This window comes from Salvelinus fontinalis, chromosome 27 (assembly GCF_029448725.1).
Source record: "Salvelinus fontinalis isolate EN_2023a chromosome 27, ASM2944872v1, whole genome shotgun sequence".
Lineage (NCBI taxonomy): Eukaryota > Metazoa > Chordata > Actinopteri > Salmoniformes > Salmonidae > Salvelinus > Salvelinus fontinalis.
Window position 1 is genome coordinate 21,898,807 of NC_074691.1, and position 72,089 is coordinate 21,970,895.

Sequence of the window (72,089 nt, forward strand, 5' to 3'; positions counted from 1 at the left end):
GGGGATTGATTTTGTCCTTCTCTATAAGTGATTGAATTTTTATTTTCCCTGTGGAAAGGGTAAGACAGTCATTTTATGATCAATGTAAGTGAAAGCCAATACAGTACAGTACAGCATTGATAGTCCTGGTGGAGCTGTTCTTTCTTACGGACCCATACATCAGAAGTCCTCTTCCAGAGGAAAAACAGATCCTATTTTCTATGTATCATTTGATGTGTACAGTTGGGAGAACGTTTGGCAGGATCACCAATACAATGACTTATCTGTCTCTCTCTGTCTGTCTCTGCCTGTCTCTGTCTATCTCTGTCTCTCTCCGTCTGTCTGTCTGTCTCTCTCTCTGTCTATGCCCGTCTCTGTCTGTCTATGCCTGTTTTTGTCTCTCTCTGTCTCTGCCTTTCTCTCTCTGTCTTTCTCTCTATCTCTCTATGTGTGTCTTTGTCTCCCTTTCCCCCTCTCCTCTCTCTCTTTCTCTCTCTCCTCTCTTTCTCTCTGTTTGTGTGTGCAACCGTGTGTACTTGTGCATTCATGCATGTCTGTATGTGCATCTGTATGATGTGAGTCACTATGATTTGAGTCAATGTAGCCTCCACAGTATGTGAGCCTGTGAGCTGTGGTAGGCTATAGGGAGTTTAGTGCTGCTAATGCTTTATTTACCAAAACAAAATTATCTGGCAAATTGAGGTTTTAATTTGATTAGGTAGTGAAAATGTGTTTTTCATCAACTGGAAGGATCTGTGTGGGTGTGTGTTATGATGTTGGGTGAGTGAGAGGAGAGGGGGAGGAGAGTGGGTGAGTGAGAAGTGGAGGACGAGAAAGTTGTTGATTTGTTCTAATTTGCCAGACTGTTACCATGAAGCCATGGTCATTGAGGAGAGCTGTTACCATGAAGCCTTGGTCATTGAGGAGAGCTGTTAACATGAAGCCTTGGTCATTGAGGAGAGCTGTTACCATGAAGCCTTGGTCATTGAGGAGAGCTGTTACCATGAAGCCTTGGTCATTGAGGAGAGCTGTTACCATGAAGCCTTGGTCATTGAGGAGAGCTGTTAACATGAAGCCATGGTCATTGAGGAGAGCTGTTACCATGAAGCCTTGGTCATTGAGGAGAGCTGTTACCATGAAGCCTTGGTCATTGAGGAGAGCTGTTACCATGAAGCCTTGGTCATTGAAGAGAGCTGACTGTTGACTTTGCATTCTGACCTACTGGCCTGTTGACGGGGTCGGACACACACTCACACAAACACACACACGCATGCAAGCACGGACACACAGACACAGTCCCTCAGACAGGGTCAAAGCTGCCCCGCTCAGTAGATGACACATCAGTGTGAGTGGTTGCCAAGGCGACCCAGATTATGAATGACCCTGCACAGCAGCGAATCTGTGTGTCAGGAAGAGCGAAAGAAAAAGAGAAAAGAAAAAGAGAACAGGAGAGAAAAGAGAGATCAGTCTGGTCCAGGCCTATGACAGGTTATTATTTAGAGGCTTTTAAAGGGGCAATATGGAGTCGCTACATCCATTTTTTTTGACCAATTAATGAATGATATGTACCCATCGATTCTTGAAGAATATAACTTATCAATGCCTCGTGAGCTTAGTTCAGCTGTCGTGCTTCATCAAAACCCAAAATATAAGCTTGTTTTACTCCAATGTTTGTAAACAAATTAAATGTAACAAACACTGTACAGTATACTCTCAAAACAACTATCATTTTGATATGGTCAGTCCTTGCATCCATAGCTCGGTCTAAGAATTTGAGAGTGGTATATTTCTCAAGCTCTATCCCTCAGTTTTTTACCCAAACAAGGGCAGGGAGGATGCTTTGTTATTGTTTCTACTGCTGACAGCAGCTTTACAGCATCAGTCGATGGCAGGAGAAATATGTCTGTTTGATTTTCCACCAGACAGGAAGTGTTTTGTCTTCCTATACTGCGTGAGGTTAATAGGTTTCCTCATGGTGTTTGAGCGGTTATTCTTTGATCGCTCTACTGTAGGTAGTGAATGGCACCTCACTGTTACATGTTGTTTGTCCTTACCTGAAGACGTGTGACACTCTTCCTGATGGAGCCTGAAACAACATAATTAAGAGCCATTGGTGGATGACATTATCTCCTCATCTTCTCTCTTTTCAGCTCTATATTTATAATGTTTTTTTAAATTAGTTATCCCCGCCTCCTTATTTACATATCGTATCAAGGTCATATCCAGATAGGATCAAGAACACATGGGGGGTTTTACAAAACAATAAACAATACATGCTTTATTTCTCACATACACCAGATAGGTGCAGTGAAACGTGTTGTTTTACAGGGTCAGCCATAGTAGTACAGCGCCCTTTGAGCAAATTAGGATTAAATGCCTTGCTCAAGGGTACATCGACATATTTTTAAGCTTGTTGGCTCGGGTATTCAAACTAGCAACCTTTCAGTTACCGGCCCAACGCTCTAACTGCTAGGTTACCTGCTGCCCTAACCCTATAGACATACAATAGCCTACGTTCAAAACAATTCAAGGTGTCTATAGATACAGGTCAGTGACCTGTACCTTTTCCCTTATTAGAATGCTATACATATAATGCCCTTTAACCCATTTGACTTGAATCAGGTTTTAGCTTAATGGGTGATGCTATAGAGCTGTGGTAGGCAATTTCAGTCCCACCCCAAAAAAATTAAGCTCAAACTTTAGGACATTTATTTACATCATGATATGTTCTTATTCAATCCAGGGCAATAACAAGCATATTGTTAGATTAATATAGTACAAAGATCTTTTTATATACCAATTTCTATTGAGAGGTGGCTGTCCTAACCCTGACTTCTGCTGTGTCACCTTTTGATGTCACTACCGAAACAAACATGTTGAAATACTTTATAATGACTGTGCCTTAATCCACACCCTTCTCCGGCATGGCTGCATGCTGAATAGTCTGTCTGCAAACATTTAAAAGAAAATGAGTGAGCATGTTAGTAAATCTTTATTTTTAAGAAGTGTCACTACCGAACATTTAGTATATATGTTACACGGGGTCGAGCAGGTGAACCCAAGTGCAGACTCACACGAGGAGACAGGGATAAGGTAACCAAGGTATTTATTGAAAAGAGTGAGGAGATGGGGTACAGGCCAGGGGGAGCCTGGGCGGGTAGCAGGGAACCAGGAACTGAGGCTGCGGCTGGGGCAAGGGGAGCAGGGACAGGGTAAGCAGGTCCAGAGCGGAATGCAAGGAAGCAGTAGAGCGGGGGTCCAAGGCAGGGAAGCAAGACTGACGAGATGAGGGACTGGCGACAGGGACCAGAGTCAGAGGGGACGGAATGAGCAGAGGCTACGATCTGGTAGCGTGGAAGTGACAGGGCTGAGTATTTGTAGAGGTCTTGATTATGGAACAGGTTGCAGCTGGTGGGGATCTGCTCTGACTCCAGCACACCTGTCTCCACTTACACAATCAGATACACCAACACAGAGAGAGAGGGAGAGAGCACTGGGGGAGTGGCGGCAGGTTAGGGAGACACAGGATGAGAAGTAGAGGGCGTGGCAGGGGCAGATGTAACAATATCAAGAAATATGTCAAGTACGGTTTTGGGACTAAAATATATATTTACTGAGATGTACATCTGTCCAAATGAAAGACAGCCAGCCATATGTTATCTATCGGGATTCTTTAAAGTCCAAAATGAGTCAAAACTGTCCAAGCTGAAACGGTCATAACCGAATCAATTTACACCATGGAGATATACTTGTATTTGTATCTGTGTTATTATCGCATCTGTGACAGCATGGGCAACACAACTGAGGCAATCTCCGTTTTAAAGTTGAATGTGCCATGCTCTACCAACTGAGCTACAGAGGACCACCATATGGGTAGTGGACAAGTGCACACTTCAGGAAAAAGTGTATAGTATTGAGATGCACAGCCAGCTCCAACCCTCCAGGAGCCAAAACGTTGAAATCTGTTTGGCAAAAGCATAGAGGTCTATAATGTGTTATACTGTACTACACTGTACTCTACTTTACTGTGCTCTACTGTACTGTACTCAAATGTACTGTACTCTACGTCACTGTACTCTACTTTACTGTGCTCTACTGTACTCTACTGTGTTCTACTGTACTGTACTCAAATGTACTGTACTCTACGTCACTGTACTCTACTGTGCTCTACTGTACTGTACTCTACTTTACTGTGCTCTACTGTACTATATTGTACTCTACTGTATTGTGCTCTACTATACTGCACTGTACCATACTGTACTCTACTGTACTGTGCTCTACAATACTGTACTATACACCACTGTACTGTGCTCTACTGTAGTGTGCTGTACTGTACTCGAGCTTACTTGAGTTCAGTTTGGGTGGACAGCTTGATTTTATTGGCCTGTTTTTGCGCAATGCATGACATTTGATTTGATTGGTCAATCACTTAACAAAGATGAGCCCGTTTTTTTCTGTCCATTCCCAAAAATATGCTATAAAAAAATAAGAATTTGGGATGGTGAAACGTTTTCAGTGTAAACTTAAACAACTAAAAACAGACATAAAATATGTATAAAAGATAATAGAGCAACATATTTATAAGATCGCCTTTGATAACTAACAACCACCAAAATAAAAGCAAGACAGTCAGAGAGAATCTAGAATTCCAAAAATGGCATGGGGCCCCCTCTGATGTTGTTATAATGTTTGAGTCACTCAGATAGCTTAAGAATATAGCAAAAGCATGGCAAAATGTGTAGAATTGTCAAAAACTAGCTTTAAAACTGTACAAACTTCTCTCTACCCCATTGCAAAATGTGTAGTATTGCATTGAAATTAGCTTTAAAACGGCAACATTTTGTCTCTGCGGCCAAGAGGAGGGTCTCTAAAATGTTCAGTCGGAGACCGCGCCATTGGCCAAGCCGTACCCCAAACAATGTTAATGGCATGTCTTGGGGGTATGGTCTTTGTATCTCTGTAACTTTCTCACGTATCATTACTCACAATTCATTCAGGATTATCCCATAATTATGGCAGCATCCACATTAATGTAGAAGTGTAAAAAAAATCTATCTATCTATTCTTATTTACAATAAAAGTGAGTCCAAAATGACATTACCATTAATTTTCTATTGTGCACAAAATAATCTGAAACACAACCTAATTTTAACCAGTCAAAATAATTAATGGATACCATTTTTATGTCTCTGCGTGCAGTTTGAAGAAGTTGGAGGTAGTTTTACAAGCCATTGCTATCTAGTGTTAGCGCATTGACTGGAAGTCAACAGGTCCAGCTAGCATGCAGAAATAAAACATGTATTCTGAGTTCATCTGATGCAGATTAAGTTAGAAAAAGGGCTTAGTTGCCAAGATGTCACACTATCCCTTCAATGTTTTAAAATAATTGACTGGATTTAATGTACAGTATTCAACACACTGTAGAATTTTCAAACTGCTGTAATGGTTCCCACCTCGTAACACAAGATTTACAAGCAAGTGGGAGTGCACAGACAAGCACCTCAACAACCTGCCCTCCCTAGCAGACTGATCAAGTACACCTTGCAACATGGATGAGTGGACGGATTTTTTACATTTCACTTGCCGCCATTACGGTAGCTCACTGAGCATTAAATTCTGTTCAACAGCATTGGTTTCTCAAATGACTGCCTCGCCTGTATAGGGGGCAGTATTTTCGTTTTTGGCTAAAAAAACGTACCCATTTGAAACTGCCTATTTCTCAGCCCCCGAAACTAGAATATGGATAGAAACTAGAATAGGATAGAAAACACTCTAAAGTTTCCAAAACTGTCAAAATATTGTCTGTGAGTTCAACAGAACTGATATTGCAGGCGAAAACCTGAGGAAAATCCAATCAGGAAGTGCCTCTTTTTTTTAAACCTCTCTGTTCTTATGTATGCCTATCATCCATTTAAAGGGATATCAACCAAATTCCTTTTTCTATGGCTTCCCTAAGGTGTCAACAGTCTTTAGACATAGTTTCAGGCTTTTATTTTGAAAAATGAGCGAGAACGATCACATTGCGTAAGTGGATAGGTGGGGGCTCTCAGAGTGAGTTTTGCGCAACAGAGAAAGGCGGCCATTGTTTCTCCCGGTCCTACTGAAAAACCAACACTCCCGGTTGATATATTATCAAATATATATTTGAAAAACAACCTAAGGATTGATTATAAAAAACGTTTGACATGTTTCTGTGGACATTATGGATATTATTTGGAATTTTCGTCTGCGTTGCCGTGACCGCTCTTTCCTGTGGATTTCTGAGCATAACGCGCCAAACGAACGGAGGTATTTGGATATAAAAATAATCTATATGGAACAAAATGAACATTTGTTGTCTAACTGGGAGTCTCGTGAGTGAAAACATCCGAAGATCATCAAAGGTAAACTATTAATTTGATTGCTTTTCTGATTTTTGTGACCAAGGTACCTGATGCTAAGTGTACTTAATGTTTTGTCGAGCGATCGATAAACGTACACAAACGCTTGTATTGCTTTCGCTGTTAAGCATAATTTCAAAATCTGAGACGACAGGTGGATTAACAAAAGGCTAAGTTGTGTTTTGCAATATTGCACTTGTGATACTGCAATATGTAACTTTTTGGGCGACCCAACCAAATTCACATAGAAATGTGAGTTATAGACCTGTCATTCTCATTGAAAGTAATGTTAAGAAGCGTTAGATCTGTTCTATGTGTACCAGTTCTATGCTTCCCGTTCTTAAGTTTAATTTGTGTGTCTTTTACTTTCGGTTCTGAACACCAGCTTCGAACAGATGAAAATACAATATTTTTAGTCATGGAAATTATATTTCACAGCCGTTTAGATAGTACAATGATTCTTTACACAATGACAGCTGGTTTTGTCACAAACTGAAATTAGGCGAGCTATTAGAATTTTAGCAACCAGGAAATGGAGGACTGATTTCTGCATTATTTTAAGATTACAACCACGAAATGTAAACACTCCGTAATGGCTGAAATGGACTCAATGGAACACAAAGCGTTTCCTTGCATCTATAGGAATGCCAACTTGTTGGTTGGGGATTTAATGCACCATCTTGACACTCAAAATATGTGTATTGTACAGTACATATTGAGTACATCTTAAGTACCCACTGTAACGATAGTCATTTTCTTCCTCCTCCTCGGACGAGGAGAGGCGAGAAGGATCGGACCAATACGCAGAGTGGTTAGTTTCCATAGTGATTTAATATATAACAAAACAATATGCGATACAAAATAACTACCGTGACAGTCCCGTGTGGCGAAACACTGACACAAGAACAAACACCCACAAAACACACGTGAAACCCCGGCTGCCTAAGTATGATTCTCAATCAGGGACAACGATTGACAGCTGCCTCTGATTGAGAATCATACCAGGCCGAACACACAAAATCCCAACATAAAAATCACACATCGACAACCCACCCAACTCACGCCCTGACCATACTAAATAAATACAAAAACAAGGGAAAACAGGTCAGGAACGTGACACCCACTATGGAAAGCTGAGCCTCTCACGAACAGAGACTCTCCTTTTTGCTCAACGAGCCTCACAAGCTTCACGGAGCTTGACCAAAGTCGGTAACTCCGATGTGCCAACTTCTGTCTGTGGCATATGGATGGTTTGGGCTACAAATGAATATGACCCCACCTTCTGAGAATCTCACAAACATGTACAAAGGTAGCCCGACACTGGTTTAAAAATGAATGGAAGTATTGAAGTAGTTTTGTGTCCAAAAAAGTGGTATGGGTATTTTTTTAAACTATTTCCTGAGCTTTCTTATATCTTTCAGATATAGGACAGACACTTCAAAACATAATTCCTTTTTATTTATTTTTGACTATCTGTTTTGCTATGCATTAATGTGTTATTCAATGCGTTTCTATGGGCTAATAGTAGTAAGGCCAAATTCAATGTTTCATCAAATATATATATATATATATTATACCTACAAGGGTCCTAAAATGTTAAATCAAATATCTAAATATATATTCTTAATTCCATTCCTTTACTTTCGATTGTGTGTATTGTTAGATATGACTTGTTAGATATTACTGCACTGTTAGAGCTAGAAACACAAGCATTTCGTTACACCCGCAATAACATCTACTAAAAACATGTATGTGACAAATATTGTTTAAAAATGTTTTTTTTGTTGAGAGATCCTTGGTATAACCTAAATATTATCCCCATCTACACACTCCCCCACCCCCATCTAGGAACTTAGCTGTCAGCATAAACCATGCCATATCTGAAGTAGGGCATCCCTATTCTGAGCAACACATGCAATCAAACTTTGTGGTTATAGGTCAGCTTGTCAAAACATGAAATCAAGACCCACTTTGGAATATATCATGAACATTGGAGCTGCTGCTTTCTCTTCATTCGCATGGAGGACCACTCAGAGTAAAAGACATTTTCAAATCCTCATCGCCTCGATAACTACAATCTAACAACTGCTGGTCTACAGTTACAGTGTTTTGACTGCACACTGCCGACTCTAAAAGGTAGCGATAGCATGTCTGTATGTTTATTTTATTTTAAACTTGACTAAATTGCCTTCAGCCACATTAGTTTCTGTTTATGCTAATAACCATGTTATTACTAAGCTGTATAAGGACTTCATGCATGCATATTTTCATTGATTGCAATTTACACTAAGTTTCCTTCAGCAAAATTACTTTGGTAACCAGCTAGTAAGTTATTGCTCAGATGTATCTTAATACTGCACCCCCTCAAAACAATGCTCTAGAAAACAATGACTTCGTGGAAAGAAATGGTTGAATTATTATTTAAAATTGGATCCTGGTATAGTTGCTGCAAAGAAATTACATCAAGAAATGTCATGAATTAACCTAACCCTAACCATGTGGTTTGCCATCGACATTACAGTCTAAGATTTTCTGTAATTTCCATTTATGGTAGGAATATGATATAATGAGATTGGTACAGCTAATGTATGTTACGTTATCATATCCAAAAACTAAAGATATACTGCTCCATTGTTTATGTTGCCATAGGAGACTTTGTAAACAAATGATGTACAGCTTCAAATCAATTTAAAGAAAAAATCATTTTGCTCTCCCTTAAGCTTTTGACTTAAGTTCCCACTGTCTGTTTGAAATGAGTTTTATGATGTGCATATTTATGTTATATCCCAGCATTAACACTTATCAAGAGCTTGGTGGCAAGTAGAATAAAGGTGTGTTAGTCCTAGGCTAAAACAATACACTATATGCCCACAACACTGACTTGGCAAAAAGAATTATCTGCAATATTTGAACTGAAAGTTGTATTGAATTACCTCTTTGACATTAGTACATGTGCAGGAAATTTCAGCAACTACTTGTGCAGTGTTTCGCATCTTGTTGACACACTCAAGTTACATGAGTATTACAGGCTAATAAAAAATAAATGGCAATTGATACCAACATTGAAGCGGAAATGTATACTATTACTTAAATATGGGGCCAATAAAATCTGAATCCTTAATGATCATGAGTTTTGACTGAAGTCATATATTGGTTTTCATAGAAAATCTGAATCCTTAATGATCATGAGTTTTGACTGAAGTCATATATTGGTTTTCATATAAAATCTGAATCCTTAATGATCATGAGTTTTGACTGAAGTCATATTGGTTTTCATATAAAATCTGAATCCTTAATGATCATGAGTTTTGACTGAAGTCATATATTGGTTTTCATATAAAATCTGTATTATTCTTTTTTTCATTTTTAGCCATTTTACTTTGATGTGCACATGCTGTTGGTGATTTTGGTTACGTAAGTTTCATTGTCGTGACTTTTATATCCTTGCAACCAGATCAACCATATCTGGAGCAATGGTCACCCCTACAGGTTTTGATGACTACAGTCTTTACAGTGTCCTGTCAGATGAGGAGCTGATGAAGCTGGCCATCGATCGCAGCCTCATTGAGGACAACAACTCTATTGGGTCAATTCAATCATCACAATCTGTGGATCGACAACGCAATTACCAGCCAAACCAATTTACGACCCGTGTCAGGCTCCCCTCTGCAACAAGGCACATGTATGACTTTCCCCGAGCCAATCCCAACCCAGCCAACCCACATCCAAACCCATCACCTGCAAACCTTCCATCAGCAGACCCTATTATGTGAGTCTGTCAACCCTTTAACCTATTTTGACAGTATGTATGCCAGAAAGGATGAGTGTGAAAACAATTATTATTTTGATGAGCATTAAGTTGGTGCACAGTGTATTATAATTCCAAAATGCCCAACATAGAAATCAGATGGTGAGTATTGATACATTTCCCTAACAGGGACAGCAGTAATACAGGTATTCCACAAATGTGTGTCCTGATGCCGCTAATGTGTAGCGAGATCCACAATGACACTAAATTGAATGACAAATTTCCCCTTCATCTTTGTCTATGCTTTAGAGATGCGAGACCCCTGGTGAATGTGATCAAGAATGGTGATTTAAAGGCTTTGAAAGAGATAGTGAAATGCAACCCAATGAGTCTCTTGATACCAGATGAGGAAGGATGGATTTCACTCCACGAAGCTGCATATTACGGTCAAAAAGAATGCCTCAAGATTATATTAAGAGGTGAGAGTGAAATAAAGACAAGTGTAATTGAGAATGGCTTCTATTTTATACACACAAGTCTGTTGAATCTCAGGCAGATCCTTTATCAGTACATGCTGATTATTTTTCATTTTCTTGGGTCACAAAGTTCTGTTGTCGTTCCTATAGCCCATCCTGGTATGGTGAACACATGTGGTAGTTACAATCAGACCCCACTTCTTTTGGCTGCTGTCTTTCAACAAGTGAACTGTGTGGAGTGCCTTCTGGACAGAGGTGCCAATCCAGACATTGCCAATAAGAATGGAGAAACACCACTCATCAAAGGTAAATAAATCCTACAGATGTTAGATCTTAACTTGATCACTCTTTTGTCGCAGAGAATTTTCCTGATGCATCAGGAAATTCAAATGTCCCTCACTAGTGGCTAAAAAAAAAGCAGTTTTCTTTCTCTCCATGCGGGGGCAGTCAAGTCATCGGGATCAGGGCTCGCTAGCTTAAAATAATGTTCTCGCTTCCTCAAACACTAGGTATAGGTCCTATTACTGCAACATTCAAATGTACCAAAATGTATCTGAAATGCAGTCATACACATCAACAACTGTCATTTTAATAACACAATATAGATATTAGCAAAGGTGCAAAATACTTAAGTTAAAATACTTTCAAGTACTACTTAAGTAGTTTTTGGGGGTATCTGTACTTTACTTCACTACATTCCTAAAGAAAATTATGTACTTTTTACTCCATACATTTTCCCTGACACCCAAAAGTACTTCTTACATTTTGAATGCTTAGCAGGACAGGTAAATGGTCAAATTCACCTACTTATCAAGAGAACATCCCTGGTCATCCCTACTACCTGATCTGGCGGACTTACGAAACACAAATGATTCGTTTGTAAACTATGTGAGTGCTGGAGTGTGCCCCTGCCTATCCGTAATTTAAAAAAAACAAGAAAATGGTGCCATCTGCTTTGCATAAAATAAGGAATTTGAAATTATTTCGACCTTTACTTTTACTTTTGATACTTAAGTATTTTTAAAACCAAATACTTTTAGACTTTTACTAAAGTAATATTTTACTGGGTGACTTTTACTTGAGTCATTTTCTATTAAGGTATCTTTACTTTGACTCAAATACGACAATTGGGTATTTTTTCCACCACTGGATATTGTTCTCCACTAGGCTATAACTTAGTGTGTCTAGTGTATCCCAAGGGTTTGATTCCGGCCCAAGCTCTTCTGGTACTAATGATGCAATCCACCGATTGACTTGATGTAGTTACACATTTCAAATATGGACAGTCCAGGGTTAATTTACCCCAGATCTTGATAAGAAATAACCATACTAGGCACTTATGGATAACATGAATAATAAAATAATAACAGTCAGTAGGGTAGGCTATACCAACATTAGTTTCCATTTAAATAAAGTGCCAGGTAAATACTTTACTTCTATAGCAAGGTGTCCATCCAATTGGCAACAGTTTCATGAAAATATCCGCATGGAGAAAATATGCGCATTTCCCACCAGTGGTATGTTTCCACCAAACGGACTTGTGCGTGATAACAAAGTGCACACAAAATGTACTTTTTCACTTAAGTTTTCATGTACCGAATAAAAATCTGAAGTTCAATGTGTTTACCTTACATTTTCAACTCTACTGATAGTTTTGTCACAGCACTGTTGCATTAAATAGCAAATGTGCCTACTCTGGTCTTGACACTTGAGCTCTAGTTAACAGCTCGCAGAGACAGTGCCGGTAATCTAGTCTATCATACATGATGAAATTATTATGGATAAGAGCGAGATTATTTGTCATTGTCAAATGGCAGTAAAGCATCGATCATCATGTCACCAGAATAAGACCCTCGATATTTATTGGAAAGGAGAATCAAGATCCTCACCGTGCACTATCACCACCCTGTCTGTGAAGTTAATCATAATCATTTGTAGCCTAAGAAACTGCATGGTTTCCCAAGTCGTAGTGGGAGGTTCACACACCATATCATCATGTGACTTGAGAATTCTATGGCAGGTTAATTAAGTGTCAGCCATTGTTGCCAGAATGACGCTTACTGAGATGACATTTGGGCACAGACAGACAGAGAGAGAGAGAGAGAGAGTGCAATGCGTAGGAGAATGTTGCTGTGGACTGACCCGTTGATCTAGCTAACATTAGCTAGCTACACGTTTGACTCTGCAGCAAGCTAGCTTAGCCAGCTTATCTAGTGGCAACCTAATGTTTATTGCCAAAATAATTAGTTCGCTATTGCCACACACATCTGATTAATCTGTTCACTCTTTACGCCACTGACAAGTTGGCTAGTTGGCCGACAAACATAGATCATATGGGGAACTAAAAACACGAGATTTAACTTATTTTAACCTATTTTTCTCCCCAATTGGTAGTTACAGTCTTGTCCCCTCGCTGCAACTCCTGTACGGACTCTGGAGAGGCAAAGGTCTAAAGCCGTGCATCCTCTGAAACACAACCCAACCAAGCCACACTGCTTCTTGACACAATGCCTGCTAAACCCGGAAGCCAGCCACACCAATATGTCGGAGGAAACCCCTTACACCTGGCAACCGGGCATGCGCTCCGCAAGCCACAGGAAAAGCTAGAGCGTGATAGTACAAGGATATCCTTGCCGGGCAACCCCTCTCCTAAACCAGACAACGCTAGGGCCAACTGTGTGCTGCCCCATGGTTCTCCCTGTCATGGCCGGTTGCGACAGAGCCTGGACTTAAACCAGGATCTCTAGTGTCACAGCAAGCACTGTGATGTAGAGTCTTAGACCACTGCGTCACTCAGGAGGCCCCCAATGCGTAACTTTTTCTTTGACATTCTGGATTAGCCAAAGCTAACTAGCTAGCTAGTTATCTACCTCGACATTTGATTTACACTTGTCCTCAAAACACAATTGCAACAGCATAATTATACAGTACATGATCAAAAGTATGTGGACACCTGCTCGTCGAACATCCATTCCAAAATCATGGGCATTAATATGGAGTTGGTCCCCCCTTTGATGCTATAACAGCCTCCACTCTTCTGGGAAGGCTTTCCACTAGACATTGGATCATTGCTGTGGAGACTTGCTTTCATACAACCACAAAAGCGTTAGTGAGGTTGGGCACTGATGTTGGGCGATTAGGCTTGGCTCGCAGTCAGCTTTCAATTCATCCCAAAGGTGTTTGATAGGGTTGAGGTTAGGGACAGTCAAGTTCTTCCACAACGATCTCGATAAACCATTTCTCTATGGACCTCGCTTTGTGCACGGCTGAATTGTCATGTCGAAACAGGAAAGGGCCTTCCTCAAACTTCCAAAAAGTTGGAAGCACAGAATCATCTAGAATGTCATTGCATGCTGTAGCGTTAAGATTTCCCTTCACTGGAACTAAGGGGCCTAGCCCGAACCATGAAAAACAGCCACAGACCATTATTTATATTCCACCAAACTTTACAGTTGGCACTATGCATTGGGGCAGGTAGCTTTCTCATGGCATCCGCCAAACCCAGATTCGTCTGTCGGACTGGCAGATGGTGAAGTGTGATTCATTACTCAAGCATGATTCAGCTGCTCCAGAGTCCAATGGCGTGGAACTTTACACCACTCCTGCCGACACTTGGTATTGTGCATTGTGATCTTAAGCTTGTGTGCGGCTGCTTGGCCATGGAAACCCATTGCATAAAGATCCTGACAAACAGTTATTGTGTTGACGTTGCTTCCAGAGGCAGTTTGGAACTCGTTAGTGAGTGTTGCAACAGAGGACAGAGGATTTTTAGGTGTTCCTGTTCTGGAAGCTTGTGTGGCCTACCACTTCGCAGCTGAGACATTGTTGCTCCTAGACATTTCTACTTCAATAACAGCACTTACAGTTGACTCGGGCAGCTCTAGCAGGGCAGGAATTTGACAAACTGACTTGTTGGAAAGGTGGCATCCTATGACAGTGCCACATTTAAAGCCACTGAGCTCTTCAGTAAGGCCATTCTACTGCCCATGTTTGTCCATGGAGATTGTATGGCTGTGTACCTGATTTTTTACACCTGTCAGCAACGGGTGTGACTGAAATAGCCGAATCCACTAATTTGTCCACATACTTTGAGTACATAGTGTGTCTTCGAAATGCTTATCATACTCCAGAAGTATATCATATTACAAAGGCAGAAGGTCATTAAAGTGCAATTTATCTTTGATCGCGTCTGGCTAAGAACCCAAGAACAAGAAATCCTCAGGAGTGAAGACTAGTGATGTGCAGTTCGCGAACAATTCTTACTTTTTGAATGACTCTTCTAACTGACAAGAGTCACAATACATTTTTTTCCAAGTTACTCGTTCATTTTAGTCTGCTGGCCACAATAAATTCTACAGCAGGATTAATACGTGCTCCTCCAGCTCAGCAGCTACAGAGATGTGCTCCAACCAGTAACTGTCTATCATGTACACGAGAGGAAATAGACATGTTTAGAACTGATAATTGATCACATGGTGCAAGAATGAATGCTATTAATTGATTATTGAATGTTACTTGATGGACACAGCTTTTCGTACAACCAAAACGCACTCAGTCTGCCTCTGCTCAAAACTTTTGGGGGCTGCTGCAGTTCGCTAACAATATTGTGCTAATCTCCCTCGCGGCATCAAGCAGTTGCCTTACAACTCAATCTGAATTTTTTCGCTGCTCTAACGTCCTTGGATGTAGCATCGCATTTGGGGCGGAGCACGGAGCAGGCATGCCGAGCCGAGCAGTGTCATTCCGCCAAGAGTGGTTCACAATCTAGTCCGGTTGTGGCCGCAACTAGACCTCGTTTCAAAGGTATCAATAGACAGCACAAATAACAAGCCCCATTTGGTGAACGAGAGACTTGTAGAATCATGATTCTTTTGAGTTTGTAGTTCATAATTTGCCGGTAAGGGGTCCTGCGTGCTCTGAGCATTAGAAATTACTAGTAAGAGTATAAGTACAACCCACAGAGAATAACTAGAAAAGTACTTGTTTCTCCAAAAATTCAGAGGGTAGTAGTGGGCCAGAATTGAACCCATGCCTACTTTAACATATGTATGCCATGGTCAGTGGCTGTACCTGCTGGACCACACAGGCACTGAGACAACCAAACATTTATTCTGCCTATTGGTTGCCTTCAACATATACTTGATATAAACAAATATTTTCCCAAAAGAAATGTACATTTACCCATACAAATATTGTCAATTTATTATAATCCACATAAGAATTCACACGAGACACGCTGTAGCCTTCACGCAGCCTACATAGGCTACTTTACTGATGCCCAGTGGACCTGCAGACTAATTTATTGTATAGCCTACAAACACCGATTCCAGCTGCCCCCTGGCGGCGATTAAAAATATGAAATATACATTCAAATCCTCCTACTGCAGGATTATTTTCCTTCTGCGACGAAATGGGTCATATTAAGATCTGACATCTGTAGGTGTTAGCTCTTGGGGCTAAGACAAGTCTCCAGGTCTCAAGCTAGGTTACTGGTCATACTGGCGAATTCCACCACTGTTACACAATCAGCTTATGTTTTACAAACAGCAATATCCAACCAAAATTACCTGTGTTGTTTGTCACAATGTGTTTTCAGCTTGTGAGAAGTCCAATGTGGAGATTGTAGACCACCTCCTGAAGTATGGAGCCTCAGTACACAAGGCTTGTGTTCAGGGTGTGACACCTCTCCATGAAGCAGCCGGGCATGCGAACGTGGAAATTTGCCAGATGTTGTTGGAGGCCGGGGCCAAGCTTAATGCAGTCAATAATTACAGGATGGAACCTTTCTATATGGCAACACAGAATGGGGGAGTGGACGTGTTGCACTTCTTGATTAGCAAAGGTGAGTGGTTTTCAAATTTTCACAAGCCAGCTTCAAGATTATTTTTAATTACTTGTTTTAAAGATGCAGTCTGGGATCTTAAGCACAACAAGTTCCTAACATATTGAACCTGAACTATTTTATGTCCAAACCCTTGTTGATGGGTTTCCTACATCTTGGAGAAAGGATTATGTTCTTTACAATGGCATGAATAGAATTTATAATAACCATTAAGCATGCAGACCATCTGTTGCTAGTGATGTTGTGGTGTTGCCAGTTTTCTTTTATTTCAACATTGTATAAATGTTGTGTATGCTCTTGTGTATTGTAGGTGCTGATATAAACTGCCAGGCAAGGGATGGGGAAACACCTCTGTATGAGGCAAGTAAGAATGGCTACAAGGAAGTTGTGGAACTGCTTCTATCTCATAAAGCAGATGCTAACCGAGCAACCAAGTCTGGCCTCCTGCCTCTTCATATTGCTGTCCAGAAAGGACATTTTGAGTGAGTGCAATGAATTGATTGATTGGTTAATTTAAAGCATTGGTTTCTCTTCAAGCAAAACATTTCCCTTTCAATTTGATCCCTGTGCTTCCCTTCTGTAGCATTGTGTCCATGCTGATCCCTGCCACCAGCAAGGTCAAAGTTCAACGCAGTGGCATCAGTCCCCTCCACCTGGCTGCCGAGCACAACCGGGACTGGATCCTGGAGATCCTTATCGAGGCAGGCTATGACGTCAATTTCCAGCTCGCAGAAGACCGATCGAAAATGTATGAGGATCATCGCAGCACAGCACTCTACTTTGCTGTCTCCAACAGCAACCTAGAGGCCGCTGAAATGCTTCTGGATGCAGGCGCAAACCCCAACCTTGACATGTTCAACCCTCTTCTTGTCGCTGTGAGGCAGGGTTACATGGAGATGATCACCGCTCTGGTGGAGCATGGAGCTAACATGAATGCGTCCATCCCCACACACCCCTGCTCCTTCCCGGCAGTGGTCATGCTCGGTATGAAGTATCTGCACATCCTGAACTATCTGAAGTATCTGATGTCCAATGGCTGTGATGCCCTTTCCTGTTTTGATTGCACATATGGCAGCAAGCCACACCCACCCCTGAAAACTTCAAGAAGGGTCAGCATCTTCGGCGAAACTGTGCGCTACGTTACTGATGAGGACGAAGCTCGACGCAACACTTGCGTCCAGGTAGGTTGGGTTAATGTGCAATGTAGATGGTTTGCTGGTCTATTAGTTTCCAATTCCATCTCAGGTTGTTCTTTGAATCCAATTTGAGCCCTTCATTTTCAGTTCTGTGAGGCAATCTCCGATCCGACAATTAGCCGCTGGGCAGGACCCATCATAGATGTGCTCCTGGATTACGTTGGCCATGTAAAACTCTGCTCCCGGCTGATCGAGAACCTGGATAGCTACCATGACTGGGCAGGAATCAAGGTGAAAGCAAGTAAGTGAGCTTACACCATAGAGTTACACAATATACCGAAGCTTCAGTTCTCAATATTAGAACATGAAAAATGGGTACTAGAATTTTTGTTACTTTTGTTACTACTGTCAAACTGTAGCATACAAGCCAATGTACCCGTTATAGCGTGAGCGCATCATGCCTGCTCCACTTAGGCTGCACTAGGAGTCTGGGCTGCATCATGTTAGCTCCCCATTCATGCTGCACAGAGGTTACCACACTTGAATGATGCAACATGGCATGTAGAAATATTTTAACTGTTCATTCCTGTTTGCAAAGCAATGTCCATACAGACTAGAACACTTTACAATGCAAGAAGATACGGGTAGCTTTCAGTTTTGTAGACTAACTTTCCTTGCCAGTTTAAAGCCAACATGAATTCACTACCCCTACTACTGATAACACGCAAACCATAACTCAAAATGTGCAGATTTCAAAGCTGAATGCCACCCAAACTTTATTAATTCACTTAATCGTTCTCTCACTCACGTCTCTCCCAAAGATGATCTATTGCCTCAGCGAACTGATTCTGATTAATCAGATGTGTGTGGCAATAGCTAATTAATAAACATTAAGTTGCCACTAGATTAACTGGCTAAGCTAGCTAGCTGCAGTGTCAACCGTGTAGCTAGCTAACGTTAGCGTGTTCTGTTCTGTTATAAACGTGTTCTGTTATAATCTCCACCCGGCACAGCCAGAAGAGAACTGGCCACCCCTCATAGCCTGGTTCCTCTCTAGGTTTCTTCCTAGGTTCTGGCCTTTCTAGGGAGTTTTTCCTAGCCACCGTGCTTCTACACCTGCATTGCTGGCTGTTTGGGGTTTTAGGCTGGGTTTCTGTACAGCACTTTGTGACATCAGCTGATATAAGAAGGGCTTTATAAATAAATTTGATTTGAAATTTGATTGATAGGAGGATGGGCTCATTGTAATGGCTGAAATGGAACGCTATCAAACATATGGAAACCACGTTTGACTTCATTCCATTGATTCCATTCCAGCCATTACAATGAGCCAATCCTACTATAGCTCCTCCCACCAGCCTCCACTGAACTGTACCTACCCTGCTGCTTGGCAGAGTGAGAGTGTCACGCTCGTCGTAACTTTGAAGAGAGGAGGACCAAGGCGCAGCGTGATAGCAATACATCTTCTTTTTATTAGAAGCCGAAACGAAAACGAACAACACTTTACACACTAAACAAAACAACAAACCGACGAACGTGAAGCTATACAAACAAATAGTGCTGACACTAAACACTACACATAGACAATCACCCACGAACTACCTAATGAATATGGCTGCCTAAATATGGTTCCCAATCAGAGACAACGATAGACAGCTGTCTCTAATTGAGAACCAATCTCGGCAACCATAGACATGCATACACCTAGACTAGACACTTAAACCAACTAAACCACAGCACCCATAAACATACAAAAAAATAACTAGACAATACAAAACACATACATCCCCCATGTCACACCCTGACCTAACTAAAATAATACAGAAAACAAAGAAAACTAAGGCCAGGGTGTGACAGAGAAGGGGTTTAGCCAAATGAAACTTATCATCAGACCAATGAGATCTAGGATCCAAATTCACTGTGTGTCTCCTTGATGTTCATAAAACTCTACGGACCCCTCTAGCGCAGTAAAATCCAGAACGATATGTGACCACTTGGTTACAGCGACACTGTTCTGCCGAGGTCACCCAAACCAGAGTGGCCACTGTAAAGCCCAAAGAGACTGACCCTCTCTGGAAGTTGCTGTAGCCCTGCTTGGGATATTTAGCCTATATTGGCTATTGGTTGAGACACATGGCCCATTCTAGCTTGGTATGTCAGGGTGGGCAAGTGGAAATGTGAATTGGGCCAAGTTGGGGGTAACAATGCATTAAGATTATAGTTTATTGTGATGCATGAATATACCAGACCAAAATAAAGATTTTATGGCTGTTTTAAAACAAATTTCCTGCAATTCTACATAGTAATGATTTATCTTCACTTCTTGGTCAATTGATTTGATAGAATGTATTTGCATAGATGAAAAATGCCATGTATTGATAGTTCACCTGTTTTCTTTTATTCTGTAATAGAGCATGTTGTAACCATGTGTTCAAGCTAATCAAATCAGAGTTTATTTATGATACAACGTAGTGTAAGCTACACAATACAATGAAATGCCTACTCGCAACTAAAGTGCTTATGTATTTGTATTTACATTAGGCTAAACCCTACAAATAGCTATACCAAGTAGTCATAGGCCTATTCGACTATACTGCAAATGATTGTTGTTTGTTCCTGATCTGGCTGAATGGCAGAGCTATTCTTCAGACTTCCTTCAGCACCACATCCATTGCACAATCCTGGGGCTGTCCTTTCAGCACCACAAAGGGACCCAATCGCTTAAAATAACAGTCATCAAGATCTGTTGCCTTTGCTTAATAGTCCTACTCATCACTTATAATGATTATTACAAATAGAAGATGAACACTTCTCACAATGGTAAGGGAAAGGGGATACCTAGTCAGTTGCACAACTGAATACTGAATACTGCATACTTTCAGAAGGCACTGTAAATAAATGTTTTATATATAGAGACCCGTTCCAAATGGACCAAAGGACAACTAGACTCATTCCATATAGACCTGGTCCGATCCAAACCTGGTCTGGTCTGATCCGATCCGAGTGAGGGAAGCAGGGTGGCCGTACTATGTATGTAGGCTACTGTGAGTGTGAGCAAGTGACACGAGGTGCAGGGAGGGAGAGAAGAAGACAGCAACCAAACAAGCCAACTCGCACTATAGTACACTAATAGTTGCAGTAGTTAGGTTATTTCTCATCCAATATGATGTAATAATACGTAGGAGCTGTCTTGACTGCGTCAAACCGGAAAAAGCTAGTTAAGCTAGCTAGCTAGCTAGGCTAATTGAGGTTGCATGCACTTTCTCATCCTACACAGTTACAAACAACAACAACTCCATTCAAAATAGTAAGTTAGCAGCCTACCTGTTGGTCAATGTAGCCTAACCTTCTCCTTTAACTTTTAATTCCATCACTTTAATTCCATCTTCCATTGATTAGATATCTCCTAACTTTTGCTACATATAGAGGCTCTATGTCTGTAGCCTATTGCCGCTTTGATTACTTATGATTGGCCAAAACAAGCTACACGTGCCACTCTCGTGAAAAGCAAGAGCAGCAGCATAAATGGCGATGATCCTAATGCTTTGTACAGTCAGTGTACATAGAACTACATTTACATTACAATTTAGCCATTCAGCAGACGCTCCCATCCAGAATGACCTACAGCTAGTCCATTCATCTTACGACAGCCAAGGGAGACATATACATATCCCTGTCGTATCCCAACCACGTATCACATACATAATACAATGCAAAATACAAAATGCTTAAAAATGTCTGTGTCTATTCACAGTTCCCGTCGTGTGGCAATGTATTCTTTCAGTTTTCTGAATCAGTTTTTATTGCTAGCTTGAGTTACCTGGGGTGGTAGATAGTTCCATTTAGTCATGAATTTCTTTAATACTGTGTGTTTCCCAGCCTCTGTTCTGGACCTGGAGACCGTGAAGATACCTCTGGTTGCATGTCTTGTGTATACCGATGAGTGTCCAAACTGTGTGCCAACTGCTTTAACAGACAGTTCGGTACCTTCAACACATCAACACCTCACACAAAGACCAATAGTGAAGCAGTCAATCTCTCCTCAACTTTGAGCCCAGAGAGATTGACATGCAGGGCATTTACATTCGCACTTCATGTACATCTAAGAGCAATATGTGCTGCTTTGTTTTGGACCAACTGTAATTTGCTTATGTCCTTCTTTGCCGCACCTGACCACACAGCTAGACAGTAGTCTAGGTGCGACGAAACTAGTGTTAGGGTTAGAGCAAGGGCAAGGGTAGGGGTTAAGGTTAGGGTTTAGGGTAGGAATGTCCCAAGGATTCAAGATAGCACTGACCATCTGTAAATTATTAGTGGGATCTCATTGCTTGCTTGTGCTACCTGTGCTCAGTGAAAAGAATATGACATACTTCTAACTTGGTTAGGTATAAATGAGACCGTTTTTAAACATCAACTGTTTTAGACAAAACAAATGTAACCTAGCAAGATAAATAAATGTTCAATCAATACTACAGTTACTACAGGGTTAGCAGCGTAATGGTTATCGTTACCACCCGGAGACCAGAAGATTGGGGTTTGAAATAGCAGGACACTGTAAAGTCTATTATCCCGCTGAAGAGTATGAATTAGGCTGTTTGAGGAGTTTAAATCTTAAGCTACAGTCGTACGCCAAAGCTGTGTGCTAGAAAACCTTGGTAGAGCATGGGTGGAGTAAGCATTGCGGTGTCCATGTGAATTTCCTTTATTTTTCAGGCTTCAGACCAATGCCTACTTCTCACTTAAAACACCGTTGTTTTTGTTTTTAATCATAGGTAATGAATGTGTAGGGGACTTCTGACCGCAAATACTTTGTGGTCAGAAGACTTTGTGGTGCAGCAAAAATATAACTGTATCCGAGTACAGAGACTGTGAGTTCAAATGCCAGGTGGAGTGATATTGAAAAGTCAGCACTATTTTGACTGATTAAGTATTTATTTTACTATTTTAGCTGAACAGCATACCACTTACCTTAAACCCCCATACAATTTCATTACTTTACTTATAATGGATTGGGACACCTGGAACCATCACATGATGTCCTGACGACTGGTAAAACAAATGTCTTGAGAACATCTTACAAATGTCCAAACATGGTCCTCAATGAAATCCTGGTAACTTACAAGGAACTAGACAAAGGTCCCCCAGAGAACATTCCCTTGGGACCATCATGCAACATCCCCTTGACCATCATGAAACGTCCCCTTGTGGTCATTGAATGGCCCATGGATAACATCCTATCAGAACCAAGTTGGAACCTTTTCGAAACGTTCCCTACTGGGTACTGCAACCAAACCGGAACCTGTGCTGAACGTCTTCTTAGCGTCCCAAGGTCAATGTCATGTTTTAATATTCCTAGAACGTTCTCAGAACGTCAGTGGGATAACGTCTTGCCAAAACTCTTAAAGGGACCTTTTGAGAACATAGCCAAATGTCCTTAGATGGTCCCCTGTTTGCTGGGATACTACAGTACTATCGTTTTTTTCCCCATGTTGGTTAATAAGCAACTTCTTTGCACTTTCAGTGCCACCACATTCACTGATGCAGTTGTGCAGACTGAAGATCCATCAGCAGGTTGGAATCCCCAGACTGAGGCACATTGACACCTTGCCCCTCCCACCAAGACTAATCAAGTTCCTCAACTACAAAAAGGTAAATTCACAGGATGTCTAGGAATTTATTTTTGTTTTGTTGACTCTAAGTTCACAGATTCCGTGACTTGTTTTCAATAAATGTGATTGTTTTGCATATTGTAAGCCAGTTGAGATGAAGGGGGGATGTTTCTTTGCACAGTTCTGTACTGCATAATAGGCTTGATTTGATATTACAATGGCAGGAGTAACATTCAAATGAATCTACTGTAAATGATGTGTAAATGTATGTACTTGCAGGTATTTGAGTTTGGTTAGCAATAGCAACTCTGACTCTTATTGATTATAAATTAATTGTTTACCCTGCGCAGTGAGATTTTATTTTACTAAAGTACAGGGAAGTTGCCTGTATCAGAAAATGAACCACAGCTTGGAATGCTTCTCAGGCAATCAGATTGTTTTGCTGGAACTATCCGTTATATAATTGAATATAGTGATTTCAGTACTGTATTGTGTACAAAGGTCTGTTGCCACAGGTGGGTGGAACTATTTCAGTTTTTAATGTAAAAAAAAAAGTAAATGTTTCTATGAACATTGCAGATTTATTGACAGATTTATTATGACTCATGTAATGCTAATGATATCATCAGTACTTGCTTTAAGTAGAGCCATACAATGTCAAACACTGTATAAATAAAGTCTTAAAGGATAACTATATTCATTAGTCCACTGTTGATACAGTCCCAAAATGTTTTGCATGTCAGCAGTCAAGTTTTTAAGATATTGGACTTCCAAGGAGCAATATGTCACCGGCCACATCATTATGTTGATGCAGGTCAGATGACATAAAAATGTAGCTCTTTGACCACGCACAACAGTGGAAGTTGGGCATAGAAATAAGGATGCTTTAGCAGAAAAATATGATGGTGGATCTTTGATATTAACGGTTTGAATGTGTTCGCATTCGAGAAGTCAAAGAAATTATCCTGATAGCTGAAAGTGCACTAATTACTTACTTAGTCCCATTCGATTATCAATGAAATACATATAATTGTAACGGCTCTGACGAGGAGGAGTAGTAAGGATCGGAGGACCAAGGTGCAGCGTGGTAAGTATTCATTATGCCTTTTAATGAAAACGAAACTCGAACAAAACAACAAAACTAACGATAAACGAGAATGAAACAAAACAGTCCTGTCTGGTGACATACACAAAGACAGAAAATAAGCACCCACGAAACACAGGAGGAAAAAGGCTACCTAAGGATGATTCTCAATCAGAGACAACTAACGACACCTGCCTCTGATTGAGAATCATACCAGGCCAAACGAAGAAAAAACAACATAGAAAAACGAACATAGATAACCCACCCAACTCACGCCCTGACCATACTAAAACAAAGAAATAACAAAAGAACTAAGGTCAGAACGTGACAATAATGCATGGCTGGCTACTGCTGCCTGCATTTGAGACTATTCCAGACACAGATTTAGGTAATTCACTTGCCCCATATATTTGTCATAATTTTTTTTTACTGATCTGTCGCTTTGTAAAAATGTGCATGGGTTTAGCTCAGGTCATAATGACAAAGACGTTGGGGGAAATGAGAGGGAGGGGGAGCGATGCTTGCTCAAATCCAATCGTGACAGGAAGCGTAACCTGCACCCCATACATTTCTTTACAGACAGCCAAACTAGCCAATTGAGTTATTTAGATTGCACAGCGCAGCACAGTTTTAGTGACAGAGAGATGCGTGCTGGCAGCTGAAAATGACTTAATCCTGATCAAGTAGAATTACAAAAATGTGTCGTACCGTAATCATATTCGAAAAATTCTCCATTTCCGTTACCATACTCATTTTGTCTGAGTACTCAGCACACCCCTAATAGAAAGGGGAATTTTGACCACGCACAACAGTGGAAGTTGGGCATAGAAATAAGGATGCATAAGCAGAAAAATATGATGGTGGATCTTTGATATTAACGGTTTGAATGTGTTTGCATTCGAGAAGTCAAATAAATTATCCTGACAGCTGAAAGTGCACTATTTACTTACCTATTCCTATTTGATTATCAACTAAATAGGCAAACAAATAATGCATGGCTGGCTACTGCTAGCTTGAAGAAAAATTGTGTGACTTGCTTCAGCTGGTCAAAAGTATTGTTATAGTAGTCGAAGAAGAAACTCTGAGACTGTCCATCTAAATAGTGTGACAGGATTATTGATTTAGCAAATGTTGGTTACAGACATAACAATGCTGAATTAATGTTTATGTAAGATTTGTTTTGTCACTTTACATTAAGTTAACTTTTAATCCAAGATCTAATTGGAGAGGTAAGTTTACTCAAGTAAACAGCAACTGACAAGTTAGTTGTTTTCTATTTTGATGTAATTTACAAAATAAAGTTCAGAATAGGCATACACATTTTCACACTTACAGTGGGGAGAACAAGTATTTGATACACTGACGATTTTGCAGGTTTTCCTACTTACAAAGCATGTAGAGGTCTGTAATTTTAATCATAGGTACACTTCAACTGTGAAAGATGGAATCTAAAACAAAAATCCAGAAAATCACATTGTATGATTTTTAAGTAATTAATTTGCATTTTATTGCATGACATAAGTATTTGATACATCAGAAAAGCAGAACTTAATATTTGGTACAGAAACCTTTGTTTGCAATTACAGAGATCATACGTTTCCTGTAGTTCTTGACCAGGTTTGCACACACTGCAGCAGGGATTTTGGCCTACTCCTCCATACAGACCTTCTCCAGATCCTTCAGGTTTCGGGGCTGTCGCTGGGCAATATGGACTTTCAGCTCCCTCCAAAGATGTTCTATTGGGTTCAGGTCTGGAGACTGGCTAGGCCACTCCAGGACCTTGAGATGCTTTTTACGGAGCCACTCCTTAGTTGCCCTGGCTGTGTGTTTCGGGTCGTTGTCATGCTGGAAGACCCAGCCACAACCCATCTTCAATGCTCTTACTGAGGGAAGGAGGTTGTTGGCCAAGATCTCGCGATACATGGCCCCATCCATCCTCCCCTCAATACGGTGCAGTCGTCCTGTCCCCTTTGCAGAAAAGCATCCCCAAAGAATGATGTTTCCACCTCCATGCTTCACGGTTGGGATGGTGTTCTTGGGGTTGTACTCACCCTTCTCCTTCCTCCAAACACGGCGAGTGGAGTTTAGACCAAAAAGCTCTATTTTTGTCTCATCAGACCACATGACTTTCTCCCATTCCTCCTTTGGATCATCCAGATGGTCATTGGCAAACTTCAGACGGGCCTGGACAAGCGCTGGCTTGAGCAGGGGGACCTTGCGTGCGCTGCAGGATTTTAATCCATGACGGCGTAGTGTGTTACTAATGTTTTCTTTGAGACTGTGGTCCCAGCTCTCTTCAGGTCATTGACCAGGTCCTGCCGTGTAGTTCTGGGCTGATCTCTCACCTTCCTCATGATCATTGATGCCCCACGAGGTGAGATCTTGCATGGAGCCCCAGACCGAGAGTGATTGACCGTCATCTTGAACTTCTTCCATTTTCTAATAATTGCGCCAACAGTTGTTGCCTTCTCACCAAGCTGCTTGCCTATTGTCCTGTAGCCCATCCCAGCCGTGTGCAGGTCTACAATTTTATCCCTGATGTCCTTACACAGCTCTCTGGTCTTGGCCATGGTGGAGAGGTTGGAGTCTGTTTGATTGAGTGTGTGGACAGGTGTCTTTTATACAGGTAACGAGTTCAAACAGGTGCGGTTCATACAGGTAATGAGTTGAGAACAGGAGGGCTTCTTAAAGAAAAACTAACAGGTCTGTGAGAGCCGGAATTCTTACTGGTTGGTAGGTGATCAAATACTTATGTCATGCAATAAAATGCAAATGAATAACTTAAAAATCATACAATGTGATTTTCTGGATTTTTGTTTTAGATTCCGTCTCTCACAGTTGAAGTGTACCTATGATAAAAAATTACAGACCTCTACATGTTTTGTAAGTAGGAAAACCTGCAAAATCGTCAGTGTATCAAATACTTGTTCTCCCCACTGTATATTTCCACTTTAATACGGTAGGTAAAACTAGAAATTGTGAACAGCCTTTCATTGCTTGTTCTGCATTACAACAATTTCTTAGGCGAGTACTGAACTAACCCCTAACCTTAGTATAGAGGTCAGTATTGATTTAACCCCTAAACTCTACACTCAACGTGGTATTAAAAGACTGATGACACGACTGTAACTGTAGTGGCTGGTATTCTGGAATCCAGCTTGTGGGGTATCTATGACCTTGCCCTCATAATAAAATAAATGCCAAGTGCCCTCGGATCAAAATGAAACAAACACATGACGCAGATTGACCTGCCAACAAAATGAAACAAACACATGACGCAGATTGACCTGCCAACAAAATGGGAAGAAGTCAACCTTGCCGATAAACATGACCCTTTTTCCATGGATTTGTTTGTCTAAAAATAAGAAACAGGCATCCGCAATAAACCCCTCTTTCCATTACATTGATTGTAACACAACACAATACCAGACCTCTCAACATAAGGAACAAGGAACACCAACTCGCCACAACCAAACCTGACACAGACGCAGCAAGAGTCTGTCTGACCCAGGAGGATTACAAGCCTGAACACTGTACTTGGGACAACTCACAGTTTCCATTGAACACAGTCAGTCAATATCACTCTATTGTAATATGCACATATTGTATGATTAACACATTTTCTGATTAGTAAGATACTCACCATGTTTTGGGATTCCTCGCTGTTACTCCCAAGAGTTCCAGCTATTTGTTTTGTTGTTCAGTGCTATCTAGGACAGCTCCCCCTCAGGAGTATTCTGAGCTATGAACGGGGGACAGGAAAAGTTGGCCCACTACCCTATGGATATCATGTGAAGCTCCCAGAAATATTCCAGACGGCTGGATCGGAAGCCCTGTCTCGAAACATCTACTTACAGAGGAGTGGGGGAGTTTAACCGGAGAGCGAAACATTGACACTCTTTTTGCCTTTGGAAAATTGTAAGAGCTTGTGAGAAAGGTAAGAATTATTTTCATTTACATTGTTATTTGACAACTTTGGTGCACTTTTGTTGTTGTGAAAAAAAAATCCTACATGGACCTTTCTGTTCCTTTTTAAACCTCTGCGATGGATTTGTTTTTACATTTAGCGACATTAAATTACTCCACCAATCACTGCGGAAAGAGCAGCTTGCTATGGATCAGGCAAGCTATTTAAAGGCATTGGACAGATGAGTGTAGGGTGCGAGATGCGACTGAAAGAGAGTGGAGGAGGCTTGGTTTGACGTGGTGGGCATCTTGTTGTTATGACATGTATCATCTGAATTATGCTCACAGATATATATCGACGAAGGAGCGGCTTATATGAAGGAACTTTTAATGTCTTTGACCATCAGAAAGATGGAGCAATTCTTGCAGCACGAGAATTAAAATAAACACACGTCTTACTTTTTTCTAGTTAATAAATCGTGATAATGTGACAACTATAGTATCCTTAAGTAGTATTTAAAGTTGAATCCATTTTTTTCGAATGAAAAATCTGTCTCCCTAATTTCTGAATCACGCTTGTAACGTCAGTAGGCCACTAAACTAGTCTTCCGAGGGGGAGAGCAGATTGCCTACACACAGACACTGGCATAGATTTTCAGCTAGTAGGCAAGCAGACACTGGAATAAGTTTCTGAGTGACAGAGTGAGGGCTTTGTATAGGCGCTTTGTCATGTTTTTTGTCGGACAGGAAAGAAATGCCTACTATGTAAAATAATGTTTTTAACCGGTTCCCATACTTTTAAAATAACGGTTATGTTCCGGAACAGTTTAGATCACTTTCGTTTGTGGTTCTAATTCTGTTCCATGAAGGGGAAAAAAATCAGGTTTTCGGATCTGTTCCCTGAACCGTTTCCAACCCTTGGTTATTTACAAATCACTTTAATGATTTGAATGTGAAATTTGAACACTATTTCAAGGGGAGCATATCATAATTTCATTATCCAATCCTAACATAATCCCAGCCTCACCCAACCTAAATAAACCCATTCAATAAAAGTTTTTCCTTCAAGTCATCCATTTGCATGGTACGTTTGTCTTAGGAGGGAGTTCACCTTAATTGACAAGCCCACTTGCACATATGTTCCTTTACTTTACTCAAAACCATTCTAGAATTTGATGACCGTGGGACTGCTTCATAAATGCAACATTGCAGGTTCAATTGAATCAATCCCCTAGTCTCTGGCTACAGTACGTCCCAAATATCTCTCTTTTCTCCCAAAGTGTACACTTGATCACTTCCTTTCACTGATTTGAAAGGAAAAGCCGAGTGGGACAAAAATATGGTGGAAACTCCCTCTAGACCATGCCTCCATCAATCCAATGCTTTTAGATTTTTGGGAAGTAGTGAACAGGTCAAAACCCCTTCAGCAGAAATGGGTATTGGGAACCACCCTATGTAATATATGTACTACACTGGACTTAGAGGGATGATGTAGTGTGTTCCAGTCCAAATTAAAGGGAAATCTCACCCCAATTACATTTGATTTTCCTACACTGTAAGCAGTATGGACACGGTAATACAGTGATACTTTGTAACCTTTTTTGAAAGACATGGGCACTGTCTACACGTTATACGTTTTTTGCATTTCTGGTACAACACCAATGCAAGTCAATATCCCCGATAATAAGATTTTCGCACGTCAAGTCCAAAACATCGTAAAGTAAATTAATTTAGCTGAACAATCAAGACCAATATGTAATTTGGGTGAACTATCCCTTTAATCATGGTCTCTAGACGGAAGATGTTACAGCACCCGCCCGGACCAGGCTTGGCCACCCCTGGTGTATATTGATTAGGAATGGGTCTCTCAAGATCCAACATGGTGGACATAATGCATCATACATAACTGATACACTGTATCCTCTCTTTCTCTCCAGATCCAACATGGCAGTTGCCAGCATATCTATCCCTGGTTCCACGCCGGGCCACAACCTGGGGTTTGATGACTACAGTCTCTACAACAACCTGTCAGATGACGAGCTGATTCTGCTGGCTATCGAACGCAGCCTCAGTGATGCCCACAATGCCACTTCACCGGGTGAAGCCAGCAACACCCCAACAACTCTAGGCAGAAGAACAGTCCAGTATAGGACAAATCCATCCCCAACCAGGCCAAACCCACCAAGGCAGGAACCAAGACATTGGCCGCCTACTACCAACCCAACTGACGCGTATGTGCCAACTGAAAAGAGCCTTCATTCTTTTTCATTAACCACTTTGGTTTTTGGGCCACCATTTATATTAAGATGTAGGCTATGGATAGTTACATACAATTCCAATGTCATGTCAAAATGACATGCTGATCTATAACTGTCCTTATTACATAACATATCTGTAGTTACAGTGTACAACATTAATTATCTGGTCATTACAAAGTAGTTCCAAATCAAATTGTATTGGTCACATACACATTGTTAGCAGATGTTATTGCGAGTATAGCGAAATTCTTGTTACTTATCAGGTCACTACATAGCACAAGGACAATGTAATAAAAAGTGTTGCCAGTCAAGACATGGTCAAGGAAAGTGTTCTCTGATTATTATGTTGCTCTAGTCAGTCATATGCGTCTATGTGTCACTGTACAATGCAAATGTTTTCCGACTCATATAACCTTACGTTTGTGGGTTTTGCCATTTGATATCATATGTAGGTTGCAGATATGCATGAGAGTGACTGTTTTCTCAAACGAAAGACTTGACTTGTGAGGTGTTTACGTCTGCTTAGCTAACGTGACTAAACTATTTACCCGCTTACTGCTAGCTGGAAAACCGAGACGCCTAGAGTATCATTTGTTGACATACAACACCTTGTTTACAGTCTGGTCTGATTGATTCCAGTGGGCCATGTGCCAAGCACCTGTCCCATCAAATCTCATGATACTGATCCCTTGCCCAACAGGCTTTTTGGGAATACATCCAAGTAGCATGGTCTGAAGTTCACATGTCACCAAGGTTGAAAAATAGCAACACTGATGAAAACAGGTCTCCGTGCTGAGTTGGATGCAAGATTGCAGGCTTTATAAGGTTTACTAGGTCATGTTACGGTATTGGCAGGACAATTGCTGCATTGCGTGTGCTTGTGCAACACGTTGCTCTAGCATCTCCTAGCGATAGTTTGTCGCAAAAACCTGTAGCATGGTACAAGTTTTTTTATTTTATTAAACTAACTTTTTAGTGTCCTGCAACTGTGCATGTTGGATATGCACATGTCTCAAGCCTACCCCTAAGAAAAAGCTTTCAGAGGAACATTATAGTGGCGATATGAACTAGAATTGAAGACAGGTATTTTAGATGTGTGTACTGTAGTGATTGATACAGAGCTTGTCATAGTAAGCATGTCAGCAATGAGAATCAAACATTTCACTTTGAAGAAACACACAATATCCAATGAGCTTAGGGTCCCACTGTATTAGTTTAGTTCATTTTACGTACACATTTGCAGCAGTCAGCTGTGACTGTCAACTGAGTATATCTCACTGTTATTGTAGCAGGAGAAGTAAATGTGAAGAAAGAAGGAAATGTGACGACGTTGTGGTGACTCATTTTGTCACAGGCAATGGAAAGCGTCTTCCCTTCACAGGAGTGAAGAGGAGTAAGTGTCTTCTTTCACAAAGGGTATCTTAGCAACACATCTTCCCTTCACACCAAGACATGAACACTTTAGGATATGTAATGATGTTTGTATTAATATGTGATGGCATTTATTGTATGTTATTTTTATCTGCTTAAAGGGAAATTCCACCACTTTCACTTTTCAAGATAAGAAAATGGCAAATACAACTGAATAATAATAACTGAATAATAATAACAATGATTTTCTAAATCTGCAACAAGTTTCTAGCAATGGGAAGGGCCTTCTCCTGCTCACCGTGTCACCACCATTCTAGTAGTGTTTACAAATCACTGCTTTTAAAAACGTTTTTAGTTTTGATGACATCAAATTTCACTTTTATCTTATCTTTTAACCACAGTGCCATTTTCACAAACGTAGACAGTGCTATTGTGCTTGAGATAAAGTGGTGGAATTACTCTTTTAAGGTAACCAATGTTTTTCCAACACCATAAACCCTAACTAAGGATGAGTGTATTTTGTTTTAATCCACTATCCATAACTCAAAGTTACCTAATTAAAAAACAAATCACTGACAGAGTTACTGAGTTTGAGAATGATCTGGATTTCCGCTTAATGTCTTGTATTGTACATGTGGGCTAGAGAAAAAAAGCAAGTGGATGATGATGGGTATGTTTGCCTATTAGGGAACAGGACACTATTGTGCAAGCCATCCTGAATGGTGATGTGACAACGGTTCAAGCTATGGCTAAAAACAATGCGAATAACATACTGTGGCCTGACAAGTATGGATGGATCCCGCTGCACGAGGCTGCATATTATGGCCAAGACCAGTGTGTCAGGGTTCTTCTTGGGGGTAAGTGCAATTCAAAATTCCATGTATGAACATGTATAGCGATAGGTTAATGTTTAACATTAGTACAGTAATTTTGGGGATTGTTGTCCTTTTTGGTAACACTTTTATTTTACAATCCTATTTCAGCTTGTTGACCTGATATTTACCGAGAAAGTTTGTAGTGGTAACTAGGGCTGTTACAGTGACCTTAATACTGCCACACCGGCGGTCACGAGTCATGATGGCAATCAAGTTCCACATGACAGTTTAGTTACGGAAATTAGGCTTCTCCAAGCGCTGATGCTGCTGATGGTCATTAGTAGCCTACCAAACTGGCTAACTGTCTGGTACTCAGCACTCTATTGTCCCTCTAATCACTCTCACATCATTACAAATGTAATCAAATATTTAATGAGAGCCCATGAGCTTATGTTTTTCATAATTTCTATAGGCGATGCAATTGCGTGAGAAAACAGAGTGATGGCCTCTATTAAAAAGAGGAGGCCATCACTCTGCTTTCTATAGGCTAGGCTTACTATATTTATTTCTCAACGTTCCTAATATTAAGCACATTGCTTCTCTTTACAACAGGAGTATAGCCTACCTGGCTGGCATGAACATGAACCACAGTAAAAGTGTCCTCCATTCTCTATTTAAGTGCATACAGATGACATGTACTTTATCCCACTGCCCCTGTTTCGAGACAGATAATGGTCCATTCTAAATCAAGACTAATTTCACATATATTATTTAGTATATGTAAAGACAAGAATAAATCAAGAATAGACAATATTAGCCTATCACGTGAATGATATATTATCACTTGTGAATGATGCCCAGCTTGTGTGCAGTAAGGCAAGAAACACATGCCTTTTTTTGCAACTTTTTCAAATCAAGGTCACACACCTCGTGCATTCTAGGCCATAGGCCTATATGTTTTGATAATGTTTCTATCACAACTAAAGTGGCCAAAACACTTCTTAAAATTAAGCACATTAATCCACTTTCCAACAGGTGTAAAGCCTAACTGGCATACATACACAGCACGTGGAGTTTCACGTGAGTTTTGGGAGGATCCTTTTCACCATAAAAATGCAACTTCATAATAAAAGCATTACATGCATTATCAACATTTTTAAGCTAAATGTTCTGATCTGTTGTGTCAGCCTCATTGCTTAAAAGTTTTTGGGATGCTAGTGGTGGCATTCATTTGGGATCTATTCCATTCCACAACTTTCCCAGACTATGTTTGAAATATTTATTTCTTGCACAGAATAGAATAAGTCGTCTTTTTTACTATGGAGGATGTTAGATTGACATAGGCTAGTGATTTTTTGCTGTTCATTAGGCCTACTCATCTTGTTGGCTGACAAAAAGTAAATGTGGACAGTTTTTCCAATATCTTCAATATGCACCTCGGAATTGGATAAGGACGCATGCAGTTGAGTCCCCGGAGTGTCTGGCTTCACTTGTAGCTTGTGAGAAAGACCTGATCACATGATGGAGAGCCATTTCAGTGAGAGGTGCTTTGGAGCATGTAGCCTGGAAAAGGGAATTATAATTATTAGATTCAGCCCCAGGGCACAATGGCCCCTGGCCGCAAAAGGCACAGATTTTTTTAAGGGGCATTGCGGCCACACACAGGGGATGGCATTATTAAGTGCTTGTCAAATTGTGAATGAGAGACTGATGAAGTGTGTACAGTCTGCACAAAAAAAACAAAGCAGAGCTCATACCTTTCATGCAACTTTTTTCAAATAGTCATTAGTCTCATCATGCAGCCTTAGAATGTATTAAAACTCAAAACGTATAGCCCAAAGTTTGTATCACAACTAAAGTTACATAAATAACTCTAAATTAAGCATACACTGTAGGAGCACCTGTTTCTTTGTTAACCGCTCAACACAGAATAGATGCATGTGCGCACTCCCTCAAATCATTTGGAGAAAATATCCTTTCTATTTTATTCAGCTTTGATCAATTGTATTCTTAATAATAATACTAATACTATAAAATAATATGAAACAATGCCACGGAATTCTAAGTAAATCTTGTCTGCTAAATGAGCTAGTGTCGCCCACAGCCATTTGGCATAGCCAGATCAGGACCTAACATAACGACAACTCAGAGTATGCTATTCTTTTCTTCTGAAATAGACTACATTTTCTTCATCTCATGTTTCTTTAGATCTGTCTAAAATAAATAATGGATTTGTTGTGATGGTGTAGCCTATATTACATTGATTTATTAGACTTTAAAATGTAGATGTTCCAAAGGTCTGCATCAGTGGCTTGAAGGCAATTTATATTTTCTCGGCTCACGTCAAAGAATTTAACAATTGAGCACAATAGCAGTCCATACCAAATGGAACACCCCTTTTACCACATAATTACCAAGTATTTTACCATTTTACCAATTAAAACCCAGCTAAGTAGCAGACTAAAATACAGTATAAAATAATGTATAGCCTAGTCTAATTTTTATCTCATGTGTTCTTCTTTTCACCCTTCAAGCTCTACCTAGTATGATTAACAAGTGTGACCTGAAAGGCCAGACTGCTCTCATCTTGGCGGTGTACAGGGAAAAGGTGGCCTGTGTAGAGATGCTTCTGGAGAAGGGGGCTGACCCAGACCTCGCCAACAAGGACAGAGAGACCCCACTCTACAAAGGTAACACATTTGCCTTAGAGACCTACTAAGACCTAGATTATATGCCTATCACTTTGTAATTATCCTTTTATTTTAAGCATACTAAGTCATAGGCTACTTGACTGATAATAAAATTATGTGTCGGGCAGCAAGATCAGCACACTGTGAGAAAAAACTGAATGAAAAACTTGCCCTTCATGGATTTGAAAGAAAATGACTGGTACAAGAATTCCTCCAGCCCAAGCCTACATCGATCTAATGCTTTAGCATTTGTGGGGAATACTAGTGAACAAGTGCACACTTCATGAGAAAGGAAAGGTATATGGGGGGACAGGGATGGCTTGATATGAGAAATACAGCTAAACTCAAAATCTGCCATTACAGAATGTCTCTTCCAATACCATTCTAAGCTGTCTTACATACACTGGGAATACCCCCAAACCCTTGTTTAGGAAACACTGTCTTCCATGACTAACAAAGTCTGGGATTTCTTCCATTTAACTTGATCTTTGACTGTATTCCACAGCTTGTGAAAGTGGTAATGCTGAGATTGTGGTCATGCTTCTGAATCACGGTGCTGTGGTGAACAAACACTGCATTCAGGGCTGTACAGCTCTCCAGGAGGCTGTGAGCCGCAACAACGTGGAGATCTGTGAGATCTTGGTCCAGGCCGGGGCGAAGCTCAGCCCAACCAACATGTATGGTATCGCGCCCCTCTTTACTGCAGCCCAGAGTGGACACGAGGAAACACTTCGATTTCTCATTAAACACGGTATGTTTTTCCTCTGGGAAAATGGGTGAACTCTGTAGGCCAGCGGTCACCAACCTTTTCTGAGTCAAGATTACTTTCGCAGTCAATAAGCAAGCATAGACCTACCACTCAGATTTTTTTTAATGACTTAAAAAATGTAACATTAACCTAATAAAAACAATTATTCTGTAAGATTGAGGTTTGTGGAGTAGGCCTAATATATGATCACAGCATATTAGCTACAACATGCTTCGCCTGCCAATATTGTTCTTCTCAGACCATATTATATTTCAAACCTCAAGCTTTGATTACTAAATAGATCAGTTGGTGTAGCACTTACGAGGCACAACTGAGCATGAATTGAAATAATTTGCAAATAAGTACCTTTTTTTATTTAACTGGACTGATGGTATCTGCTTCTGATGGTAATGGTGCTTTCAAGACAACTGGGAACTCGGAAAAAAACAAGGTCAAATCATTACGTCAGTGATCAGAGGTCTAGAAAGATGCTAGAGTTTCCGACTTGGAATTCCAAGTTGGATGACCGTTCAAAACAACTTTTCACAGTCGGATCTCGTTTTTTCCTGATATCCCAGTTGTCTTGAACGCACTGAAGACAGAAGTCAGAGATTTCCCAGTTCCCAGTTGTTTTGAACACGGCATTAGTATCAACGGAGGGAGGGAGAGAGCAGCAGAGAGTCTAACTCTCACTGTACCTGCTCTCTCCTTCCTTTCTTCTGGTGAGACTGACCAGAAACAGGGGACACCATCTTCTACCAGATGGCAAAACTCGAGTCGCACCGCATCTGCCTCATGCACAAATTCATGTTATTCCTATGACCAGAAAAAGTTAAATATTCCTTGATATTAAAAGAGACATGACGATCTGCTAATAATGGGAGCACTTTGCTTATCCGGTGCGCAGGGCTTCTGAATCAAGTACACCTACCACCAACAGCAAGAAAAAAAAGGGAGCACAAATCTTTATCACAGCCTTTATCGTTGAGTTTTTTACAGACATGTTTGGTGATCGACTAGGAATGCCTTGATGAACGGCCAAAGGGCGCAGATCACATAAAACGGTCATGGAGCTCTTACTATGGATCGTTTGTTGACTTTTCTAACTGTCAGTTGTCCTGAATATGTTCTAGGTGCTGACATCAACAGTGAGGCAAGTGATGGGGCCACTGCTCTGTATGAAGCGGCTAAGAATGGCCATGAGGACATTGTGGAGCTTCTTCTTTCTCAGGATGCTGATGCCAACAAAGCGGGCAATAAAGGACTTCTGCCACTACATATTGCTGCCCAACGAGGAGCTGATGGGTAACTGCAATTAGCTTACAATACCTTGATACATGGGAATACTACAAATATCAATGCACAGCACCCTTAAAGCAGAACTGAACTCTAGAACTAACTTCTCTTGTCGAAAACAGCATATGTAGCATCACAACTAGTCAGAAACATTTATTTTAGTCATAGTCAGTATCGTCCAAAACAGAGTTTTGTGTACAAGAGTTTTCCATGACTTACATGAAGGTTGGCTTTTGATTTCTACAATGCCCACTAACGCGGGATAAACATCGGCGGCATTTGAGGTCTATCCAGAGACCGACCTGCCCAGCAGCACAGCTGTTTTGATTTGTTTACATAAGCAGTGGTGGAAAAAGTATCCAATTACCATACTTGAGTAATAGTAAAGATACCTTAATAGAAAATGCCTCAAGTAAAAGTGAAAGTCACAAGGTAAAAAACTACTTGAGTAAAAGTCTAAAAGTATGTGGTGTTAAATATACTTAAGTATAAAAAGTAAAATATAATTGCTAAAATGTGACTCGTTTCAGGAAACTAGGTATACTTCCCAGAAGTGCCATTTGAACTCAAATTAGCTTAAAATAGCGAGCAATGTTATTTCTTTGTTATTAGATTCGTTGTTGGACTAAAAACACTGTAAACTCACCAGGAATTCAAATCAATAGAGATACATAATGGTGTCTCAATTTAATCAAGCTTTGAAATGATAACATTATTGTAAAATGTTATCGGTTTGTGCTTACTTGCGGTCAATTTTCAGTGTACAAGTTATTATAATTATGTTCCAGCCCCTGACCATCTGCACAGAACAGACTTTTTAAATCACCCAGCAGTGCCATTTGCAGAAGGGGACATAACTTGGGAGGGGGACTGGGTGTCCTCCCATTTTTTCAGGCATCTAGAGCACATTTCATGCATTTCTACACAATGGCCCTTTTAGCCGTCTCTATTTAGAACAACAAAAATAAGAAAAAATGCCCACAGTCATTAAGCTAGGTAAGATATTATTAAATGTTTAAGTGATTGATAAGACTGAACTAAGACTGAATCCATGATAATTCAATAATCAATATTGTGTTGCACCTTTAACCAATAGCCCAACAAATGAACAACTCTTACAAATAAAGTACAAAGACAACTTTTGATTGTCTTTAAGACATCCTCTATATCAAATTTCAGCCAGACAGCCCAGCCAGCCAGAGCTAACTGCACACGGGACCCCCACCAGTCTCGTCAATAACTCAACTCTCCCCAACACAACTTCCAAACACACATCAACACACAGAAACAGTACACCCTCCACAGAATTCATATCATAAGCCTAATAGTACTTACACACAATATAGCTCCACGACCCTGGCGCTACAGGTCCACGACCTGTCCACGACCCTTGGGGCGCTACAGGTCCACGACCCTGTAGCGCCCCAACCCAACACACCCCACTCAGCTTTAGGATCTTAGTAAAACATTCATTAACGGCTTCAGGTGTGTTAGGCCAAGGCCAGAGTGACAACAGTAAGGACTGAGCAGCCCAGCAGCTAGGGATTGTCTAAATATTCCCTGATGTGGGCATGTTTTCAATACAATACAGTATTCCATAAAAGACATCCAGACCCTGTGAAAGTTGCACAGTGTATCCTTAATCTTAAAACAAATCTAATGATACTGTACATAACTTTACATTTCTTACATTCCATACATTGTGGGAGGAAAATCAACCTTCCAATTAATGGCAATGCATTTATTAGCCACTATTTTATTTATTTATTTAACTAGGAAAGTCAGTTAAGGACAAATTTGTTTAGTTTTGTCATATATTGTCAGTATGTTGTGGTGGATTGGGGGACTAGGGAGGTGGGTGTTAGAGTAGATGAGGGCGGGCCAAGGCTGGGGGAGGTATAGATAGAGGGGATAGTGACTGGGACGGACATACAGGTTAGAGAAGATGTTAGGGTTAGAGGGGGTAGGACCTGGAGGAGATACAGCCAGGTAGATCCATGTAGTCAGTCATCATGGCTCATAAATACATAGTTCCCAGTTAGTTAGTTACCTTCCAGCTCGTCATCGGGCCACCAGCCCAGGTCACAGGCTTGACAGGTAAACTCATCCCGGACAATCTCATTGTCCTTACATGTAGTGCAGATCCAGCAGCAGCTCACCTCGCCCTTCCTGATCACCTGATCACACAGAGGTCAGAGGTCACAGGCTATCAATCAAAACAGTAACAATACCCAAACCTCAACAAATCACAACTAATATGGCCTTGATGGTGCAAGTTTAGGCCCTTTGCACCACTAGGAGCTAAAATGAATAAGTCAAGTCAGGTGCATAATTATTATTATTATTTTATTTTTTTACCCTTTATTTAACTAGGCAAGTCAGTTAAGAACAAATTCTTATTTACGATGACGGCCTACCCTGGCCAAAACCTAACCCAGACGACGCTGGGCCAATAGTGTGCCGTCCTATGGGAATCCCAATCACAGCCGGTTGTTATACAGCCTGGAATTGAACCAGGGACTGTAATGACACCTCTAGCACTGAGATGCAGTACCTTAGACCACTGCGCCACTTGGGAGCCCATATAAAATTCTAGGTTACACAGTTTCTTCTGATAACGGTTTCCAGTATAAACATTTCCAAGAAAACAACAACAGGGACAAGGGAGAATCTGTAGACATGCTGAGATAAATGTACATACTCTTTGCAAGAATTCAGCCAGCCTTCACAAGACCACAACATATGCAAATATGTCCCCTTTTGAGCTTTACACCTCCAGCAGATAAATACAATTTCTGAGTGCATGATATTCTGTTTCACTAGCATATAGTAGGTTCTATGGATGGTCTTAACCTTTCAAGGACACACGTTCCGCTAGCGGCACACCCCCCCCACCCCCACTGAAAAGGCAGAGCCGCGAAATTCAAAAATTTTTTTTTTTTTTAAATATTTAACTTTCACACATTAAAGTCCAATACAGCTAATGAAAGACACAGATCTTGTGAATCCAGCCAACATGTCCGATTTTTAAAATGTTTTACAGGGAAGACACAATATGTAAAGATGTAAATCTATTAGCTAAAAACACATTAGCATAATCCACCATCTTTACTTTGTCCACCAACAACAGTAGCTATCACCAATTCGGCTAAACTAAGATATTGATAGCCCCTAACCAAGAAAAAAACTCATCAGATGACAGTCTGATATATTTACATATTTATGGTATAGGATAGGTTTTGTTAGAAAAATGTGCATATTTCAGGTAGATGGCATAGTTTACAATTGCACCCACCGCCACAAATGGACTAGAATAATTACAATGAGCAACGTGTTTACCTAACTACTAATCATCAAACATTTCGTAAAAATACACAGCATACACTAATCGAAAGACACAGATCCTGTGAATACAGACAATATTTCAGATTTTCTAAGTGTCTTACAGCGAAAACACAATAAATCGTTATATTAGCATAGCACATGTGCAAACATTACCCCAGCATTGATTCTAGCCAAAGAGAGCGATAACGTAAACATCGCCAAAATATATTAATTTTTTCACTAACCTTCTCAGAATTCTTCAGATGACACTCCTGTAACATCACATTACAATATACATATACAGTTTGTTCGAAAATGTGCATATTTAGCCACCAAAATCATGGTTAGACAATGAGAAAAGTAGCCCAGCTGGTGAGAAAATGTTCGTGCGCCATATTAGACAGTGATCTAGTCGTATACATAAATACTCATAAACGTGACTAAAAACTATAGGGTGGACAGCGATTGATAGACAATTTAATTCTTAATACAATCGCGGAATTAAATTTTTTAAATTATCCTTACTTTTCAATACAGTTTGCGCCAAGCGAAGCTAAGTAAAAAAAAATGGCGTCCTAAGCCACTAACATTTTTCGACAGAAACACGATTTATCATAATAAATTGTTCCTACTTTGAGCTGTTCTTCCATCAGAATCTTGGGCGAAGCATCCTTTCTTGGGTATAATCGTCTTTTGGTGGAAAGCTGTCCTCTTGCCATGTGGAAATGCCAACTGCGTTCGGCATGAACTGGAAGCGTGCCCAGAGATTCACAGCGTCTCAGAAATAAATGTCCCAAAATCGCACTAAACGGATATAAATTGCTATAAAACGCTTTAAATTAACTACCTTATGTTTTTAACTCCTATAACGAGTAGAAATATGACCGGAGAAATACAACTGGCTTCACTAGTGCTTGGAAAAACAGTGGGTCGGTATCCTCCGCGCGCATGACGCACCAAGAAAAGAGTTCCTACATACAGGGTTTTTTCATTTATAGTGCCTGTGATTGCGCAATCGACACCATTCAAATCGTCATCACGTAAAGGCATCCAGGGGAAGACGTAAGCAGTGTCCATATACTCATAGGAATAACAGTGGCCTTAAAACTGACTCCAGAACAGGGGCCAAAATTTCTGAAATCTGACTCCATGTCAGGGAAGTTGCTCTAGAATGAGTTCTGTTCCACTTAGAGACAAAATTTCAACTCCTATAGAAACTATAGACTGTTTTCTATCCAATAATAATAATAATATGCATATTGTACGATCAAGAATTTTGTAGGAAGCCGTTTCAAAAATTACACGATTACCATAAATAGTGACAACAGCACCCCCTAGCCTTAACAGGTTTTAAACTGCAGTAATTTATGTCTGAGATTATATGAGCATGACTAGGCATTCTAACATATCTGTATCGTTTCATCACCAGGTCTTCCTCACATTTTAGATTTACAATTTTGTGTCAACGGTGAAAAGCCTCTGTCAACCCTTGATACAGTTTGGAAATCAACTTTGGAGGTTTGTCAGACTGCCTTAAAATAGCATCTGGCTTGTCCAGTGTTTGCTGGACAGAGATAATAAAGTGTTGTATCTGCAAAAATGCACCTCACCTCTGTCACAGACTTGTCTTGCCTGGCTGACTAACTCTACTGAGACCTCTGTCACAAACTGATGCTCCTAAAAAATTACTTTGGTGTACATTTATACATTATATTATCCAATAATAGAATCAATGGTTCAATAATTGAAATTACCATAATTCCCAGATCCCAGACTGTAGCTTTCAACTTAAGCTGCTGTCCTGTAGCTACTGTAGGTCAATCAATCAATCAAATGTATTTATAAAGCCCTTTTTACATCAGCAGAAGTCACAAACTGCTATACTGAAACCCAGCCTAAAACCCCAAGCAGCAAGCAATGCAGATGTAGAAGCACGGTGGCTAGGAAAAACTCCATAGAAAGGCAGGATCCTAGGAAGAAATCTAGAGAGGAACCTTGCCGTTCACCTTCGCACCCCTGGGCCAGACTGCACTCAATCATAGGACCTACTGAAGAGATGAGTCTTCAGTAATGACTTAAAGGTCGAGACCGTGTCTACGTCTCTCACATGGATAGGCAGAATTTTTCCATAAAAATGTAGCTCTATTGGAGAAAGCCCTGCATGCTAGCCCATGTAATGCTTTGTAGGTTAACAATAAACCTTGAAGTCAGCCCTAGCCTTAACAGGAAGCCAATGTAGAAAGGCTAGCACTGGAGTAATATGATAAAAAAATGTGGTTCTAGGCAGGATTCTAGCAGCCGTGTTTAGCACTAACTGAAGTTTATTTAGTGCTTTATCCGGGTCACCGGAGACCAAAGCATTGCAGAAGTCTAATCTAGAAGTGAAAAAGCATTGTTTAGCTTTTCTGAATAGTTTTTGGACAAAAAGTTTCTGATTTTACAATGTTAAGAATATGAAAAAAAAGTTGTCCTTTAAATATTCTTGATATGTTTGTCAAAAGAGAGATCAGGGTCCAGAGTGACGCCGAGGTCCTTCACAGTTTTATTTGAGACAACTGTACAACCATCAAGATTAATTGTCAGATCCAACAGCAGATCTCTTTGTTTCTTGGGACCTAGAAGTAGCATCTCTGTTTTGTCTGTTTAAAAGTAAAACCTTTGCCGTCATCCACTACCTAATGTCTGAAACACAGGCTTTCAGGGTAGGCAATTTAATTGAAATGTACACCTGTATGTCGTCCACATAGCAGTGAAAGTTGACATTGTGTTTCTGAATGACATCAACAAGAGGAAAAATGTATAGTGAAAACAATAGTGGTCCTAAAACAGAACCTTGAGGAACGGCGAAACTTACAATTGATTTGTCAAAAGACAAACCATCCACAGAGACTAACTGATATCTTTCCAATAGATCAAATCTAAACCAGGCAAGAACATGGTCTGATGCCATTAAAAGGTCAATTACCACCTTCCCGAGTGCAGTCTCGGTGCTATGATGTGATCTAAAACAAGACTGAAGCATTTCGTATACATTATTTGTCTTCAGGAAGGCAGTGAGTTGCTGTGCAACAGATTTTTTTTAAATGTTGAGAGTAATGGGAGATTCGATATAGGCCGATAGGGTTTTTACATTTCCCAGGAAAAGGTTTGGCTATTTCAAGAGAGTCTTTATTACTGCCACTTTTAGAAATGAGGATAAACATACCTGAATTGTCCAACAGAAACTCTTGTTGCAACTGTTGGACTAATGATTACATTCTAGAACGGATGGAGACAAGAATGTGCAAAGCGGTATTGAATGTGTCATTGTCTGTCACCTTGATTACTAAAATTTCTCTTGACCTGTTCACCTACGTTACAAACTTTCTTTTATATGCTCGGTTGTAGCAACCTCATGATGGGCATAGGGAAAGTGTGAGTATCCTATAGTAGCCTAAACCTATCGATATTGCATTAAGCTGGTTGAACGGAATATGAATGACAGTCATCCAATATGCTGTAATAGAAATAAGGCCATGCTCATAAAAAAAATATATTGTCCTCCCTCATCTTAAACGGCACCGATCGCCGCTGTACTCTACCCCCTAGTTTCTGTTTCCAACTCCACCGACTTACATCTCACATGCACCTTTCTCCGCACCTAAACTGAAATGAACAGAAGTTAGAAAGGGACTCTCAACCAATGAAAATGCTACTGTAATCTTTCAGTTCGTAAAGTACACAATGCAAAATGCTAGGTTTAGTCAGAACTGTGACACATATTCTAGACACACCACAACAAAGCTGTGAAGAAATGTTATTTTTCGGAATAGAATGTGTACTGTATGCCTTGTGTCCTGTGACGGTATTTCTTGTGGAGACTTGGATTCCTCGGATTCCAGTTGGAGAATTCCGGTTGGAGAATTCCAGTTGGAGGATTCTGGTTGGAGGATTCCTGCTATCAGAAGGGTAGTAACCAGGAAGGGAATTCTCCATCTGGGAATACTCTAACTGTGATTTCTGAAAAATATGGAAACTTTAGGAATGTTTTAAGGGAATGCTTTAACCCGAACACTAATCTTCCACTCTGGGCACCCCCTAATTTCCTCTGTGTGGTTTTCTATTTCAGTATCGTGTCATTGCTGATCAAAGTCACCAGCAAGTACAGAGTGAATCGCAGTGGAGTCAGTCCCCTCCACCTGGCCGCCGAGTGCAACAGGGACGCAGTTGTGGAGGTCCTGATTGAGGCCGGCTACGACGTCAACGCCATGCTGTCAGATGACCGCTCCATGATGTATGAGGACCATCGTAGCACGACTCTCTACTTCGCTGTCGCCAACGGCAACGTGGATGCAGCCACCATGCTTCTAGAAGCCGGCGCCATCCCAAACCTGGACACCTTCAACCCGCTACTGGTAGCATTGAGGCAGGGTAGTACCGAATTGGTCACTTTGCTGGTGGAGCACGGTGCCAATGTCAACGCCTACGTACCCACTCACCCCACCTCGTTCCCGGCCACCCTCATATTTGGTATGAAGTACCTGTCCATGCTGAAGTATCTGATGGACAATGGCTGCGACGCCCTCTCCTGTTTTAGTTGCACTTATGGCAGTGGTCCACACCCACCACATCAGGAGACCTCTGAGAGGGATGACTTGCACTACAATACCAATACACTCAGAAACACTGGGGAACCTGTTCAGGTAAACAAAATAACAATGAAATGTTTAGTATGTTCATATGTGTAATATATTTACATACTTTCTAAATATAATGCCAATTAAGAATGAGGGGGATTATTAGGTGGCCAAAATGGACATTTAGCCAGGACACCAGCTTTAACACCCCTACTCTTGCAATAAGGGGGATTTTTAATGACCACAGAGAGTCAGGTCACCCGTTTAACATCCCATCCAAAAGACAGCACTCTGAGCAGGGAAATGGCCCATTCACTGCCCTGGGATTCGATCTTAAGACCGGAGGCCAGAGTGCCCCCTACTGGTCCTACAACACTACTTCCAGCAGCATCTGGTCTCCCATCTAGGACCAACCCTGCTTAGCTTCAGAGGCAAGCCAGCAGTGGGATGCAGGGTGGTATGCTGTCGGCAACAGTTGTAAGTACTATGTAACAATGGCAAGAAAGTGTATCCAAACGCGTTTTTGCCCAGCTTGAACAAAAAAGGTAATCAGTTCCTAGACTGAGGGACTTGAAAATCCCCAAAACATTCCTTACCCCAGGACACTTCACCGGGTTGAAATATAGAAAAAGGAGCACTCTCTTTCATAATATGTACCGTCAATAAATTATCGGATCTATGCAGAAACAGATCAATTTTATTTCCCCATTTATAGTCACTCATTGAAGTGTCCTGTGGAAAGGAATGTTTTTTGGATTTACTATGTTATAATGTTTACCTACACTGTAAACGCCTATAATTGTTATGCTGTCATGTTAGCACAGAGGTATTTGGGACACTTCTTGTAAAGTAGAGACTAAAAAATACAATATACCATAGCCTACCATTGCTTTTTGTGTTTCCATCATTAGTTCTGTGAGGTAATCTTTACTCGCTGGGCAGGACCCATCATAGATGTACTCTTGAATTACGTTGGCCATGTGAAACTCTGCTCCAGACTTACTGAGCACCTAGATAGCTTGGAGGACTGGGAAGTCATCAAGGAGAAAGCAAGTGAGTGTCATGTACACATACTGTACATACACACAGACACACCTACACATACTACACAACATAAGGTAGCATTTTGGTATAGCAGGACTGAATGCGTGGCTAATAAGCAGGGTTCATACCAGCCTGTTACAGTGGTGCCTTGACCTGGATCCCAGAGCTAATGTCTAGCTAGCAGCTGCTGGCAGGCTCTTAAGGGACCGAGTGGCACTGTGGTCTAAGGCACTGTATCGCAGTGCTAGAGGTGTCACTACAGGCCTGGGTTTGATTGATTAAAAATAATTTTCCCACTGTGAAGTGTCAGGTAGCTACTGGATTTCTGTGGCTTTGCAGTGCACAGTGTTCCTCAATTCTTCATTTTATGATTGGATCCCCCCGCCACCAATTAGGCTTTTGGTTTGGCCCGGGACTCAGAGGGGGAAAAAAGTTGAGCAAGGCTTGTAAAGAAGAACAGAGAAACGTGCAATATCTCCTCTCTTTCTCTCTTTCATCTCTCTCTTCTTAGCAAACCCTCAAAACTGTGAGCTAACTTATAACAAATAAATTAGTACAGTCAAATTTTATGGTAAATTCATAAGCATGAAAAATAATTATATAGAAAATTATATTTTGTCAAATGGGGAAAGTTTCTATTGTGAAGTTATGCGCATCTCACATGTGAATGCTAGTTTTCAAAACAAGTGGTAGTTGGTAACGGTTATATAGGGATCAATTTTGAGAGCTCAATGACAACTGTGGAAGTATTGTCAACCTTTAAATAATTATCTGAACCTCAGGCAGTAGGCTCAAGCAAGCCTGTTTCTCTCAGTGCAGCTTGCCCTGCATGTCTCTCAGACTCTGGCCAGCAGCGAAAGCCTATCCTCCTTATTAATGTTCAAAAAAACAATGTGAAGGCCAAAATTCTAGGGGAATAGCACTAATCATGTTTATGCAACCTAATAATCATCCTTACAATACTTCTAGAACCAACTTAACTAAAGTTTGGGAAGCACTGATCTGGCTAAATGCACAAATGCCAGTATGCTGCAGCCAGCCTGCATGCTGCATCAGTTAGGCTACAGGTTATTTAGCTCATTGCTAAATAAAACACTAGCCTGATAATATGGACCAGTATGTTGTTAGCCTAATTTCTGGAGGGGGAAAATATATTTTAGATGATGAAAAGTGTGGTGAAGGGTACACAAACAGAATAATGGGTTATGACATTTAAATGTAGTTAAAGCAGGGGTTTGGTGGTGACTTTCTGAATTATATTAGTTAGACCAAGAGTTTAAAGTAATACAGAAATGATTGGTATTTCAGTTGTGATTGTCCAAATTATCAGAAAAGTTTTGTATGTATTTCCCCTTAAAAATTTACCAGAAACGACCATTTCAGAGCTATTTATTTTTTTCTTCTTTTTTTGGGGGGGTAGAATGCCCCCAAACCCCCCTACAAGGGTGTCAAACCCTGAATCCATTGACCCTGTACTTTCTATATACAAGCGTCACATACAGTATTACTGTATCTGTTGCCATTGTCTTCCAGCGCAATCACGTCCACTGATGCAGCTGTGCAGGCTGAAGATTCGCCAGCAGGTTGGAATCCACAGACTGAGGTGCATCAAAAAACTGCCCCTCCCACCACGACTAATCAAGTACCTCAACCACGAAGAGCGCAACCAAGAAAATGTTTTGTGAATAATAGTGTGTGACATTATAGTCAAAGTAAGAGATGATGAGGGACTACAGCACAAAATCTCTTGACATAATCAGTGTTTTTGGTGTGAATCCTTTTACTCAAATTTGAGCAGTAATATAGAGCAGTGCTTACCAACATGGGGTACTGCAAGTGGTCCTCAATTTATTTTATTATTATTATTATTTTATATTTTTCTTCCAAACATAATACCAGTATAGTATATGGTATTATAAGCAAGTGTACATTACTTTTTACAATGCAAATTGTGTTTCCCCTTAAATGACAGATTTGGACACCGATAAACACCTAAATTGGAACAGAGTGGCTGTACAGTAACATGCTATACATTACACTTAATTACTTTACTTCTAATGGTTTGTGACACCTGGGACCATCAGTGACAAAAACCTCCAGGGGACCATGACACAATGTCCCAAGAACATCCTAAAAACCTCCTTGGGGACGACAGGAGGCTGCTGAGAGGGGAACGGCTCATAATAATGTCTGGAACGGAGCAAATGGAATGGAATTAGACACCTGGAAATCCATTCTCTCCAATTAAAGTGCCACCAACCTCCTGTGTTGGGGATGTCCCCGGGACAAACCGGGAACTAGACAAAACCTCCAGGAGACCATGACACAACATCCTGACCACTTTAGGCGTCCGTTTCATGATGTTCCGGGGACATCCCTTATATTTGCTATCATGGTTATGCATATGCTTCCCATATTTCTTCTGTAAAAAATAAAATCAATTTAGCGCTCTCCATATAGGCCAATTCCCACCAGAGTAAGGCCTTTACAAACATACATCTGTAATAATAGTCCTTTCATCTGTTACATTAATTGATAAAATGTACTCTAAATTTGACTGCTAAGATATTTTATGTTATTAAAGAATTCTGTGACCCCGCAAATGGTAGTCCTTTTGAAGATGATTTGGTGGTCCCCAGAACAGAAAAGGTTGGGAACCGCTGATATACAGTACAATACAGTACAGCTAGGGTTTACGATTAAACTTTAAGATCGGACTAAGGTAGACTTACCAAGTTGGTAGCACTTTATTTTACGCTTGTAGACATTACTAGGTGCTAGTATTTACTATTATTTAAATTCCTACGTGTTTGAAAGTACATAGTAAAATGGTAATTATACATAAATAACCAATGAATTATTTATATGTTTCAGTTGTGAGAGCTGTTAATTAACTATACAAGTGAGTGCAGCCTCAGAAGCTAAATTATGAAACAAATATGTGAATGAGCTTTTGTCAAGCTTTGGAAATTTGCCTGTTTGCTTGTTTGAGTGTACAGTAATTTTGGGGCATTATAGAACCCTGGCTATAGTGAAGGCTTTTTTCATTAGTTTATCGTTAGTTGAGGTGTTATAATGTTCTTATTGAGAATGGTCTATTCAATTTCTCAATGGAAGATAAATAAGAAATAGATACGTGAATGGCTTTTTGTCAAGGTTTCGAAAGCTGCTTATTTGATTTTATAGTGTTTTTGGGGCATCGTTGGACCCTTTTAGGTTGCCTTATAAGAACATACGTTGTGTTTTTGTAAATATTTGATTTGAACAGTTATCGAAGTTGAGAGTTTGAACATAAATGTTTAAAGCATTACCTGACAGTAATTGTATTACCATCATCACAGTAAAGATTGAGAATATGAGAGGGAAACAGTAGATGTAATTTGATATTTGGTGTTGATTCACTTAAATAGATTTCATTGCAGTATTTGTAGTATTTTGTATGATCTCTGAGGTAAGGGTCTCCTTTTTCTAATAATTGGGTATATTTCTTTGGTGACAAGGTGACAATTCAATCTTGTGCTATTTTTCCTGTGAAAAAAATTCAATAAACATATCCATTTTCTATGGGTTTTCCAGTCATTCAAAGGCCGTTAATTCTGTATTTTATAGTTTTATAGTTCATTGGGATGTGCAATAATTCCATTGTTTTTATATTTATGTGTTTCCCGATGTATTTGTCCAGGATTCCTGGATTATGTTTGAGTGATTGCTTGATTGCTGAATGATTGTTGCTTAGGGTTAAGGTCATGTTTGCGGGTTAAGATTAGGGTTAGGGTTAAGGTCATGTTTGCGGGTTAAGGTTAAGATTAGGGTTAGGGTTAGGGAAAATAGAATTTTGAATGGTTGTAAAGTGTGTGTGTGTGTGTGTGTGTGTGTGTGTGTGTGTGTGTGTGTGTGTGTGTGTGTGTGTGTGTGTGTGTGTGTGTGTGTGTGTGTGTGTGTGTGTGCGTCCTTGCACTTCACTTCTGACAAACTCCTCATGAGGGTGCCAAATGACTTCACAGGGGATTGCTCCATGGATGAAGTTCTCCTGACACATTCATCCCTCTTGCCCTCTAGCATTGGACGAAACTACTACAGTAGTTACATATAGGCTATAGGATGGCTATACCACATAACCAAATGTTGTGCATTATTCATGCAATGTACAGTCCATAACATGATGGCCCATATTTTTCCACATAATAATCTTTATCTTGGATTGTTGTCAAATTTGATTGTGATTATATATTGGATTGTGAATAGTCACAAACATCCATATGGTAGAGGCAGCCATTTTAGTCTTGAAACAGGTCTTAAAACCCCTCTAGAGTCAATGTCTGCGCTCCCGAGGGAATCTCATTAGCTAGAGTGGTGTTTGTCAGACCATGAGACATCCTGAAAATCGGTCTTCTCACATAATCGTCTGTAGCGTCTGAACGGTTTCGCCTAGAAACGAACCCCTCTATGGAACGATGAGACTCCCACGAACACGACAGATTTTTCCATTTTGCTCTACAAACATCTTGGGACTCGTCAGAAGTCGGTACATGTCTGTAGCGTCCAAACAGTTTGGGCTATGTCACGAAATGGATTGGCAGATAAGTGAATAAGTGGGTGGCGGGGCTGGTGTGATCAGACGACTTGCATAGAGTTGGCTAATCAAACAGGTAGCTGGGGATTGGCTGTCATTTCCTTTAAAAGCCGTGTGTTTTCTGTTGTTTGGCTGCTGAGAGTTGAGCTGAGAATGTCTCTCCGTGGGGATCGGTCCCCTATAAAGTTTGCATGTCTTGGGTGTTTGCTGTGATTGCAATAAACCAGTGTCTGCGGGATGAGAAATCCTACAGGCAAATTCGAGTGAGGAAATGGAGGAACTGCACATTCGAGTGAGGAACTGCACTGACAATGAACTGTTGCTGTGGAGCTGAGGGGTGATCTGAGAACAGAGGACAAAGAGGCATTGGTACAGCACACATCTAGGAGCTTTAGCTCCGCCCAGTAAGGGACGTGATTCTTCCTGTGTTCCCCTTATACTACACTTTCTCTCTCTGGGCTACTTTACCACACCACTGAAAGCCACTAATGTTGGCAGGTTTCCCTGCCGTCTGTCTCCCTCTTGTTCTGGGCCATCGGTGACATTGCCAAACAGAGTCTCAGACCGGGTGTGTTCCAGGACAGGGAGCTATGCGGATCTTGGTATTTCGCCAGACAGAGACATTTATTATTTTATTTTTGTGGGGATATGGTTCTCGTTGGGCCCTAGAAATTGAGAACCTATCCCCACCCTCTCTACATGTTGCCTTGTCTGTCTTTCCAACTCACTATTTGGTCCCATAGCAGTAGAGTCCTTTAGAGGGATTGGCAGAGTAGAGCAAGGCGAATGAGCAGTATGGCTGGTGGCATTGTCATGCTGGAGAGTCATTTCAGGATGAGCCTGCAGGAAGGGTACTACATGAGGGAAGAGGATGTTTTCCCTGTAATGCACAGCATTGAGATTGCCTGCAATGACAACAAGCTCAGTCTGATGATGTTGTGACACACCGCTCTAGACCATGATAGACCCTCCACCTCCAAATCGATCCCGCTCCAGATTACAGGCCTCCGTGTAACGCTCATTCCTTTGACGATAAACGCGGAACCGACCATCAACCCTGGTGAGATACAACAATGGCTCGTCAGTGAAGAACACTTTTTGCCAGTCCTGTCTGGTCCAGCGACGGTGGGTTTGTGCTCATAGGCGACGTTGTTGCCGGTCATGTCTGGTGAGGACCTGCCTTACATCAGGTTACAAGCCCTCAGTCCAGTCTCTGTCAGCCTATTGCGGACAGTCTGAGCATTGATGGAGGGAATGTGCGTTCCTGGTGTAACTCGGGCAGTTGTTGTTGCCATCCTGTACCTGTCCTGCAGGTGTGATGTTCGGATGTACCGATCCTGTGCAGGTGTTGTTACACGTGGTCTGGGCATCTTTCTTTCTGTGTTTTTCAGAGTCAGTAGAAAGGCCTCTTTAGTGTCCTATGTTTCATAACCGTGACCTTAATTGCCTACCGTCTGTAAGCTGTTAGTGTCTTAACGACCATTCCACAGGTGCATGTTCATTAAATGTTTATGGTTCATTGAACAAGCATGGGAAACAGTGTTTAATCCCTTTATAATGAAGATCTGTGAAGTTATTTGGATTTTTACGAATTATCGTTGAAAGACAGGGTCCTGAAAAAGGGACATTTATTTTTTGGGCTGAGTTTATATTGTTGCAGTGCCATATTAGAATAATTCAGTGTGCAGTGGAGTGAGATTTTTATTGCTTTTCACGATATTTTTGCAGTGCCATATCAAAATATTTTGCAGTGTGTTACTTCCGCATTACTTTTGTGGTAACCTACCTGGGGGGAGGCTTTATTATGTCGACCCCGTCCGGGAAATCGTGCAGTCTGTTGTGGGAATTGGGAGAACAGGTTCCAAATCCATGTTAACCCATGAAATGAAAATAAAACTTACCCTGAGCCTACTTACCTGTCCTGGTCTTCTGTGTTGGGGTTGTGTGCTGTGTTGGGTGGAGTTAAAAGGGGTTCACGCTAAACTTTGACACCTCTTAAAGTCAAGTAGCATTGGTAGGATTTCTCTAAGCACAATTCTCTTGCACAAGGGGCTATGGATCAGATAGGGGATGGAGCACAGGGGGCAGCAAGTTCTTTAGTGGCAGGCCCACTACCTCAGTATACTCCTGTAGCAATGCCTTGGTTCATGTGTTCACCCTGGGTTACCAAATATATTGCTGAGAGTAGTGGACTAGTTTTGGGGAGTTGCAGGCACAAATGGAATCCCTAGAACTGGCAGAACAGCAGTAGATTGATTTCATCATGGGGGCGCTATATGGCAGTGCAAAGAAAAACCATGTTGTTTAGTCAAGTCCAGATGAACTCACCTGCTTCTTTGTGGGCTGCATTACAGGACCAGTTTGGCAGCCTCACACCAACACCCCCTCTCCGGTCCTGCTTCTTTGACTATAACCAGAGGGGAGATGAACCTATGAGAGACTACCTCCTGCTTACACAGGAGCTATTTAGCCGATGGCTCCAATCAGAACAGGACAGATCTGTCAACGATTAATCAACTCTTCGCAACCAATTTGTTATAGGTCTAAAAGAGGGCCCTCTGAAACAGGAGCTCCAGAAGTATGCGCAAGGGATGAAGTCAGACTCTCACGAATACGTAAATGTCGGTTATTTTGCTCTAGGATGCCCACAGGCCTCACAAGACTCATCTGAAGGTCCTCCCAGTACCAGTTGGAAAAATGAATGGGTGTACAGTATATTTGAAGACTGTTTAGTGTAAAAAATAAGGCGTTAGGCCTCACGAGTGGTGCAACGGTCTAAGGCACTGCATCGTATGCTGTGCCACAACCGGCTGTGGCCGGCAGTCCCATAAGACAGATCACAATTGGCCCGGCCTTGTCTGGGTTAGGGGAGGGTTTGGACGGTGGGGCTTTACTTGGCTCATCGCACTCTAGCAACTCCTTGTTTCATGACGTAAATCTGTTCATCAATGTGTGTGTGTATGGGCTAATAGCAATAATGCCAAATACATGTTTTCCTCAAATATTTTTTTAAATATTATTTGTAGCTAGTAGCTTGATAACTCTGGTCCAGTGCGTAGATAGTAGCTAGTTATGTAATTTCACCACCCATGCTGTTGGTGGCAGTAACGCACCATCCTCTCTTGCACCATTTGACATTGTGTCTCAGCTCGTATGTCTCACAGCATCTGTGCCTTGAGAAGATATCTGCAGGAACCAGACCCTATTGGAAAGTTCAAATTTTTTAGTAGAATTCATGAAAATGCCTTTTCTATTTTTCAAAGTCTTATTTCAAAAGCTAACACTTCTGGATATTTTTAAATGTGGTCACCCTAGGAGGATCTGGGGTTGGGTAAACCCCCTATAATGGAGCCGTTGCTGGCTAACCTCCTCCACCCCAATCATCGAGCTGGATCCACCACCGGCCATCCCTCCCGGTAAAAATGGAGCTCTAAGGACGTTCTTGGGACGTTGTGTCATGGTCCCTTGGAGGTTTTGTCTGGTTCCTGATTTGTCCCAGGGTTGACACTGAGGCCATTTTTAGGAACATTTCAGGAAGTTCTTGGGACATTGTGTCATGTTTTTGTCAGCTGTAAGTGGTGGTATTATCAAGCGGCGGTGTTGTCACCAAAACGAAGACTTTCGTCAACACAGACGTTCTGGGGAGTTGTTCTTCAGAGTTTTTTGAAGGAGAGGAAGGCTCTACACCACTCTCTCACTTGAGTTTCTTACCTAGTTATTTTCTGATCTCATTTGGCTATTTTGTAGTTTTGGCAAGTACGCGTGTGTTTCCCATCCCAGTTCTCTCCTCTCCCTGTAGGTTTTAAAGACGCTCCCTATACTGTGGCTGCAACCCTTAGTTTTCCCCTTTACACACAATCCATGTGGAATTCCTAGTCTCTGGATGTGTTTGGAACTACCAATCTGTGGTCAATAATGGGGAGTTAATTTCAGGCTATATTGCCCTTCAGTCCCTACACTTTTTGGCCCTGAAGGATTACCCCAAAGAACACTGCTACTCCAGCTGCTCTCTCATCATCTGACTATGTGTTCTCTCGTAGTCTGACAGCATCTGGTCATCGCGGTGGTGGCTCAGGGCTACTCATTTCTCCAAAGATGTTTTATTTTCCCCCTCTCTCACCTGTCTAGCTCCTCATTTGAATTCCATGCAGTCACTGTCACTTGTCCACTCAAGCTTAATATTGTTGGCATCTATCGCCCACCAGGTGCCGCTAGAGAGTTCCTCAATAAGCTTGACACCTTGATAAACAAATTTCCAGGTGACGGCTCACCACTCATCGTACAGGGTGACATTAACCTCCTGATGCCTGACTTCAATTAATTTCTTTCCAGTCCTTTCCTCTTTTGATCTCACCCTTTCCCAGTCACTTCCCACTCACAAGGCAGGCAATACACCTGACCTCATCTTCACTAGAGGCTGTACACCTACTGATCTCACTGCAGCCCCCCTCCGTGTCTCTGATCACTGCATTGTTTCCATTTCTCTTCATCTCTCCTCCAACCCTACCCACTCAGCCCCTATCCAATGGTAATGCACCGTCGCAATCTTCGCTCTCGCACTCCCGCTATTCTTCCCCCGAGGACTGAAGAAGCCCATTCCTGCTGTAGATGGAATCCTGTGACTAATGATGTCCGGCCGCCCAACAACCTGCCCATTTGACCACCACCCACTGCTCCTTTCTCCAGACTATCTCTGGAGACCTACTCCCATTCCTCACTTCTCTCATCAACTCATCCCTGACCACTGGCTGCATCCCCTCTGACTTCAAAATGGCCAGAGTTGCACCCCTCCTCAAGATACCAACAAGACCTAGACAACCAGGTGAGGGGAGTTCCTTACTAATCAGTGACCTTAATTAATCAATTAAGTACAAGGGAGGAGCAAGAACCTACAGACTCTTGGCGCTCCTTAGAATGAGTTTGACACGTCATAGATCTATCTGCTACCTTCGACACCATGAACCATCAGATCCTCTTCTCCACCTTCTCAGGGTTGGGCGTCTCAGGCTCTGCACACTCCTGGATTGCATCCTACTTGGCAGGTCACTCCTACCAAGTGTCATGGAGAGGATCTGTGTCTGCATCACGTTTTCTCACCACTGGTGTCCCCCAGGGCTCAGTTCTAGCCTCTTTCGTCTTTTCTCTTTGCACCAAGTTACTCAGATCTGTCATATCCTCACATTATCTCTTCTATCATTGCTATGCGGATAACACTCAAATACTCTTCTCCTTCCCACCTTCTGACACCCAGGTGGCGAAACCCATCTCTGCGTGCCTAGCAGACATCCCAGCTTAGATGTTGGGCCACCACCTCAAGCTCAACCTCGACAAAACAAAGCTACTCTTTCCGTAGAATACCTGCTGTTTCCATGACATACTGTAGACTGAGCAGGTATCCAGATGAATCCAGATGAATCCAGATGAATCCAGATGAAAGCTATGATCACTTATTCATGTCACCTGTTAAATCTACTTCAGTCAGTTTAGATGAAGGGGAGGAAACAGGTTAAATAAGGGTTTTTAAGCCTTGAGACATTGAATTGTGTGTGCCATTTACAGGGTGAATAGGCAAGACAAAATGTATGTAAATACATTTGAATGAGGTGATCTGATCTGAGTGTGTCAAGAACTGCAAGAACTGGGTTTTTTACGCTCAACAGTTGTGTATCAATAATGGTCCACCACCCAAAGGACATCCAGCCAATGGCAGGCCAGTGGTCGAATATAGGTAATTGATGAAAAATGACAAAGGAGGCTGACACGATTTGTGCAGAGGAACAGACGGGCTACAGTTAGTCAACTGACAGTCCAGTACAACACTGGTTCCCAAAGACCCATAAAACAATGCACAATTCATCGTACTTTGACGCAAACACTTTGACACAAAAGGGTATGGCAGCCGACGATCTTAGAGTTCCACTTCTTTCAGCAAAAAACAAACCACGGTTTTATTTTATTTATTTTTATTTCACCTTTATTTAACCAGGTAGGCTAGTTGAGAACAAGTTCTCCTTTACAACTGTGACCTGGCCAAGATTGTAACGTCTGGAGAGTGATGGGTGTGGAGTCAGACGCAGAGAGCAGAAGGTTGACGGGAAAAACGCTTTAATGTCCTTTCGGCTAGTAACCAGTTAAAATCATGGGTGAAGCCCAAAACACAGGTGCAACAAACCCAAAACCATAGTTACTAAAAAACCCGGACAGCGAAAACCCAACAGAACACAAACACCACATACGTCAAAATAACAACAAGTACGCACAAACACCAGCGGGCTAAAGGAACTTAAATAACACCCATCCCAAAACCCCAACAAGGAACAGGGGAAAACAATTAGACAAAAACAAATGAAAAGGAAAAAGGGATCGGTGGCAGCTGGTAGACCGGTGACGACGACCGCCGAGCGCCACCCGAATAGGAAGGGGAGCCACCTTCGGTGGTATTCGTGACAAAGATAAAGCAAAGCAGTGCGACACAAACAACAACACAGAGTTACACATGGAATAAACAAACATACAGTCAATAATACAATAGAGAAAAACTACATACAGTGTGTGCAAATGAGGAAGGAAAAGGGGTGTGAGGCAATAAATTGGCCATAGTGGCAAAATTATTACAGATTGGCAAATTAAACACTGGGGTGATAGATGTGCAGAAGATGAGTGTGCAAGTAACGGTACTAACAATATGGTGATGAGGTAGTTGGATGGGCTATTTACAGATTGGCTATGTACAGGTGCAGTGATCTGTGAGCTGCTCAGACAGCTGGTGCTTAAAGCTAGTGAGGGAGATATGAGTCTCCAGCTTCAGTGAGTTTTGCAGTTCGTTCCAGTCATTGGCAGCAGAGAACTGGAAGGAAAGGCGGCCGAATGAGGAATTGGCTTTGGGGGTGACCAGTGAAATATACCTGCTGGAGTGCGTGCTGCTGGTGGGTGCTGCTATGGTTACCAGTGAGCTGAGATAAGGCGGGGCTTTACCTAGCTACGACTTATAGATGACCTGGAGCAAGTGGGTTTGGCGACGGATATGAAGCGAGGGCTAGCCAACGAGAGCATACAGGTCGCAGTGGTGGGTAGTATATGGGGCTTTGGTGACAAAACAGATGGCACTGTGATAGACTGCATCCAATTTGCTGAGTAGAGTGTTGGAGGCTATTTTGCAAATGACATCGCCGAAGTCGAGGATCGGTAGGATAGTCAGTTTTACTAGGGTACGTTTGGCAACATGAGTGAAGGATGCTTTGTTGCAAAATAGGAAGCATATTCTGAATTTAATTTTTGATTGGAGATATTTAATGTGTGTCTGGAAAGAGAGTTTACAGTCTAACCAGACACATAGGTATTTGTAGTTGTCCACATATTCTAAGTCAGAACCGTCCAGAGTAGTGATGCTGGATGGGCGGGTAGGTGTGGGCAGCGATCGGTTGAAGAGCATACATTTAGTTTTACTTGCATTTAAGAGCAGTTGGAGGCCACGGAAGGAGAGTTGTATTGCATTGAAACTCGTCTGGAGGTTAGTTAACTTCTACTTCATCACAATCCCGGATCCGGGAGCACCCCCATCAGTAAAAAAGCTGACTAGCATAGCGTCACAAGTAAATACTAGCATCTAAATATCATTAAATCACAAGTCCAAGACACCAGATGAAAGATACACATCTTGTGAATCCAGCCATCATTTCTGATTTTTAAAATGTTTTACAGGGAAGACACAATATGTAAATCTATTAGCTAACCACGATAGCAAAAGACACAACTTTTTTTTCCCACCATTTTTTTCCTGCATAGGTAGCTATCACAATTTCGACCAAATAAAGATATAAATAGCCACTAACCAAGAAACAACTTCATCAGATGACAGTCTGATAACATATTTATTGTATAGCATATGTTTTGTTAGAAAAATGTGCATATTTCAGGTATAAATCATAGTTTACCATTGCAGCCACCATCACAACTCTCACCAAAGCAACTAGAATAACTACAGAGACCAACGTGAATTACCTAAATACTCATCATAAAACATTTATGAAAAATACACAGCGTACAGCAAATGAAAGAGAAAGATCTTGTGAATCCAGCCAATATTTTAGATTTTTTAAGTGTTTTACAGCGAAAACACAATATAGCATTATATTAGCTTACTACAATAGCCAACCACACAACAGCATTGATTCTAGCCAACAACAACGATAACGAATAAACCAGCAAAAGATATACATTTTTTCACTAACCTTCTCAAACTTCTTCAGATGACAGTCCTATAACATCATATTACACAATACATATATGTACATATAATAATATGCATATTGTACGAGCAAGAATTGAGTACGAGGCAGTTTAATTTGGGAACGAAATTATTACAAAGTGCAAACACCACTCCCTATTGAGAAAAGGTTATTAACACAGTGTCCAAAGAAGGGCCAGAAGTATACAGAATGGTGTCGTCTGCGTAGAGGTGGATCAGAGAATCACCAGCAGCAAGAGCGACATCATTGATGTTTACAGAGAAAAGAGTCGGCCCGAGGATTGAACCCTGTGGCACCCCCATAGAGACTGCCAGAGGCCCGGACAACCGGCCCTCCGATTTGACACACTGAACTCTGTCAGAGAAGTAGTTGGTGAACCAGGCTAGGCAGTCATTTGAGAAACCAAGGCTGTTGAGTCTGCCGATAAGAATATGGTGATTGACAGTCAAAAGCCTTGGCCAGGTCGATGAATACGGCTGCACAGTATTGTCTCTTATCGATGGCGGTTATGATATCGTTTAGGACCTTGAGCGTGGCTGAGGTGCACCCGTGACCAACTCGGAAACCAGATTGGATAGCGGAGAAGGTACGGTGGGATTCTAAATGGTCTGTGATCTATTTGTTAACTTGGCTTTCGAAGACCTTAGAAAGGCAGGGTAGGATAGATATAGGTCTGTAGCAGTTTGGGTCTAGAATGTCTCCCCCTTTGAAGAGGGGGATGACCGCGGCAACTTTCCAATCTTTGGGGATCTCAGACGATACGAAAGAGAGGTTGAAGAAGCTATTATTAGGGGTTGCAACAATTTTAGCTGATCATTTTAGGAAGAGAGGGTCCAGAATGTCTAGCCCTGCTGATTTGTAGGGGTCCAGATCTTTCAGCTATTTCAGAACATCAGCTATCTGGATTTGGGTGATGGAGAAATGGGGGAGGCTTGGACAAGTTGCAGTGGGGGGTGCAGGGCTGTTGACCGGGGTAGGGGTAGCCAGGTGGAAAGCATGGCCAGCCGTAGAAAAATGCTTTTTGAAATTCTCCATTATTGCGAATTTATCGGTGGTGACAGTGTTTCCTAGCCTCAGTGCAGTGAGCAGCTGGGTGGAGGTGCTCTTCTTCTCCATGGACGTTACAGTGTCCCAGAACTTTTTGGAGTTAGTGCTACAGGATGCAAATTTCTGTTTGAAAAAGCTAGCCTTTGCTTTCCTGACTGCCTGTGTATATTGGTTCCTAACTTCCCTGAAAAGTTGCATATCACGTGGGCTATTCGATGCTTATGCAGTACGCTAATGGTTGCAGTGGGCTAATGAACGAAAACACTGAACACTGGAGAATTGGAAAAACATTGCCTGGTCTGATTTCTCCTGGTTCCTGCTGTTTCAAGCTGATGGGGTGAAACCACATGAGTACATGCATCCATCATACAGCATGTCAACATTTCAGGCTGGTGGTGGTGGTGTGTTTTCAAGTCACACATTGGGTCCCTTGATAAAAGTGGACAAATGTTTGAATGCCACAGGATATCTGAACATCATTTCCAATAAGGTGCATCCCTTCATGGCAGCAGTGTATCCATCTGTAAATGTTGGGATGAGATGGAACGAGCTATTCGGAGTAGAGATCCACTACCAGTCAACTTGACACAACTGTGGGATGCATTGCAGTCAATATGGGCCAGCATCCCTGTGGAACGCTTTCGACACCTTGTTAAGTCCATGCCCCGATGAATTAAGGCTGATCTGAGGGCAAAAGGGGGTGGAACTCAATATTAGTGAAGTGTTCCTAGTTTTTGTACACTTGGTGTACATTGTCTCTTGCGAATTGAAGGAAAATTAAACACAAAGCCCACTCCCAGTTAGGGGGAGTGATGAGCTCTACAGCAGAGTCTCACAACTCAATCGCTGGTTAAACTGTTTTCTGCCCCTCCAAAAAGATAGAATTTGTAGATAATTGGCCCTCTTTCTGGGACTCACCCACAACTATCGGACCTTGTAGTCACGGCAGATAATATTCACATTTTTGGTGACTATAATATCCACATGGAAAAGTCTACGGACCCACTCAAAAAGGCTTTTGGAGCATCATCAATTCAGTGGGTTTTGTCCAACATGTCTCCGGACCTACTCATTGCCACAGTCATACTCTGGATCTCGTTTTATCCCATGGAATAAATATTGTGGATCCAAATGTTTAACCTAGATGTAACCCTGGACTATTGGACCACCATCTTATTATGTTTGTAATCACAATAAATAAACTGCTCATACCCCAACCAAGGATCATCAAAAGCCTTGCTATAAATTATTGGGCAACCCAAAGATTCCTAGATGCCCTTCCAGAGTACAAAAATTGGTTAACCACCTAACTGAGGATCTAAATTGAACCTTGCGTAATACCCTAGATGCAGTCGCATCCCTAAAAACAAACATCTGTCACAAGAAATGTGCTCCCTGGTATACAGAAAATACCAGAGCCCTGAAGCTAGATAGTAAAAAACTATCTGCCTATTTTGAATCTCCCATTCCTCTCAGTTATTTAATAAAAGCTGTTGCGGAGCAACTCACTGTCTTCCTGAAGACAAATAATGTATATGAAATGCTTCAGTCTATTTTAGACCCCCTCATAGCACTGAGACAGGCACTAGTGAAGGTGGTAAATTACCTTTTAATGGCGTCCGACCAAGGCTCTGCATCTGTCCTCATGATCCTAGACCTTAGTGTTGCTTTTGACACCATCGATCACCACATTCTTTTGGAGAGATTAGAAACCCTAATTGGTCTACACGGACAAGTTCTTACCTGGTTTAGATCTTATCTGTCATAAAGATATAAGTTTGTCTCTAGATGGTTTGTCCTCTGACAAATAAATTGTACATTTCGGCGTTCTTCAAGGTTCCATTTTATGACCACTATTTTCTTCAGTATATATTCTCCCTCCCGGTGATGTCATTCGTAAACATAATGTCAACTTTTACTGCTATGCGGATGACACACAGCTGTACATTTCGATGAAAAATGGTGAAGCCCCAAAATTGCCTACCCTGGAAGCCTGTTTTTAGACATAAGGAAGTGGATGGCGGCAAATGTTTAACTTTTCAATGTTTAACTTTTGGTCAAAACAGAAATGCTAGTTTTAGGTCCCTAGAAACAAAGAGATCTGCTGTTGGATCTGACAATTAATTGTGATGGTTGTACAGTCATTTAAATAAAACTGTGAAGGACCTCGGCGTTGCTCTGGACCCTCATCTCTCTTTTGTCACGAGAATTATGTTCTCAGTGTTCATAACCCCAATTTAATTGATTACTCAGCCTGAAACACTTTTGACAAACATATCAAGAATATTTCAAGGACAGCATTTCTCCATCTTTGTAACATTGCAAAAAATCTGAAACTGTTCGTCCAAAAATGATGCTGAAAAATTAATCCAAGTTTTTGTCACTTCTAGATTAGACTATTGCAATGCTCTACTCTCCGGCTACCGGATAAAGCACTATATAAACTTCAGTTAGTGCCTAACACGGCTGCTAAAATCCTGACTAGAACCAAAACATTTGTTCATATTACTCCAGTGCTAGCCTCTCTACATTGGCTTCCTGTTAAGGCTAGGGTTGATTTCAAGGTTGTACTGCTAACCTGCAAAGCTTTACATGGGGTTGCTCCTACCTATCTCTCTGATTTGGTCCTGCCATACATAGCTACACATACGCTATGGTAACAAGACGCAGGCCTCCTTATTGTCCCTAGAATTTCTAAGCAAACCGCTGGAGGCAGGGCTTTCTCTGGCTTACTAGTGCTCTTCAATGGTGTCCCAGGAGGGGTGTGTCACTTGAGTGGGTTGAGTCACAGATATGATCTTCCTGTCCGGTTTTGTTCCCCCTCTGGCTCGTGTGTTGGAGGAGATCTTTGTGGGCTGTACGCAGCCTTGTCTCAGGATAATAAGTAGGGGGTCTGTTTATATCCCTCTGTTGGTGTGGGGGCTGTGTTTGGCAAAGTGGGTGGAGTTATATCCTGTCTGGGAGTATCGTCGGACGGGGCCACAGCGTCCCTCGACCCGCCCCTATCTGTCTCCAGTATATACGCTGCAATAGTCTGTGCCGGGGGGCCAGGGTCAGTCTGTTATATCTGGTGTAATTCTCTTGTCTTATCTGTTGTCTGGTGTGAATTGAATTTTGCTCCCTCTAATTCCCTCTCCCCCCTCCCCTCCTGGAGGAGCTGAGCCTTAGGATCGTGCCTCAGGACTACCTGGCCAGATGACTCCTGGATGTCCCCAGTCCACCTGGTCGTGCTGCTGCTCCAGTTTCAACTGTTCTGCCTGCGGCTAGGGAACCCTGACCTGTTCACCGAACGTGCTACCTTTTCCCGGACCTGCTGTTTTCGACTGTCTCTCTCTCTCTCTACCGCACCTGCTGTCTCGACCTCTGAATGCTCGGCTATGAAAAGTCAACTGACATTTACTCCTGAGGTCCTGACCTATTGTGCCCTCTACAACCACTGATTATTATTTGACCCTGCTGGTCATCTATGAATGTTTGAACATCTTGAAGAAGAATCTGGCCATAGATACATATTTCTAATTATGTTAGAATGCAAAGATAAACAAAATATATTTTCTCTCTTCTCACTAATGGCAAATGATTGCATCTTTTCAATCAATCACATCAGCAGATGTCACAAAGTGCTTATACACTTATGCAATGCAGATGTAGAACCATGGTGGCTAGAAAGAAACGTAGAGAGGATATTAAAAGTGTACATGTCTATTAAGGCTATATCGTTCTTCAAGATGTTAAAATGTTCATAGATGTCCAACCAAGTCAAATAAAAATCAGTGGTTATGGAAGGTCAACAGGTCAGCACCTCAGGAGAAAATGTCAGAGAGGTGAAGATTAACCTGCTTCATGTTATGAATAAGCGTGTTCATCATACCCTCCCCCATTTTCACCAAATACTAGGCAATACTTCAACCACTAGAAACTGTATGTTCTAAAGTTTGCGGGAGGGTAGTTTCGTTTTTATAAATGGCAACTTTTGCGTGAAAACTGGCACACGCATGTTTGCCGCTTCCAGTCTGAGTGTGTGTAACAGTGTGTGTTTGTAGATGGTTGCGAATATCTGTCTATTGTGCTTGAAGCTATTTCACAGCAGCCTTTTCAAGATGCTGGAAGGCACTGAGAATACATTTCCCTAGTTCCAAACTACTTTTCTACTAGTGCTGAATTCTGCATCAGTTCATCATTCGTGCCTGCAATATGGCCCTGGGCTATCTAAGGATACCCTTCAACCTAACCCTTCCTTTGTGCCTAAAGTTAGCAATTCATCCTTGTTTTAAAGTATTTGGCTTTTCACCTCCTTTTTCTCGTCAACGGTTATACCATTGGATAGTGGAGGGTTTTACTATACAGTATATTGACTTATAATAGCAGGTGAGTTCAACCTCCGGAGAGCCTGAGGCATTTGTTTTAGGGGATTTCTGTACAACAGATTTGCAATGCGGCAAGTTGGCATCCCCTCACACGTTTATGAGGTTTTACCGGCTGAACATCATTGTGCCTTCACTGGAACATACGGTACTCAGTGTTGGGGCATCCCCTCACACGTTTATGAGGTTTTACCGGCTGAACATCATTGTGCCTTCACTGGAACATACGGTACTCAGTGTTGGGGCCTCTGAGGGATAGGCGCAGTTACTGTTTTCTCTTTTTATTTTAAAAAGTTCTTACTTTTTAATTCAGAATTTTTGGCAAAGGGCTCATGAGTAAGCATTTTATAGTAAAGTCTATACCTGTCGTATTCGGCGCATGTGACATACAATCTGATTGATTTGATTTATAAGCCAGTTACAGCCATTAAAACGTTTTCACTTTGTTTCAGTAGTGACACATTTTGTGTGTGGGGGGGGGGGGGGGGGGTATGGAATCCAGGTAAATATTTCAAATATGCAATACAAAGTGTGTGAGCAGTATATACCTGACATGTTGGAAGACATGTGCTGAAAATTTGAAAAGAAATTCTAACCCCCAATTTGCACTCCAGTACTTCTGTAGAATGACCCATATCAAATGTGATGGAATGCTGTGATGGAATGCTGACAGTTAAACCACCAATGGGAAGCAATATGACTGTGGCTGTAGTGAGTTCATTGTTTGACCTCATGTTGGTTGTTGTGTCTTGGCAGCACAGGAGGTTGGTGGCACTTTAATTGGGGAGAACGGGCTTGTGGTAATGGCTGGAGCGGAATAGGTGGAACGGAATCTGGGATCCATAACTCTATGTTGCTTGATATGTCGTTATTACACAATTAGAAACTGTGCTGATCTGAGCTAGTGGGAAGAGAGAAGTGCTGGTTTTTGTCAAGGCTCATTGAAATACGTATGTTACTATTTGTTACTATCTAATTGGCATCCGATCCCCACACGTCAGTGTAATCTATAAAAATGATAATTTGGTCCAACCTGTTCAACTGAGAAACATACAGTGCCTTCAGAAAGTATTCCACCTCTTGACATTTTCTAAAAAAATTAGTGTTACAGCCTGAATTGAATGGATTACATTCAGATATTTTGTCACTGGCCAGTTTCATCATAGCGCTTGTGTCATGTTTTGTCTTTGATCATCATGTCTTGTCCCTGTGCTTCCCTCTGCTGGTCTTATTAGGTTCTTTCCCTCTTTCTATCCCTCTCTCTCCTCCTCCCTCTCTTCCTCTCCCGCTCTCTCTCTCTATCGTTCCGTTCTTGCTCCCAGCTGTTTCTCATTCTCCTAACGACCTCATTTACTCTTTCACACCTGTCCCCTATTTTGCCCTCTGATTAGAGTCCCTATTTCTCCCTCTGTTTTCCGCTTCTGTCCTTGTCGGATTCTTGTTTGAGGTTTGCTGTTCTGTGTCCTTGTTCCGCCCTGTCGTGTTTTTGCCTTCGTCAGATGCTGCGTGTGAGCAGGTGTCTATGTCAGCTACGGTCTGTGCCTTCCAGAAGCGACCTGCAGTCTGTGGTCGCGTCTCCAGTCGTCCCTCTCTACTGACGAGAGGATTTCAGTTTCCTGTTTTGGATTTACCTTTGATAATATCAAGGAGAATCATTGTTTGTTTAAGACTGGAATAAAGACTCTGTTTTTATTACGTCGCTTTTGGGTCCTCCTTCATCAGCATAACAGAAGAATCCGACCAAGAATGGACCCAGCGACTACGGATTCTCGCAACACTGCCGTCAAGATCCAGGGAGCAATTTTCTTTTTTTTTTTTTTTTTTTTTTTTTTTTTTTTTACCTTTATTTAACTAGGCAAGTCAGTTAAGAACAAATTCTTATTTTCAATGACGGCCTAGGAACAGTGGGTTAACTGCCTGTTCAGGGGCAGAACGACAGATTTGTACCTTGTCAGCTCGGGGATTTGAACTTGCAACCTTCCGGTTACTAGTCCAACACTCTAACCACTAGGCTACGCTGCCGCCCCAGATCCAGGGAGCAATGCTCGGCAGACACGAGCAGGAATTGTCTGCTGCTCGTCATGCCGTTGAGACCCTGGCCGCTCAGGTCTCCGATCTCTCAGGACAGTTTCAGAGTCTTCGTCTCGTACCACCAGCTACTTCCTGGTCTTCCGAGTCTCCGGAACCTAGGGTTAATAACCCACCATGTTACTCTGGGCAGCCCACTGAGTGTCGCTCCTTTCTCACCCAGTGTGATATTGTGTTCTCTCTCCAGCCCAACACATACTCTGGAGAGAGAGCTCGGATCGCTTACGTCATATCACTCCTTACTGGTCGGGCTCGGGAGTGGGGCACAGCTATCTGGGAGGCAAGGGCTGAGTGTTCTAACGTTTATCAGAACTTTAAGGAGGAGATGATACGGGTTTTTGATCGTTCAGTTTTTGGGAAGGAGGCTTCCAGGGCCCTGGCTTCCCTATGTCAAGGTGATCGATCCATAACGGATTACTCTATAGAGTTTCGTACTCTTGCTGCATCCAGTGACTGGAACGAGCCGGCGTTGCTCGCTCGTTTTCTGGAGGGACTCCACGCTGAGGTTAAGGATGAGATTCTCTCCCGGGAGGTTCCTTCCAGCGTGGACTCTTTGATTGCACTCGCCATCCGCATAGAACGACGGGTAGATCTTCGTCACCGAGCTCGTGGAAGAGAGCTCGCGTTAACGGTGTTTCCCCTCTCCGCATCTCAACCATCTCCTCCCACCGGCTCAGAGACTGAGCCCATGCAGCTGGGAGGTATTCACATCTCAACTAAGGAGAGGGAACGGAGAATCACCAACCGCCTTTGCTTCTATTGCGGTTCTGCTGGACATTTTGTCATGTCATGTCCAGTTAAAGGCCAGAGCTCATCAGTAAGCGGAGGGCTACTGGTGAGCGCTACTACTCAGGTCTCTCCATCAAGATCCTGTACTACCTTGTCGGTCCATCTACGCTGGACCGGTTCGGCTGCTTCCTGCAGTGCCTTGATAGACTCTGGGGCTGAGGGTTGTTTTATGGACGAAGCATGGGCTCGGAAACATGACATTCCTCTCAGACAGTTAGGGAGGCTCACACCCATGTTCGCCTTAGATGGTAGTCCTCTCCCCAGTATCAGATGTGAGACACTACCTCTAACCCTCACAGTATCTGGTAACCACAGTGAGACCATTTCCTTTTTGATTTTTCGTTCACCTTTTACACCTGTTGTTTTGGGTCATCCCTGGCTAGTATGTCATAATCCTTCTATTAATTGGTCTAGTAATTCTATCCTATCCTGGAACGTTTCTTGTCATGTGAAGTGTTTAATGTCTGCTATCCCTCCTGTTTCTTCTGTCCCCTCTACTCAGGAGGAACCTGGTGATGTGACAGGAGTGCCGGAGGAATATCATGATCTGCGCACGGTCTTCAGTCGGTCCAGAGCCAACTCTCTTCCTCCTCACCGGTCGTATGATTGTTGTATTGATCTCCTTCCGGGGACCACTCCCCCTCGGGGTAGACTATTCTCTCTGTCGGCTCCCAAACGTAAGGCTCTCGAGGATTATCTGTCTGTTTCTCTCGACGCCGGTACCGTGGTGCCTTCTTCCTCTCCCGCCGGAGCGGGGTTTTTCTTTGTTAAGAAGAAGGACGGTACTCTGCGCCCCTGCGTGGATTATCGAGGGCTGAATGACATAACGGTTAAGAATCGTTATCCGCTTCCCCTTATGTCGTCAGCCTTCGAGATGCTGCAGGGAGCCAGGTTCTTTACTAAGTTGGACCTTCGTAACGCTTACCATCTCGTACGCATCAGAGAGGGGGACGAGTGGAAAACGGCGTTTAACACTCCGTTAGGGCATTTTGAATACCGGGTTCTGCCGTTCGGTCTCGCTAATGCTCCAGCTGTCTTTCAGGCATTAGTTAATGATGTACTGAGAGACATGCTGAACATCTTTGTTTTCGTTTACCTTGACGATATCCTGATTTTTTCACCGTCACTCGAGATTCATGTTCAGCACGTTCGACGTGTACTCCAGCGCCTTTTAGAGAATTGTCTCTACGTGAAGGCTGAGAAGTGTGCCTTTCATGTCTCCTCTGTCACTTTTCTCGGTTCAGTTATTTCCGCTGAAGGCATTCAGATGGATCCCGCTAAGGTCCAGGCTGTCAGCGATTGGCCCGTTCCTAAGTCACGTGTCGGGTTACAGCGCTTTCTCGGTTTCGCTAATTTCTATCGGCGTTTCATTCGTAATTTCGGTCAAGTGGCTGCCCCTCTCACAGCTCTGACTTCTGTCAAGACTTGCTTTAAGTGGTCCGGTTCCGCCCAGGGAGCTTTTGATCTCCTCAAGAAGCGTTTTACATCCGCCCCTATCCTTGTTACTCCTGACGTCACTAAACAATTCATTGTCGAGGTTGACGCTTCAGAGGTGGGCGTGGGAGCCATTCTGTCCCAGCGCTTCCAGTCTGACGATAAGGTCCATCCTTGCGCTTACTTTTCTCATCGCTTGTCGCCATCGGAACGCAACTATGATGTGGGTAACCGCGAACTGCTCGCCATCCGCTTAGCCATAGGCGAATGGCGACAGTGGTTGGAGGGGGCGACCGTTCCTTTTGTCGTTTGGACTGACCATAAGAACCTTGAGTACATCCGTTCTGCCAAACGACTTAATGCACGTCAAGCTCGTTGGGCGTTGTTTTTCGCTCGTTTCGAGTTCGTGATTTCCTATCGTCCGGGAAATAAGAACACCAAGCCTGATGCTTTATCCCGTCTCTTTAGTTCTCCTGTGGCTTCTACCGACCCCGAGGGGATTCTCCCTGAAGGGCGTGTTGTCGGGTTGACTGTCTGGGGAATTGAGAGACAGGTAAAGCAAGCACTCACTCACACTGCGTCGCCGCGCGCTTGTCCTAGTAACCTTCTGTTCGTTCCTGTCTCTACTCGTCTGGCTGTTCTTCAGTGGGCTCATTCTGCCAAGTTAGCTGGCCACCCCGGCGTTCGGGGTACGCTTGCTTCTATTCGCCAGCGGTTTTGGTGGCCTACTCAGGAGCGGGACACGCGCCGTTTCGTGGCTGCTTGTTCGGACTGCGCGCAGACTAAGTCAGGTAACTCTCCTCCTGCCGGTCGTCTCAGACCGCTTCCCATTCCTTCTCGACCATGGTCTCACATCGCCTTAGACTTTATTACCGGTCTGCCTTCGTCTGCGGGGAGGACTGTGAGAGCCGCCAATAAACGTAGGATTAAGAGTCCTAGGTATTGTCGCGGTCAGAGAGTGTGGCTTTCCACTCGTAACCTTTCCCTTACGACAGCTTCTCGCAAGTTGACTCCGCGGTTCATTGGTCCGTTCCGTGTCTCTCAGGTCGTTAATCCTGTCGCTGTGCGACTGCTTCTTCCGCGACATCTTCGTCGCGTCCACCCTGTCTTCCATGTCTCTTGTGTCAAGCCTTTTCTTCGCGCCCCCGTTCGTCTTCCCTCCCCCCCTCCCGTCCTTGTCGAGGGCGCACCTATTTACAAGGAACGGAGGATCATGGACATGCGTTCTCGGGGACGTGGTCACCAGTACTTAGTGGATTGGGAGGGTTACGGTCCTGAGGAGAGGAGTTGGGTTCCATCTCGGGACGTGCTGGACCGTTCGTTGATTGATGATTTCCTTCGTTGCCGCCAGGGTTCCTCCTCGAGTGCGCCAGGAGGCGCTCGGTGAGTGGGGGGGTACTGTCATGTTTTGTCTTTGATCATCATGTCTTGTCCCTGTGCTTCCCTCTGCTGGTCTTATTAGGTTCTTTCCCTCTTTCTATCCCTCTCTCTCCTCCTCCCTCTCTTCCTCTCCCGCTCTCTCTCTCTATCGTTCCGTTCTTGCTCCCAGCTGTTTCTCATTCTCCTAACGACCTCATTTACTCTTTCACACCTGTCCCCTATTTTGCCCTCTGATTAGAGTCCCTATTTCTCCCTCTGTTTTCCGCTTCTGTCCTTGTCGGATTCTTGTTTGAGGTTTGCTGTTCTGTGTCCTTGTTCCGCCCTGTCGTGTTTTTGCCTTCGTCAGATGCTGCGTGTGAGCAGGTGTCTATGTCAGCTACGGTCTGTGCCTTCCAGAAGCGACCTGCAGTCTGTGGTCGCGTCTCCAGTCGTCCCTCTCTACTGACGAGAGGATTTCAGTTTCCTGTTTTGGATTTACCTTTGATAATATCAAGGAGAATCATTGTTTGTTTAAGACTGGAATAAAGACTCTGTTTTTATTACGTCGCTTTTGGGTCCTCCTTCATCAGCATAACAGCTTGATGTTTTTTTTGCGACTGCACTTCAAAGTTCTTGAAATTTTCCGTATTGACCTTCATATCTTAAAGTAATGATGGACTGTCATTTCTCTTTGCTTATTTCAGCTGTTCTTGCCATATTATGTACTTGGTCTTTTACCAAATAGGGCTCTCTTCTGCATACCACCCCTACCTCGTCACAACACAACTGATTGTCTCAAACGCATTAAGAAGGAAAGAAATTCTACAAATGTACTTTTAAGAAGGCACACCTGTTAATTGAAATGCATTCCAGGTAACTACCTCATCAAGCTGGTTGAGGAATGCTAAGAGTGTGCAAGCTGTCATCAAGGCAAAGGGTGGCTATTTGAAGAATCTCAAATATAAAATATATTTTGATTTGTTGAACACTTTTTTGGTTACTACATGATTCGATTTCTGTTGTTTCATAGTTTTGATGTCTTCACTATTATTCTACAATGAAGAAAATATAAAAAAGAAAAGAAAAACCCTTGAATGAGTAGGTGTTCTAAAACATAGTGTAGGACACACACTTCAGAACAAACCTTCTTTAGATGTATCTGTTGTTCCATGTAGTGAATCTGGTATTCAGTGTGTTTGTATGGGCTAATAGCAATAAGGCCAAACTGCGTTTTTCATCAAATAATTTTATATTTTTTTTTTGATACTTCATTCTAAAATTCTAAATTAAACAACTAAATGATCCTTGGTATAACCTTTTTAAAACAATTCCATATAGCTTAGTTGCTTGGTAGTAGCATATTTTGTTTATTTAAAAAAAATAACCACTAGTCAGGAGTATACAGACAGCTCAAGAGGTAAGCTTAGATATACATTAAAATAGACATACCTTTGACATACAGTAGAATTAACCATGATGATTATGGCTATAGATTGCAGGAAAAAGCTGTTTCAGGTGGTTGAAAAATGCTAAGTTCTCCAACTTACGATCGGGGGTCTTTCCCTTCCGGACTGCACCTCAGTCATCCCTACGTACTTTGAGCCCCTTCATATTTTGAGTGTGTATGACCAGCTGGCCTCTGATTAGTCAGTGTAGGTTTCTCCTCTCTCTGCCCCTGAGAGGAGATGTCCACTCCCCCGGAGATGGTCAGGGGGAAACATTTGACACAAAAGGGCTGACCTCCAAGGCCTTTGCCTGCGCGACCGATTTCAATTTGCTCTAATGACTGGTTTTGAAATACCAAGGCGGCAATAAACACAAATTGAGGTCCTGTGTGTGTAATTAGGACAGGCTCTGGATTTAC

At 41.9% G+C, this 72,089-nt stretch overlaps 2 protein-coding genes across 2 annotated transcripts; both read left to right on the top strand.

Annotated features, from left to right (window-relative positions):
- The first annotated feature begins 8,330 nt into the window (after positions 1-8,330).
- Positions 8,331-23,919, top strand: LOC129825297 (ankyrin repeat and SOCS box protein 2-like). The gene is made up of 9 exons (XM_055885290.1): positions 8,331-8,495; positions 9,814-10,128; positions 10,417-10,586; positions 10,734-10,889; positions 16,180-16,425; positions 16,736-16,907; positions 17,009-17,606; positions 17,709-17,862; positions 23,083-23,919. Exons 2-9 carry the CDS (start codon positions 9,833-9,835, stop codon positions 23,229-23,231), a joined length of 1,941 nt encoding a protein of 646 aa, XP_055741265.1. The 5' UTR covers positions 8,331-8,495; positions 9,814-9,832; the 3' UTR covers positions 23,232-23,919.
- Positions 23,920-27,406: 3,487 nt separating this feature from the next.
- On the top strand, positions 27,407-49,884 carry LOC129825298 (ankyrin repeat and SOCS box protein 2-like). Its single transcript, XM_055885291.1, has 9 exons — positions 27,407-28,191; positions 30,098-30,391; positions 32,477-32,646; positions 35,139-35,294; positions 35,800-36,045; positions 37,176-37,347; positions 44,771-45,344; positions 46,190-46,331; positions 47,856-49,884. Exons 2-9 carry the CDS (start codon positions 30,105-30,107, stop codon positions 48,005-48,007), a joined length of 1,899 nt encoding a protein of 632 aa, XP_055741266.1. The 5' UTR covers positions 27,407-28,191; positions 30,098-30,104; the 3' UTR covers positions 48,008-49,884.
- Positions 49,885-72,089: the final 22,205 nt, after the last annotated feature.

Excerpts from the sequence above, each read along its gene's own strand:
- LOC129825298 (XM_055885291.1), top strand. The coding sequence starts at position 30,105 with ATGGCAGTTGCCAGCATATCTATCCCTGGTTCCACGCCGGGCCACAAC. Across the intron at positions 36,046-37,175 it reads TCGATTTCTCATTAAACACG|GTGCTGACATCAACAGTGAG; the intron begins GTATGTTTTTCC and ends AATATGTTCTAG. Across the intron at positions 46,332-47,855 it reads AGTCATCAAGGAGAAAGCAA|CGCAATCACGTCCACTGATG; the intron begins GTGAGTGTCATG and ends ATTGTCTTCCAG.
- LOC129825297 (XM_055885290.1), top strand. The coding sequence starts at position 9,833 with ATGGTCACCCCTACAGGTTTTGATGACTACAGTCTTTACAGTGTCCTG. Across the intron at positions 10,890-16,179 it reads AGAAACACCACTCATCAAAG|CTTGTGAGAAGTCCAATGTG; the intron begins GTAAATAAATCC and ends ATGTGTTTTCAG. Across the intron at positions 17,863-23,082 it reads AGGAATCAAGGTGAAAGCAA|TGCCACCACATTCACTGATG; the intron begins GTAAGTGAGCTT and ends TTGCACTTTCAG.